Here is a 72,089-nt window from a genome sequence, read left to right as displayed (position 1 = left end):
AATTGAGTGTGACTACGCCCGGTCCTTGTTGAAGGTTAAAACAGCTCACTTGACGAAAAATTATTGTGGTTTTGATGCGTATGTTGAGGATATAGACCTTAGAGTCACCCGCCAGGAGGGGCCGGGTTACTCATATGGTCATTGCCAGAAGCCCGGCACCAAGCTTGAAGACGGTGGGCCAAAGATGGGCTTAAGACCCGGATATGGCTTAAGGCCCGTAGTTGCAATCATTATCACGCTAGAACTTGTAGTGTAAGGCAAGGACAGTTGAGAGTCCGAGCCAGACACTCTTATGAGCCGGCCGGGACTCTGAGAGCTGCTGGGCGTCGGCCTCCCTATATAAAGGGACGACCCGGCAGCGGTTTAGGGACAAGAACAATCTCATCGAGAGCCGGGCATAGCAGATTAGCTCCCTGGTTATCGAAACCCTAATCAATACCACCTCAAACTGGATGTAGGCTTTTACCTTCACCGTGAGGGGCCGAACCAGTATAAACCCTCGTATTCCTTGTCCCGCTTAACCCCTTTAAGCTTCCTAGTTGCGATGGCTCCACGACTAAGTCCTAGCTCGAGGACATCTGCCGTGACAATTCCACGACAGTTGGCGCCCACCGTGGGGCCAGCGCACGGTGGATTTGAGTTCTTGAAGGGCAGCTTCGAAGGGCTCAAGGGATACGCTATGGGCCGGATGACCAAGAGCCGTCGCGGCAAGCTCTACATCGACGATGCAAACTGGGGCCCCGACGCCGGCTCAATTGAGTACGGGTACCGGGTCCCCTTCGGCGGAATTCATGTTTTCATTGGCAAGATTGGTGAGCCGGGCCCTGAGCCGGGTCTCTGCGCCGATCTCGTCGAGACGGCTCAGCGTGCGCGACCCGCCCGGGCCCGGCCTGCCTTGAGGCATGCTTTTGTGGGGTGTATCCATGGAGGACTCTCTGATCGATCTGGATCTGGTGATGAGACGGCCGCCGGCTCTGACGGCGAGTCGGCCACCGATGAGTCAAACTCGTTGTATCAACTTCAAGATGGCAGGCTCATGGGTTGTTCCGATGGTGACAGTATTCCGGACCTATTTGAGCCGCCAAGCCGGGTTGGAATCTTTATGGCCGGTGCGCAGCCTGTTCAGAACCCTGCTGCTGGAGCGGGAAACCCGGTGCCTTCTCCGGCTCAGGTGCTGATGGATCTCACGGACAAGATGACGGCCCTGTTAACCGCCACGGTTGACCCGACAGATCAAGCTCAGCACGATGCGGAGGTGGCACAGTTAAAATTGGATCTAGTGAAAGCTAAGGAGGATCTTGCGGCGGAAGGGATCAGGATGGCTGCGGAAAGGGCGGCTCTCGATGCCCAAACTCAGCTGATCCAGGCGCAGTCCTTCCAACTCACGATGGATCAGAACGCGTCCAACGAGGTCATGAGAAGGAGGCATCAAAAGACCCAATCTCGACTCCCTCCGGTTTACGATCCACGCAACCTCTTCAACACGCCAGGTGCAGGGTCTAGTAACCCGCCAGGGGTCATAGTGCCCGGGTCTGGAACCCCTATTCAGCCACAAGTGATGGGGCCTCCCCAGGTGCCCCCTGCCCCGCTTCAGTACATGCCAATACCCCCGGGTCATTATAATAACCCGCTGGAGAACATGGTCGCTGCGGCAGCACGGCTGGCGGCTCTCCCAGTTGACGGCGACTCTCCGACGGCTATTGAAACCCGCCGGGTCAGGGAACTCCTTCAGACAGCACTGGCACAGCAAGAGGCGTACTCCTACGGCCGGGACAGGATCCACTCGACCCCTCGCCCAGGCCGGAGCCCGAGTTACAGCAGGCACATGGTCTCAGCGACCGGCTCAAGTAACGTCCGACGCCATGACCCGCCCCCTGGCCATGGACCGGTTCATAACGGAGCCTTCCACGCAGCAGACCAGGACAGAGCGCAGCAAGAGGCGGAGCAGGTGCCTCAATTGACGGCTTACCTGACCCCCCGGCTTATCCGACGACTTCCGTCGACGTGGGTATCCCTACCAGGACAGGGGGTGTCCCTTGTTTAGTGCCAGCTATCCGCAATGAGCATCTACCCAAGGACTTCAAAGGCCCTAGGAAGGTGCCCAACTACACGGCTGACTTACAACCCGCAGCCTGGATCGAGAGTTACGAGATGGCCATGGAACTACTGGAGGTCAGTGAGGCGGCAATGGCCAAGTACTTCACCATGATGTTGGATGGGACTGCCCGCACTTGGTTGAAAGGGCTACCACCGAATTCCATCAGGTCTTGGGCTGAGCTGAAAGCCCGGTTCATCCAAAACTTCAAAGATACCTGTAGGCAGTCTATGTCAATTGTGGATCTGACTAACTGTAAGCAGCAGGAGGGTGAATCCACGACTCATTGGGTTCGCCAGGTCAAGGAGATCATACATTCATCGGATAAGATGGATGCCGTCTCAGCAGTCTTAATGTTGGAGCAGAATTGTCGTTTTGTGCCCCTGAAGATGAAACTCGGGCGGCTTAAGCGCGACTGCAATGACATGGGTACACTAATGGCGGCTCTTGTCAAGTACGCCGATTCTGATGGTACCAAGGATCCCCCTTCAGATGATGAAAGGACAGGGAAGGGAAAGAAGAACGGCAATGGCAAGGGTCCTCAGCATAACCCGGGGAACCAAGGAGGAGGCAAGCGCAATGCCGACGGCAGCCTAGAGTTTGTGGCCAACGCCAGCTCACAAGGGAATAACCAGCGACGTAAGGGGAGGCCCCTCCCCAAGGCGGCGGGTCAGGTCCGACGCTGGAGCAGCTGTTGAATGAGCCTTGTCCAAGGCATGGCTCTAGAGAGAAGCCAGCAACTCATCTGTGGAAGGATTGTGCAATCATGAAGGCCTTTAAGAATTACAATGGCCCGGGCGGCGGCTCAGGCGCCGGCGGCTTTCATGGCCCAGGCAGCGGCTCAAATTCTAATCCTCAGAACGGTCAAGGGGGCTTTAATCAGCAGTCTGGCCAGGGTCATCAACAATAGCAGGGGGGTTATCAGACCAATCCAAAGCAGCTTAGCGGTGGACAGTATCATGTGTTTACCACCAGTCTGTGTAAGCGAGATCAGAAGCTTCATAAGAGGGTTGTGAATGCTGTTGAGCCGGCGGTTCCACGCTACTTGCGGTGGTCTGAGCAGCCTATAGTGTGGAGTAGGGAGGATCACCCTCCCCGGGTGGATAACCCGGGCCACTTGGCCTTAGTGGTGGCTCCTCAAGTGGGAGGATATAAATTCACAAAGGTGCTCATGGACGGAGGCAGCAGCATCAACATCCTCTATTATGAGACTTTTCGCCGTATGGGGTTGGTTGATAAGAACCTCAGCCAGTCAAACACTATCTTCCATGGTGTGGTACCTGGTAAGTCGGCTTATCCAGTCGGCAAGATCGAATTGGAAGTGGCCTTTGGAGATGAGAACAACTACAGGGTGGAAAAATTGACCTTTGAGGTGGTTAAGATAAGAAGCCCGTACCATGCTATATTTGGGAGGCCGGCTTACGCCAAGTTCATGGCTCGGCCGTGTTATGTGTACTTACAGCTCAAGATGCCGGGTCACTGGGACCATTACGGTTCACGGCAGCCGGAAAGTGGCTCTGGAGTGTGAGGAAGGCGATGCGGCTTATGCAGAATCTGTTTGTGCGACAGAGGAGTTGAAGTTTTACAAAGACAATGTTGACCCAACAGATATGACCTCTCTGAAAAAGCCAACTACACAGCAAGAGCCGGCAATGAAATTTAAGTCGGCTGATGAGACTAAACTTGTTGATTTTGTTCCAGGTGACTCATCTCAGCAGTTTAGCATCAGTGCCAATCTGGATCCAAAATAGGAAAGCGTGCTCATCGAGTTCATCCGTGAGAATAGGGACATCTTCGCATGGAAACCTTCTGACATGCCAGGTGTACCTAGAGAACTCGCTGAGCACACTCTCAATATTGATCCGAAATTTAAGCCGGTCAGGCAGTTCCTTCGGCGGTTTAATGAAGAGAGGCGGAAAGCTATTGGTGAAGAGGTGGCCCGGCTCTTGGCGGCTGGGTTTATTGTTGAAGTCTTCCACCCAGAGTGGTTGGCTAACCCCGTGCTCGTACTCAAGAAGAACGGCACCTGGCGGATGTGTGTGGACTACACGGACTTAAATAAGGCGTGTCCGGCTGATCCTTTTGCCCTTCCCCGTATTGATCAAATTATTGATGCTACGGCTGGTTGTGCGCGCTTAAGTTTCCTGGATGCTTATTCCGGATATCATCAGATTAAAATGGCAGTTAAGGACCAGGAGAAGACGGCGTTCATCACTCCCTTTGGAGCCTTCTGCTATGTATCCATGCCCTTTGGACTCAAGTGTGCACAGGCGACTTATCAGCATTGCATGCAGAACTGTCTTCATAAACAGGTTGGGCGTAATGTTCATGCTTATGTGGACGACATTGTGGTTAAATCCATAAAGGAGGAAACCCTGATAGATGATTTGAGAGAAACCTTTGATAATCTCCGGGTCTACAAGATGATGCTTAACCCAGCCAAGTGCGTCTTTGGTGTTCCTGCAGGCAAACTCTTGGGTTTTTTGGTTTCTGACAGAGGCATTGAAGCTAACCCGGAGAAGATCAAGGCCATCACCTCCCTGGCTAAGCCGGCGTGTTTAAATGACGTTCAGCGCTTGGCGGGTCGCATCGCTGCTTTAAGCCGGTTTATAAGCCGTTTGGGTGAGAAAGCCATGCCATTATATCAGTTGATGAAGAAAACTGATATCTTTGTCTGGAATGATGCAGCTAATACTGCCTTTGAGGATTTGAAGAAGCAGCTGGCAGAGCCTCCAGTCCTTGCTGCTCCGGTTGATAAGGAGCCCTTATTATTATATGTGGCGGCGAACACACGAGCCGTCAGTGTGGCTATGGTGGTGGAGCGCAAGGAGGAGGGTAAGGAGCATCCGGTTCAGCGGCCGGTTTATTATGTCAGCGAAGTGCTCATTGAGTCCAAGCAGCGATATCCGCATTGGCAGAAGCTTGTTTATGGTGTGTTCATGGCGAGCCGGAAACTTAAGCATTATTTTCAGGGTCATCCCATCACTGTGGTCAGTTCTGCCCCTCTTGGTGATATCATTCAAAACAGAGAGGCCACAGGGAGAGTAGCTAAGTGGGCTATAGAGCTTGGACCTCATGGTCTCAAGTACGTGCCACGCACTGCTGTTAAATCTCAGGCCTTGGTGGATTTCATCAATGACTGGACAGAGTCACAAGTGCCCGAGCAGAAGCCGGATAACACATATTGGACTATCCACTTTGATGGGTCCAGGCAGTTGGAGGGCTCGGGGGCTGGAGTCGTGTTGGCTTCCCCTAAAGGTGACAAGTTCCATTATGTGCTACAGTTGCTGTTTCCTTGCACTAACAACGCAGCTGAGTATGAGGCCTTGCTCCATGGTCTTCGGATGGCTAAGGAGATGAGCTTAAGCCGGGTAAGGTGCTTCGGCGACTCAGACTTGGTGACTCAACAAGTCTCAGGAAGGTGGGATTCCAAGGATCCTCTCATGGCGGCTTATCGCCACGAGGTTGATGCCATTGCTGGGCACTTTCAGGGTTACCAAGTGGAACACATTGATTGCAGGAAGAACGAGGCGGCTGATGCTCTAAGCCGGCTAGGCTCTCAGCGAAAGCCGGTGCCGCCTAATACTTTCCTGGACGTCCTGTATAATCCTTCTGTCAAGCTGCCTACAGAGGAAGACTTGGCTGTCCCTGACCCGGAGGCGCGACTGGTGGCGGCTCTCCACATCATACCGGACTGGACAATGCCCTATTTGGCTTACATGACCCGGGGGGAGTTGCCTGAGGATGAAACTTTGGCCAGACAAATAACCCGGCGGGCTAAGTCAATGATTGTTATCAATGGCGAGTTGCATCATCGCAGTGTTACAGGAGCATTTCAGCGTTGTGTCTCCCCTGAGGAAGGTCAAGAGATCTTGCGTGAGATTCACGAAGGGGATTGTGGCCATCATGCCGGCTCAAAGTCTCTTGTGGCCAAGGCTTTTCTCCATGGTTTTTATTGGCTGACGGCTCATGCTGATGCAGAGGACTTGGTCAGTAAATGTGATGGTTGCCAGAGGTTCTCACGACGGGCTCATGTGCCGGCTCAGGAGCTGAGGATGATCCCAATTACTTGGCCCTTTGCGGTCTGGGGACTTGATATGGTTGGGCCTTTCAAACGATCCAAAGACAAGAAGACTCACCTATTGGTGGCGGTTGACAAATTTACCAAGTGGGTGGAAGCTGAGCCAGTTAGCAAGTGCGATGCGGCCACGGTGGTTCAATTTATGAAAAAGGTGATTTTCCGCTTTGGCTTTCCGCACAGCATTATAACTGACAATGGCACCAATCTATCCAAAGGCGCCATGGAAGAGTTTTGTCAACGAGAGCATATCCGACTTGATGTCTCCTCAGTTGCTCATCCTCAATCCAATGGTCAAGTTGAGAGAGCTAATCAGGAGATTCTGAAGGGTATCAAGCCCCGGCTTTTGGTCCCTTTGCAACGGACGCCGGGTTGTTGGGTGGAGGAGTTGCCCTCCGTGTTATGGAGCATCAACACTACTCCTAACAGATCTACAGGCTTCACGCCTTTATTCATGGTTTATGGGGCAGAGGCCGTCCTCCCCAGTGACATCCGTCATGACTCACCTCGAGTGGCGGCTTATGTTGAGGCAGACAATGAACAGGTGCGCCAAGAGGCTCTTGACTTGTTGGACGAACAGTGTGATGTGGCCGCAGCTCGCTCCGCGATTTACCAACAAGACCTGCGCCGTTATCATAGTCGCTGGGTTAAAACCCGGGTCTTCCAGGAAGGCGATCTCGTGCTCCGGCTCATCCAGGATCAAACAGATGCGCACAAGCTCTCCCCGCCTTGGGAAGGACCCTTTGTGGTCAGCAAGAACTTGCACAACGGGTCATATTACCTCATTGACATTCGGGAGCATAAAGATTCACGTAAGTCGGAGGAAGAGACCCGTCGGCCATGGAACATAGCTCAGCTTCGGCCTTACTACACTTGAGTCACCAGCTCTCGTGATGTACATATTTCTCTCAGCCATGTATATATTATGATAAGCAATAAAGCAGGACCTCTATCCTTTTTTCTCCTCCAAATATGCACATGTTGTTTTCATTGCAAGATTACATGATGACTTGAAGGAGGATCCGGCTTATGATCGTATTCGAATCTAGCCATAAGCAACAAGGTCACTTGGGGGCTTCCTGTTCAAACATGGGTCGTATTCGAACCAAAGAGAACATAGCTGTCGATACCCATTTGATTGGCAAAGTGCCGAGCTCATTGGGGAGTTTTCCTTGATCATATTTGAATCATGGTTTCACCCCTTTGGGAACCGACGTGGATCGTATTCGAATCAGCGTCGTTAAACAATTCTTAAAATCACTTGGGGGCTTCCTGTTCAAACATGGGTCGTATTCGAACCAAAGAGAACATAGCTGTCGATACCCATTTGATTGGCAAAGTGCCGAGCTCATTGGGGAGTTTTCCTTGATCATATTTGAATCATGGTTTCACCCCTTTGGGAACCGACGTGGATCGTATTCGAATCAGCGTCGTTAAACAATTCTTAAAATCACTTGGGGGCTTCCTGTTCAAACATGGGTCGTATTCGAACCAAAGAGAACATAGCTGTCGATACCCTCTTGATTGGCATCGCCACACCCACTGGGGGCTATATGATCGTATTCAAATCTTAGCATAACCCCTTTGGGCCGGGTCTCTGGTCGTATTCGAACCGGAAGCCCCTAAGTTCTTCCAGTTTATAGTCGGTTTTGTCTGATTATTCCAAGTGTGTACGGCCGGGTCTCACTTTGCCGGCTTAACTTGGGTTTACAGTATTGCTGAACGCAATGGGTGTTATAAGACAGGTAAACCGGAGTTGCGGTACCAACCTTCTTATCCGGGTTATCTAAACCGGAAGTATGCTTGCAGGCCGTTAAGTATGTTCTCATGGCTGTATTCAGGATACCATTGAAGACAAGTCCTTTTTGATTCATATTCCGGGTTATCTAAAACTTATGATTCTCAGGGCGGTAAGCCGCCTCGAGACTTGTGATTTTCCCTTCTATGCATGATAATTAAAGGCACCTCTTTTGAGGTTAAGAAAAACAAAGGATTGATTATGACCCGGAGAAACATCAAAGAGACAACTTCAAAAGACTTCAGCATTCAATACGTGCACGATGGCACGGCAGAGATAAACTGTTGCACCTACTCTATTACAAAACTCATCAAGTCTAAAAGGGTGGAGCATTGTTTGGTAAACCGGCTGCGGAAGTTAAGACGCTTGCTGGGTGGAAGTCTCCGGCTCATCTCTTCCTTCTCCTCCGGTTGATCCCAAGACTCGGAAGGTTGATGACTTCCAGTCGATGCCGCTGAGAGCTTCGAACTGGGCTTCCTCGTCAATTAACCCGGAAGGGTCAATCTCCGGGGCGAAAGTGTGCTGACGAGCCGGCGGGATCAAGTTGAGGGCTTCATAGCGCGGAGTAGGAATCCTCTGATTTTCTGCGTCGTAGCCCGGCTGGTATTTGGTCAGATCGGTATCGTTGCCAATAAGAGTGGCCACCGGGCGTACGGCCTTCACGCAAGCTGCAAAGTCCTTCTGATCAAAGGCGGTGCCGTCTTCCTTCAGGCTTGGATAGCCAAGGGCGATGTCCGCCGGGTCTAACTCCGGCAGGAACGCCTTGGCCCGGCTCAGCGCGGCGATTGCTCTGGCTCTTGCAGAGGCTCGTCGCAGTTCTTGGATCCGTTGAGGAAGAACGGCGAGCCGGCGAAGGACTTCCGCCAGGTGAGTCGGCACCTCGTTGGAGAGGGCCACCACAGCCAAGGCACGTTGTGACCCGGTGTAGAGTTGCTCCACCAGGGTGTATACGGCCTTCAGCTTGGTCACCACACTCTGATTCAGTTTGGCACTTCTGGGACCTGTTTAACAAAGACAGATAAGCCGCCGACAAGGATGAAATTATGAGATATACACATTCTAAACTTGATGAAAGCCGGCGAGACGACTTACCGAAGACTGTGGCCACCATCTGGGACACTTGGCGCTTTAGGCCAGAGAGCTCGGCGGTCTTCTCGGAGAGAGCCTTCTCCGCCTGTTCAGCCCGGTTCACCAGTGCGACCTTTTCTTCGGCCCACGCCTTCCGCTCAGTGTCGAACTCTGTCTTCAGCTTCTCTTGCGCGGCGATGCTGGACACGAACTTGGCGTTTGCCTTCCAGGTCTCCATCTCTTGCATCTTCAGCCGGTTCTTGAGATCAGCAAGGTCAGCCTCAAGCTTCTTGCCAACAGCCTGTATAAACTTCCGGGTTATGGCATGAACAATTACTCTACAAATTTAAAGTCCCAAGTGTTTTCCAAGCAAAGACACTTGGCACTTGGGGGCTAATGCATATCGAACGTTTCTATCTACACATTGCCGGTTCAAATGGAGTAAGCCGGAACCTAAGTCTACAACATATTCAATCATAAGTCGTCGACTTGGGGGCTAGCATGGTAAAGGTAACTATGCAGTAAGTAAGAGGACAGCAGAATGTTACCTCAGACTTCTGCTGGATCTGGTTCACCATGGCAACCTCTGCGTCCCGGCTCTTGTGCATTTGGCTGATGTAGCCAGAGACGAGCTCTCCGATGCTCAGGTTGGCGTAGTCGGAGAGGTACAGGTTCACCCGGTGGGGCTGCAGCAACTCCCCCTTAGCGGAGCACTTGGCCAGCACGGTAGGTCTCCCCGGCTCAACGAACTCCGTCTGGGTGATTACCACGTCTGGGTCATTTGTTGGTTGAGCCGAGCCGGAGGCCTCCGGGTCAGCAGAAGCTTCTACAGGTGTCGTGTCCATTGGAGTGGTGGCTTCGGGGGCGGACGCAGCTGGCGGTTCTTGGACCGTCACCTCCGGCTCAGGCAAATCCGGCTCTCCGGCCGACTTGGTTTTCTTCGCCCTCTTGGTGAGCTTTGCCTGGGCACTGAAAGAACAACAAAGGTTAGTATAAAAAGTATGGGCAAAAACCAGAACAAATATAAGAGGGTTATCATTACCCGGGCATGGTTTTGAAAGCCGGCAGACTGGACTGCATAGAGTCGCCGGAAGAGGGGGAGGTCTCCTGATAATTTGAGTCAGAAGAATTGAGTGGCTGACGTATAACACCCGCCAACGGATGAAAAGGGTACAAGTGGGAAATAACCTCAGTTCGGCGCTTCCTTGATGCGTCAGGTAACCCGGAGGAGAGGTCGGTGTCCTTGTTGGTCCGGGTGTGACGCCGGCTCTCATGAACCTGTCGCTTCAAAATAAATTGAGGATCTTGATAAGCTAAAGGATGTGAAAAGCTTACTTTCCGGGTTACCCTTCGGACTTTCAGCCTTGGCAAGGGCTCCGAGTCGGAGGAAAGTGACATTACCTCTTCAACCACCGGGTTACTTGCGCCGGTGTCATCCTGTCAATGAACAAGTATTGATAAGGCGGATAGCAGCAAACAACAAATATAGCAAGGACTTAAAAGCTCAGGGGTTACCTCTGACTCGGAGCTGTCGCTTAATTGCATCAGCTCTGAAGTAGTAGGCATGCTTCCTTTCTTGCGAGGGGCGGCTTTCTTCGCCTTTCTGGCCTTCTTGGCCGCCTCATGGTCATATTTGACCCGCCAGAACTTATCATCAGCCTGAAAAATGCAATAAGGTTCTCTTAAAATGATTCAGATGAAAGTTATGTACAAATAAGATGTTCGGATCAGCGGCTTACCGCTGGGGCTGGGTTGGTCTTGCGGAAGGGGGATAGCCCGGTCCTTCCGCAGTCTGCCAGGCTCTCGTTTAAAAGAGCCTTGGTCATCTCCTCTGCAACATCTTCAGGAAGATCATTGCGGCTGTGTCTCTGAGGGTCGTCCTTTCGGCCCGTATACTCACACATTAAGCCGGGGCGGCGGCTCAATGGGATCACCCGCCACGAGATCCAGACCCGGACCAGATCAATTCCATTCAGACCATTGCCCAGGAGAGCCTTGATCTTGTTGATGGTGGGGAGCAGAGGTTGGCGCTCCGCTTGAGTCAGCTTGTCGGACAGTGGGTGAGTCGGCTCCAGACGCGAGGGGCGAAAGCCGGGCAATGGACTCTCGTCAGCCGGCGACGTGTCTTGGCAGTAAAACCACGTCAGATTCCAGTCCTTGGGGTGGCTGGGCGGCTCTGCGTAAGGGAAAAGGCAGGTCCTATGCCGCTGGATGGAGATGCCACCTAACTCCAGACTTGGCCCATTGGCGCACTCATTCTGACGGTTCAAGTAAAAAAGCTCTCTGAAGAGCAGCAGACTAGGTTCTTCTCCAAGGTAAACCTCGCAGAAGACTTGGAAGTTGCAGATGTTGGACACTGAGTTGGGTCCTATGTCTTGAGGCCGCAAGTCGAAGAAGTTTAGAATGTCCCTAAAAAACTTTGAGCCGGGCGGTGCGAAGCCCCGGCTCATGTGATCCGCAAAAATCACTACCTCCCCGTCCTTTGGCTGTGGTCTCTCTTCTGACGGGTCAGGGGCACGGTAGGACATGACATCCTTCTTGGGCAGATATCCAGACTTGACAAAATCTGCTAGGGTCTCATTGGTGACAATGGACCTCATCCAGTTGCAAGTAATGGAGGCTTTGGGAGCTTTGGGAGGCATGGTGAAAGTCGACAGTCTATGAGGAAAGGAAAAACGTCCGGGTTAATTATGAGCCGGAAGAAATCTACAGTTCAATGTCAAGGTGGCGGCTTATGAAGGGGACTAATGGTATACATTTAAGTACATCGGGCTATTTAAGCCGCCGGGATTGAGAGTAATTTGATTGTCTACAGACCTTATCACAGCTAAGCCGGAAATTTTATGGCGCATGGTTTTCTTTAAGCCGGAAGGTTCTACGGCGCGTGGTTTCTTTAAACCGGAACTGTAAACCGCCGAGATTCAATGATTGCAGTTTTTTACTAAGTGTGGTAAACAGGTTTCATACATCGCAGTAAAATTTTTGGATCAAAATGGTCGGTCCAAAGGAAATTTTCTAGACCTAAAATACAGACGCAGGGGAGTTCTTGAGCTCGAATGAGGTCTTTATGCAGTGAAAAGAAGTCTACTTGTGTTTGAAACGGGTGCTAAAACATCTACCGCAGTGGTTCCATACGGGCTAAGATCAAAAAGGAGCAGTAAAAAAGAAGACTACCGGAGCTTGTGGGCGACGGCGACGAACACGAAGAACGCAGACGAACCCTATGGCAGATCTATTCTACAGGACAAGCAGGACTTACAAGAGCTGGAGAGTCGCGGAGGTCGTCGCGTTTCTCTGGTCAGATCAGGGTGATGCAGCGGCCTGAGCTGGTGACGACGAGAAGACCCGCGGCGGCGACAGTGGCGGAGCTCGAGCAGCACGGGACAGTGAGAGGAAGGAGACGACAGAGGAAGGAGAGTGAGAAAGGCCCGTCGGGCCGGCCTATTTATAAGGGCAAGCTCATAAGTGGGCGCGAGAATCAAGGAGACCATGGCATGGTTATCTCCCCACGAAACGCCTCGATTTTCGGGATGACAGTAAAGATAAGATCCGTTGCGGATCTGGCGGAGTAAAAAGCGGACTTAATGGAAGATGACGTCACGGCGGATTACCCGGAATCCAGAGAATGACGTCACGCCGGGTTATGGCCTTCACACAAATGGTAAGCCGGAGATTTTTTCTGTCGAAAGAATTGAAGATTGACATGAGCCGGCTCAAATCAATCCGGGGCCTAATGTTGAGGATATAGACCTTAGAGTCACCCGCCAGGAGGGGCCGGGTTACTCATATGGTCATTGCCAGAAGCCCGGCGCCAAGCTTGAAGACGGTGGGCCAAAGATGGGCTTAAGACCCGGATATGGCTTAAGGCCCGTAGTTGCAATCATTATTACGCTAGAACTTGTAGTGTAAGGCAAGGACAGTTGAGAGTCCGAGCCGGACACTCTTATGAGCCGGCGGGGACTCTGAGAGCTGCTGGGCGTCGGCCTCCCTATATAAAGGGACGACCCGGCAGCGGTTTAGGGACAAGAACAATCTCATCGAGAGCCGGGCATAGCAGATTAGCTCCCTGGTTATCGAAACCCTAATCAATACCACCTCAAACTGGACGTAGGCTTTTACCTTCACCGTAAGGGGCCGAACCAGTATAAACCCTCGTATTCCTTGTCCCGCTTAACCCCTTTAAGCTTCCTAGTTGCGATGGCTCCACGACTAAGTCCTAGCTCGAGGACATCTGCCGTGACAATTCCACGACAGCGTAGGTAAGAACGGTTCTTGCTACGCCCGTAGCACCGACATAAAACTTGCAACAACAAAGTAGAGGACGTCTAACTTGTTTTTGCAGGGCTTGCTGTGATGTGATATGGTCAAGACGTGATGATATATAAATTGTTGTATGAGATGATCATGTTTTGTAACAGCTATCGGCAACTGGCAGGAGCCTTATGGTTGTCGCTTTATTGTATGAAATGCAATCGCCATGTAATTGCTTTACTTTATCACTAAGAGGTAGCGATAGTCGTAGAAGCAATAGTTGGCGAGACGACAACGATGCTTCAATGGAGATCAAGGTGTCAAGCCGGTATTGATGGTGATCATGACAGTGCTTTGGAGATGGAGATCAAAAGCACAAGACGATGATGGCCATATCATGTCACATATTTGGTTTGCATGTGATGTTTATCTTTTATGCATCTTATTTTGCTTAGTACGACGGTAGCTTTATAAGATGATCCCTTACGAAAATTTCAAGGTATAAATGTTCTCCCTGAGTATGCACCGTTGCGACAGTTTGTCGTGCCAAGAGACCACGTGATGATCGGGTGTGATAAGCTCCACCTTCACATACAACGGGTGCAAGCCAGTTTTGCACACGCAGAATACTCGGATTAAACTTGGCGAGCCTAGCATATGCAGATATGGCCTCGGAACACTGAGACCGAAAGGTCGAACGTGAATCATATAGTAGATATGATCAACATAGTGATGTTCACCATTGAAAACTACTCCATCTCACGTGATGATCGGACATGGTTTAGTTGATATGGATCACGTGATCATTTAGATGACTAGAGGGATGTCTATCTAAGTGGGAGTTCTTAAGTAATATGATTAATTGAACTTTAATTTATCATGAACTTAGTCCTGATAGTATTTGCATAACTATGTTGTAGATCAATAGCTCGCGATGTAGCTCCCCGTTTATTTTTGATATGTTCCTAGAGAAAAATAAGTTGGAACATGATAGTAGCAATGATGCGGACTTGGCCCATGATCTGAGGATTATCCTCATTGCTGCACAGAAGAATTATGTTCTTGATGCACCGCTAGGTGACAGACCTATTGCAGGAGCAGATGCAGACGTTATGAACGTTTGACAAGCTCGATATGATGACTACTTGATAGTTTAGTGCACCATGATTTACGGCTTAGAACCGGGACTTCAAAAATGTTTTGAATGACATGGAGCATATGAGATGTTCCAAGAGATGAAATTGGTATTTCAGACTCATGCCCGTGTTAATAGGTATGAGACCTCTGACAAAGTACTTTGCCTACAAGATGGAGGAGAATAGCTCAGCTAGTGAGCATGTGCTCAGAATGTCTGAGTACTATAATCACTTGAATCAAGTGGGTGTTAATCTTCCAGATAAGACAGTGATTGACAGAATTCTCTAGTCACTATCACGAAGCTACTAGAACTTTGTGATGAACTTTAATTTGCAAAGGATGACGAAAATGATTCCCGAGCTCTTCGCGATACTGAAATCAGCGAAGGTAGAAATCAACAAAGAGCATCAAGTGTTGATGATTAGCAAAGACCACTAGTTTCAATAAAAAAGGGCAAGGGAAAGAAAGGGAACTTCAAGAAGAATGGCAAGCAAGTTGCCACTCCCATGAAGAAGCCCAAAGCTAGACCAAAGCCTGAAACTGAGTGCTCCTACTACAAAGGGAATGGTCACTGGAAGCGGAACTACCCCAAATACTTGGCGGTTAAGAAGGATGGCAAAATGAACAAAGGTATATTTGATATACATGTTATTGATGTGTACTTTACTAGTGTTTATAGCAACCCCTCGGTATTTGATACTGGTTCAGTTGCTAAGGGTAGTAACTCGAAGAGGGAGTTGCAAAATAAACAGAGACTAGTTAAGGGCGAGGTGATGATGTGTGTTGGAAGTGATTCCAAGGTTGATAAGATCACCATCGCATACTCCCTTTACCTTCGGGATTAGTGTTGAACCTAAAATAAATGTTATTTGGTGTTTGCGTTGAGCATGAATATGATCGGATCATGTTTATGGCAATACGGTTATTCATTTAAGTCAAAGAATAATTGTTGTTCTATTTACATGAATAAAACCTTCTATGGTCATACACTGAATATAAATGGTTTGTTGAATCTCGATCGTAGTGATACACATATTCATAATATTGAAGCCAAAAGATGCAAAGTTAATAATGATAGTGCAACTTATTTGTGGCACTTCCGTTCAGGTCATATTGGTGTAAAGCGCATGAAGAAACTCCATGTTGATGGACGTTTGGAATCACTTGATGCTTGCGAACCATGCCTTATGGGCAAGATGACTAAAACTCCGTTGTCCGGAACAATGGAGCGAGCAACTGACTTATTGGAAATAATACATACTAATGTATGCGGTCCGATGAATGTTGAGGCTCGCAGCGGGTATCATTATTTTCTGACCTTCACAGATGATTTGAGAAGATATGGGTATATCTACTTGATGAAACATAAGTCTGAAACTTTTGAAAAGTTCAAAGAATTTCAGAGTGAAGTGGAAAATCATCGTAACAAGAAAATAAAGTTTCTACGATCTGATCGCAGAGATGAATATTTGAGTTACGAGTTTGGTCTTCATTTGAAACAATGTGGAATAGTTTCGCAAATCACGCCACCTGGAACACCACAGCGTAATGGTGTGTCCGAATGTCATAACCGTACTTTGTTAGATATGGTGCGATCTATGATGTCTCTTACCGATTTATCACTATCGTTTTGGGGTTATGCATTAGAGAAAACTGCATTCACGTTAAATAGGGCACCAACTAAATCCGTTGAGACGACACCATATGAACTGTGGTTTGGCAACAAACCTAATCTGTCGTTTCATAAAATTTGGGGCTACGATGCTTATGTGAACAAGCTTCAACCTAATAAGCTCGAACCCAAATCGGAGAAATGTGTCTTCATAGGATTCCCGAAAGAGACTGTTGGGTACACCTTCTATCACAGATCCGAAGGCAAGATATTCATTGCTAAGAATGGATCCTTTCTAGAGAAGGAGTTTTTCTCGAAAGAAGTGAGTGGGAGGAAAGTAGAACTTGATGAGGTAATTGTACCTGCTCCCTTATTGGAAAGTAGTTCATCACAGAAATCAGTTGCGGTGATGCCTACACCAATTAGTGAGGAAGCTAATGATGATAATCGTGAAACTTCAGATCAAGTTACTACCGAACCTCGTAGGTCAACCAGAGTAAGGTCCGCACCAGAGTGGTAGGGCAATCCTGTTCTGGAGGTCATGTTACTTGACCATGATGAACCTACGAACTATGAGGAAGGGATGATGAGCCCAGATTCCGCAAAATGGCCCGAGGCCATGAAATCTGAGATAGGATCCATTCATGAGAACAAAGTATGGACTTTGGTTGACTTGCCCGATGATCGGCAAGCCATAGAGAATAAAATGGATCTTCAAGAGGAAGACGGACGCTGATAGTAGTGTTACTATCTACAAAGCTCAACTTATCGAAAAGGGTTTTTGACAAGTTCAAGATGTTGACTACGATGAGATTTAGTTACTCATATTGATGCTTAGAGTCTGTCCGAATCATGTTAGCAATTGCCACATTTCATGAAATCTGGCAAATGGACGTCAAAAACTACATTCCTTAATAAAAATTTGTATATGATGCAACAAGAAGGTTTTGTCAATCCTAACAAAGTGTGCAAGCTCCAGCGATCCATCTATGGACTGGTGCAAGCATCTCGGAGTTGGAATATACACTTTGATAAGGTGATCAAAGCATATGGTTTTATACAGACTTGCGGTGAAGCCTGTGTTTACAAGAAAGTGAGTGGGAGCACTACAACATTTCTGATAAGTATATGTGAATGACATATTGTTGATCAGAAATAATGTAGAATTTTTTCTCGAAAGCATAAAGGAGTGTTTGAAAGGAGTTTTTGAAAGAAAGACCTCGGTGAAGCTGCTTACATATTGAGCATCAAGATCTATAGAGATAGAACAAGACGCTTGATAAGTTTTTTCAGTGAGTACATACCCTGACAAGATTTTGAAGTAGTTCAAAATGGAACAGTCAAAGAAGGAGTTCTTGCCTGTGTTGCAAGGTGTGAAGTTGAGTAAAGAATCAAAACCCGACCACAACAGAAAATAGAAAGAGAATGAAAATTCATTCCCTATGCCTCAGTCATAGGTTCTATGAAGTATGCTATGCTATGTACCAGACCTATTGTGACCCTCACCATGAGTTTGGCAAGAGGGTAAAATAGTGATCCAAGAGTGGATCACAGGACAGAGGTCACAATTATCCTTAGTGGTATAAGGATATGTTTCTCGGTTATGGAGGTGACAAAGAGTTCGTCATAAAGGATTACGTCGATGCAAGCTTTGACACTGATCCAGATGACTCTGAGTCTCAATCTGGATACATATTGAAAGTGGGAGCAATTAGCTAGAGTAGCTCCGTGCAGAGCATTGTAGACATAGAAACTTGCAAAATACATACGGCTCTGAATGTGGCAGATCCGTTGACTAAATTTATCTCACAAGCAAAACATGACCACACCTTAGTGCTCTTGGGTGTTAATCACATAGCGATGTGAACTAGATTGTAGCGACCCGACCCGAATGGATCAAGTCTCTGTGCTTAAGTGTCATCCCTGGATCGGTATGCTGACACACACAGTACTCGAGGATTTATAACAGAGGTAAATCACATGTATAAAGTAACGTAAATACTATTACCTCAATCCAAATAGCGGAAGTAACAAGGTTGTGGATTCCCATCAACACCAACGGCAAAGTTGAATGTAGAAATCGTAACCCTAACGTATCACTTACTCGTCGTAAGAATCCTGCAACATGAAACGTTGCAGCCCGAAAACGGGTCAGCACATGGAATATGCTGGCAAATTAACACCATAGAGAAATGATGAACAAGGGCTATCACTACATGCATATATGGCTGGTGGAAAAGCTCTATGGTTATAATGTTTTTGCGAAAAGCCAATTTTTCCCTACTGCAAAGGAATAAATTTTATTTAACTATCATGGTGGTTGTGAAACATTGAGATGGTTGACAGCATCTCAATCCCAATTAAGTATCATCATTAACCCAACAATATTAATTAAAGTAACATGATGATGAGATTCACATGATAATCCAAGAACTAGATACTCAAGATGTCCATAACCGGGGACACGGCTAACCATGATTAGTTTGTACACTCTGTAGAGGTTTGTGCACTTTTCCCCACAAGACTCAATCTCCTCCGTTGGGATTCTCGCACTTCATGGTGTTTGAGAAACGGATGACCGAGACATAGTCTTTCAGAAGCGTTAACTCTCTACTCCGGGTAGACAATACCACCTACATCCCCTACATCTGCTAGTCTACCTCTTCAAGAGCTCACACAACCTACTCAACTATGCTAGAGCCCATAATAGCTTGCGGCTGCACACGGAAGTTTCTAGCATGAATAATCTCATGATCCCTTTGTACCTGGGTGGCGGTCCAAAAGAAAACAGGCAATCCTGGAATACCCAGGTACCTCAATCCACCCAGATGTGAGTTTTAGTTGTCACCTTAAGGTTAACCATTAATTAACAATCTCACATCTGTCATGGTAACACTCAAACCCAATCCACGTCTACTAGCATAGCATAGCAATATGAGCAAACGTAGAAGTAACTCCCAAAGTCTGATAATAAACAGGGCAATAGGTACTACCTCATCTACTTCCCAGAACCCACAATTTAATTAGTTCCTAATCATGCAATGTTTGAGGGTTGATCTAATGCAATAAAACTGGGTAGTCAAAGAGGTATGATCAAAGTGTGAACTTGCCAGCAATGCTGATGAAGATGATTCGCACTCATAACTCTTGATAGTTCTACTCGTCACACTCCGTTCAATCTATCGTGAGCAAGCAATAGTAACCATACATAAGCAATCACTCAAAAGATCAGAAAGATCGAAGAAGACTCTTCGGAAAACATCAAAACCAAGTAAATAACTCTTGCAACATAAAACAATTTCTAACAGTACCAAAATTATGTGAATTTGGCCTTATCAAAAAGTTTAGGTCAAGAGTTTCGGTTTGCAAAAAGAATCAACCCAAACGGAGCTACGAAACTCAAGTTATGATCAGACGAAGTTTGAATATAAATTTGAACAAATTTCAAAATTTCAAAATTTCAAAAAGTTGGTGTGACAGGTTCACTAGATAGGTGAAAACAAAACAAAACTATAGGCGCTGGTTTCATCTAATTTGAATGAACGAGTAAAAAGTTATGGTTATTTGAAAAATCAGGGCCAAGCTGTTTTGCAGAAGAAAAATAGCTACGACTAAATTTTTTTTAGGTCTAACGCATAAATACAGAGAACGAATAAATATACCTAAAAGACGACTTCGAAGTGAGGAGACAACTTCCAAAGTCCCGTCGAAGAGGAGAAATATATTTTTCTTTAAGGAATCTAGTCAAACCAAAATTTTGTTTTAACCCGAATCGGATGATTTTTGGAGGCTCTATGGGTCTATATTTATTGGTGGAAAAAAGGTTTAAAGGTCAAAGGCTAGGCAATGTGGGACTAAACGTAGACGAAAAACAAAAAAGAGAGAAGAGAAAAGCGCATGGGCCTAAAGCTTCGGCCGGCCGCGCGCGTGCGTGCGGCAGTTTTTTTTTTCAAACACTAAAAGAAGGAAAAACAATTTAAGAAAAAGAAAAAATATTTTTTTTCTGCAAACGTAACCAAAAAAACAACATGGGCCGGCATGGGTGCACTGTGCACGTAGGCGGCGGATAAAATTTGGGCGGCACGTACAGTTTTTTTTCAGAAACAGAAAGGAAAACTGTATAACGAAAACAAAAATAAAATTGTACATAGGCATATTATATATCAAAATTTTCAGAAACATATTTCCTACAGCATGCGCATTTTTCTAGCATCAAATAAAATCCACAAAAATTCAAATAAATCAAAGAGTGCTACCGCTCTACTAAATCCAATAAAAATCATTTTCAAAATACCAAAATTAATTCAAATTTATTTCTCTCCAATTTTCTGTTGTAGGGAATCATGTTACCCTATTTTCCATATATTTTTATTTTGGAGAAAATAATTTGAATAAAACCCAAATACTCCAAATTGAAAATAATTTCCAAAAGGACTTTAAATTAGATCCTTTTAAACTTCCAACTCATATTTCATATGTTTTGAAGAAGTCATTTTATCTTCTCTCATGAAAATCATTGAGTTGCTTGAAGTTTCTGAATTGGAAATATTTTCAAATGATATTCAAATATTTTCAACACCCCTTTTCATTTAAATAAATGGAAGAAGTCATGTCATCTTCTCTCGAGGGTTTTGTGATGAAAAGAATTTTAATTCATGGGGATCATAAAAGCAAAATGAAAGTTTGGGAAAGTCCTTTTATTCCCTCTCATTTAACTTTCAAAAGATTTCGAATTCACTCACTTTCAGTCAATCAATCACACAACAATCCAACAAACAATCAAATCTACCTATTTATTATAACATTCCAAAATTTAGAATTTTGGGATGTTACAAACCTACCACCCTTAAAATGAATCTCGTCCTCGAGATTCGGAGAGGCTAGAAAGAAATAAGTTAGGTTTGGGGTCTTCTCAAAATCCATCGATCATCTCAGGGGTCTGGGTGCTACCACCCTTAGAAACATTGTTACGGTTCCACCAAAACTCGTATACTCCATCCTTATTGTTGACAGTGCCGGTCTTCTCAGATCGTAAGGATAATGGGCTCTTCCGGTAGTGGCATAACCTTTTTCCTCAATTCTTCTGTATCCTTTCATCTTGGTATGGTTCTTCCATGACTGGGTCTTCTTAGCTGACGGGTCTGGCGCCAAAACTAAACAACTATCGATATCTCATGGTGGTCAACGATTTATGGTTTCTCCTGCAGGAAGTGGGTATGGTTGATCCTCACCGTATAACCTACGATTGGCATCAACTGCCGTGTACAAGGGAAACATTCTTATACCATTCTCTCAAGCAAGGTTTAATACCGTCGTCTCTCTACTATAGGTAGGTCACTCAGATTTACCATCCCATATAGCAAAGCGAACAATAAGAGTAAGTCAGTATGGTGATCAATCCATCCCGCACCCAAATCATTACCTTGTATATGGTTTAGCGAATCTCGCATTCTAACACTCGGCCATCCTCGCAAGCATTGCAGAATTTCTCTTGTCGACGAACCAAGTTCGGATAAATCCATGGATTCTGCAAGCCAAACAAACATCTATCGTTCCTTCCCAACCCTCAGGTTTTGCGTAACTCCTATAAGATCGTTTGTCGATAAAATCGTAACTTCTTCCAGGGGTTTTCCTTCAGCAAGAATGTGCTTGCTTCTTGGCAGGTCCTGGGGCCTGTGGGTTATGGCCCACCTCATCACTTGTAAACCTTGAACTCATCATCGGGCAACTGATCCTTAATCCAACATCCAACTTCCTGGTATTCTTAAATCCATCCAATTGTACTGTCTTCCTTCTTTCTATTGGCACCAAACTAGGACATGATTACTCAGACTCATCATGGAATTCCATTGATCCATATTTCCAACATCATACCTCCTTTATATCCAATAGTAATTCATCTCTTCATCCTCGGGGGATATCCCACATACCGAGATAAAAAAACTTATACTTATGAAGTCCATACTCCACTTCGTGGAACATCATTATCCTTTCCAGGGTCAAGCGTCCTTACAGGGGAATATTGGCCATCTCTGCATGGCACTTCTTCAACTGGGAAACGTGAAACACATCATGAACTCCTGACAGTCCTTCGGGTGACTCCAGCTTGTTGGACACTTCTCCCATATGTTCCAAAACTCGGTATGGTCCTACAAATCTCGGGGCTAACTTTCCCTTAACTCCAAATAGTTTAACTCCTCGCAGAGGGGACACATGAAGACATGCTCTGTCTCCAATTTCATACACTACCTCCTTTACATCCAATAATACTCCATACCCTCATATTCTTGGGGTATCCAACATATCGAGATAAAACTCATACTTATTTTGTTCGAAATCCACTTCGTGGAATATCATTACCTTTTTCCAAGGGTCAAGTTTCCTCACAGGGTACTACCACCTTTAAAATGCACAATCTTCCATAGACCATATTTCTCATATCCTCGAAAATGGTCAAAATCTTTCTTCATAGAGTAACAACTCATAAAATCCAAATCAATACCAATGATGCTAACTTTATTGATTCTCAAATTATTACAATCTCCTGCATTCCATTACATGCCTCAACCCGACACCTCACTAATAAAAGAAATGTCCACACTACTACTACTATTTTTTCTCGTTGCACTCAACTATTTATCACAAGTCTCCGTCTCCTTGGGGCATTCTCTGGCAAAGTGCCCTGCTTCATCACAACGGAAACATATTACTTCTGACATATCTTGAGGTTTCCTTGTGATTATATAGCCTCCTAGGGTCCTCATCTTCCCTTTTGGGCAATCATTGAAGTAGTGTCCTGAATTTTTGCACCTGAAACATGTGATATGACTCAGGTCTTTTTTTGTAGAAATTGGGTTGTTCCTGGGATCCAATATACTTCTCTTCCTGGACTTTTCCGTTCCAATCAGGGCTTCTATTTCCTGTGGGTCATACTCTACTTCCTCTGTCGGGAATTCTACTAAATCCCCATTCAAACAATTTTGGGAGATGTGTCCTTCTTCTCCACATGAATAGCATGACTTGGTGCAGGGTTTAATTGGTTCTTCTTTGGGTGTGTCCTCCACCTCTTCCTTCATCACAGATTCCTCTAAAATTTCCATGAGGGCTCTTTTCATTGCTTCTTTCTTCTACTGGATGGTCCTTTGTACCATGGGGTAGATCGGACACTGAGCAGGGTAGTGGGTAGTCCCTTCACACAAGAAACAAGTGATCTGCCTAGTTGGGCATTCTTCAACTGGGTGACTTCCTTCACAATTTGGGCATTCATCCTTGTGTTCCTTATGGTTGTGTCCTATTTCTCCACAAGGCTTGTATGCACAAGGTTTCTTCATATCCTTTCCATAAGGCTTCAATTTCTGGGACACAAGACGAGATCTTTGTAGAGTCCACTTAAATTCTTTCCAAGTGGTTACTCCTTGCCATCCATTGATGGTTTGGTACATCCTTCACCAAGTAGCAGCACCTCTTTGAAAACCTTGAAGAGCATGTCGGGTCATATCCTTTCCGACTATAGGGTTATTCTTCATGTGATCCTCCATGTTCTGAATCCATCGGTCCGTCTCCAATTGACTCATCGGTCCAGAAAATACAAGCTCATCTCCATTCATCCTCTATTGGGTCCATGGGTTTGGGGTGAGATAAGAGAGGTCGAGAGGGATGCACACAATACAAACAATAGTTTTGAAGAGACAGGTTTTTATTGTGGCTGTCGGAAAAACAACAAACAAATGACAGCTCACAAACGTCGCATCTAACGTAGGTATAACAGGGGTTTGGTCTTCTAAAGGTCAATAAGTCTTCAACGTCGCCAAACTCTTCAAGTCTTGTTAATGTCTCCGATGGCTTCTTCCAATCATGCTTGTCCTTCTCAAGTTCTTTTGCCAAATCATCTTTGTTGACGCGAAGTCTCTCGTGACGTCCTTTAATATTTCTAGAGTTGCGCTCCAACTTCTGGGTCTCTACATCCTTGACATGAACCATGATCCTACTATCCTTCAGTTCCTGACGAGTCTCCGTTATCTCGAGGTTTTTCTTTCCCAGCTTGGCTACTTTCAGTTTCTGGGTTCTGAGTTCTTCACGAAACACTTCTTTGTCAAAAACTTCTTGATGTAATACTCCATATCCTGGTGATACACCGGTCTAAAGTTAAAGCTTCATCTTGCTGATAGGTGCTCCATCAGCCTTCTACCATCCAATCCTTCCATGCATATGCATGCTTAACTCGGCACGGTGACAATAGCATAAGCGGACGATAACATCATGGATAGCCGTGTTTATGCCCATGTTACTGCCATGAGCTTTCATTCCATAACTAATATCTCCTGTCTTTGGGTTTTCTTAACAAAAACTTTGAGTTTCTAACTCTCCATGTTCCGGTCTTTCTCCGATACACCTTGGTCTCGGGTATTGACGGCTTCCATAGTCTGCCAAGTTCCATAAGGGTAGCCTTCCTATACCAATCTGGAAATTCTTCAGAGCCTTCAAATTCTCCTAGTCTTCAGAGTCCTTAACCATTGTAGTTCCAATTATAACAATGCTCGATAAAATACTCTTCATTCTGAAGTTGTCTTGGTTGTCCGATATCTTGTCCTTCTTGGAGTGGTCTCATCAGTCGAATCTTCGTGTGGTCAAAAGAGGAAAGGGGTATGGCCTCACTAAAAGGGAATATTTGAATAAGACTCAGAAAAGGAGAGAGGTAAAAGATCTTTTTGAAAAGGAAAGTTTTAGGGAAAATCCTTCCTATGGGCTTGCCAGTTTCTAGGGTCACGTCCTACAGTCAACATGTGCTCTGATACCATCTTGTAGCGACCCGACCCGAATGGATCAAGTCTCTGTGCTTAAGTGTCATCCCTGGATCGGTATGCTGACACACACAGTACTCGAGGATTTATAACAGAGGTAAATCACATGTATGAAGTAACGTAAATACTATTACCTCAATCCAAATAGCGGAAGTAACAAGGTTGTGGATTCCCATCAACACCAACGGCAAAGTTGAGTGTAGAAATCGTAACCCTAACGTATCACTTACTCGTCGTAAGAATCCTGCAACATGAAACGTTGCAGCCCGAAAACGGGTCAGCACATGGAATATGCTGGCAAATTAACACCATAGAGAAATGATGAACAAGGGCTATCACTACATGCATATATGGCTGGTGGAAAAGCTCTATGGTTATAATGTTTTTGCGAAAAGCCAATTTTTCCCTACTGCAAAGGAATAAATTTTATTTAACTATCATGGTGGTTGTGAAACATTGAGCTGGTTGACAGCATCTCAATCCAATTAAGTATCATCATTAACCCAATAATATTAATTAAAGTAACATGATGATGAGATTCACATGATAATCCAAGAACTAGATACTCAAGATGTCCATAACCGGGGACACGACTAACCATGATTAGTTTGTACACTCTGCAGAGGTTTGTGCACTTTTCCCCACAAGACTCGATCTCCTCCGTTGGGATTCTCGCACTTCATTGTGTTTGAGAAACGGATGACCGAGACATAGTCTTTCAGAAGCGTTAACTCTCTACTCCGGGTAGACAATACCACCTACATCCCCTACATCTGCTAGTCTACCTCTTCAAGAGCTCACACAACCTACTCAACTATGCTAGAGCCCATAATAGCTTGCGGCTGCACACAGAAGTTTCTAACATGAATAATCTCATGATCCCTTTGAACCTGGGTGGCGGTCCAAAAGAAAACAGGCAATCCTGGAATACCCAGGTACCTCAATCCACCCAGATGTGAGTTTTAGTTGCCACCTTAAGGTTAACCATTAATTAACAATCTCACATCTGTCATGGTAACACTCAAACCCAATCCACGTCTACTAGCATAGCATAGCAATATGAGCAAACGTAGAAGTAACTCCCAAAGTCTGATAATAAACAGGGCAATAGGTACTACCTCATCTACTTCCCAGAACCCACAATTTAATTAGATCCTAATCATGCAATGTTTGAGGGTTGATCTAATGCAATAAAACTGGGTAGTCAAAGAGGTATGATCAAAGTGTGAACTTGCCTGCAATGTTGATGAAGATGATTCACACTCATAACTCTTGATAGTTCTCGTCACACTCCGTTCAATCTATCGTGAGCAAGCAATAGTAACCATACATAAGCAATCACTCAAAAGATCAGAAAGATCGAAGAAGACTCTTCGGAAAACATCAAAACCAAGTAAATAACTCTTGCAACATAAAACAATTTCTAACAGTACCAAAATTATGTGAATTTGGCCTTATCAGAAAGTTTAGGTCAAGAGTTTCGGTTTGCAAAAAGAATCAACCCAAACGGAGCTACGAAACTCAAGTTATGATCAGACGAAGTTTGAATATAAATTTGAACAAATTTCGAAATTTGAAAATTTCAAAAAATTTGATGTGACAGGTTCACTAGATAGGTGAAAACAAAACAAAACTATAGGCGCTGGTTTCATCTAATTTGAATGAACGAGTAAAAAGTTATGGCTATTTGAAAAATCAGGGCCAAGCTGTTTTGCAGAAGAAAAATAGTTACGGCTAAAAAAAATTAGGTCTAACGCATAAATACAGAGAACGAATAAATATACCTAAAAAACGACTTCGGAGTGAGGAGACAACTTCCAAAGTCCCGCCGGAGAGGAGAAATATATTTTTATTTAGGGAATCTAGTCAAACCAAAATTTTGATTTAACCCGAATCGGTTGATTTTTGGAGGCTCTATGGGTCTATATTTATTGGTGGAAAAAAGGCTTAAAGGTCAAAGGCTAGGCAATGTGGGACTAAACGTAGACGAAAAACAAAAAAGAGAGAAGAGAAAAGCGCATGGGCCTAAAGCTTGGGCCGGCCGCGCGCGTGCGTGCGGCAGTTTTTTTTCAAACACTAAAAGAAGGAAAAAATATTTTTTTTCTGCAAACATAACCAAAAAACAACATGGGCCGGCATGGGTGCACTGTGCACGTAGGCGACGGATAAAATTTGGGCGGCACGTACAGTTTTTTTTAGAAACAGAAAGGAAAACTGTATGACGAAAACAAAAATAAAATTGTACATAGGCATATTATATATCAAAATTTTCAGAAAAAGATTTCCTACAGCATGCGCATTTTTCTAGCATTAAATAAAATCCACAAAAATTCAAATAAATCAAAGATTGCTACTGCTCTACTAAAATCCAATAAAAATCATTTTCAAAATACCAAAATTAATTCAAATTTATTTCTCTCTAATTTTCTGTTGTAGGGAATCATGTTACCCTATTTTCCATATATTTTTATTTTGGAGAAAATAATTTGAATAAAACCCAAATACTCCAAATTGAAAATAATTTCCAAAAGGACTTTAAATTAGATCCTTTTAAACTTCCAACTCATATTTCATATGTTTTGAAGAAGTCATTTTATCTTCTCTCATGAAAATCATTGAGTTGCTTGAAGTTTCTGAATTGGAAATATTTTCAAATGATATTCAAATATTTTCAACACCCCTTTTTATTTAAATAAATGGAAGAAGTCATGTCATCTTCTCTCGAGGGTTTTGTGATGAAAAGAATTTGAATTCATGGAGATCATAAAAGCAAAATGAAAGTTTGGGAAAGTCCTTTTATTCCCTCTCATTTAACTTTCAAAAGATTTCGAATTCACTCACTTTCAGTCAATCAATCACACAACAATCCAACAAACAATCAAATCTATCTATTTATTATAACATTCCAAAATTTAGAATTTTGGGATGTTACATAGATTATTGACTCTAGTAAACCCTTTGAGTGTTGGTCACATGGCGATGTAAACTATGGGTGTTAATCACATGGTGATGTGAACTATTGGTGTTAAATCACATGGCGATGTGAACTAGATTATTGACTCTAGTGCAAGTGGGAGACTGAAGGAAATATGCCCTAGAGGCAATAATAAAGTTATTATTTTTTTCCTTATATCATGATAAATGTTTATTATTCATGCTAGAATTGTATTAACCGGAAACTTAGTACATGTGTGAATACATAGACAAACAGAGTATCCCTAGTATACCTCTACTTGACTAGCTCGTTAATCAAAGATGGTTAAGTTTCCTAACCATAGACATCATTAGAGAATGAAGTGATTGACAAGACGCATCCGTTAGCTTAGCACTATGATCGTTTAGTTTATTGCTATTTCTTTTTTCATGACTTATACATGTTCCTATGACTATGAGATTATGCAACTCCCGAATACCGGAAGAACACTTAGTGTGCTATCAAACGTCACAACGTAACTGGGTGATTATAAAGATGCTCTACAGGTCTCTCCGATGGTGTTTGTTGAGTTGGCATAGATCGAGATTAGGATTTGTCAGTCCGATTGTCGGAGAGGTATCTCTGGGCCCTCTCGGTAATGCACATCACTATAAGCCTTGCGAGAAATGTGGCTAATGAGTTAGTTGCGGGATGATGCATTACGAAGCGAGTAAAGAGACTTGTTGGTAATGAGATTGAACTAGGTACGATGATACCGACGATCGAATCTCGGGCAAGTAACATGCCGACGACAAAGGGAACAACGTATGTTGTTGTGCGGTTTGACCGATAAAGATCTTCGTAGAATATGTAGGAGCCAATATGAGCATCCAGGTTCCGCTATTGGTTATTGACCGGATATGTGTCTCGGTAATGTCTACATAGTTCTCGAACCCGTAGGGTCCGCACGCTTAACGTTCGATGACGATTGGTATTATGAGTTTATGTGATTTGATGTACCGAAGGTTGTTCGGAGTCCCGGATGTGATCACGGACATGACGAGGAGTCTCGAAATGGTCGAGACATAAAGATTGATATATTGGACCATGTTGTTCGGACACCAGAAGTGTTCCGGATAGTTTCGGATAAAACCGGAGTGCCGGAGGGTTACCGGAACCCCCCGGAAAGTTATGGGCCTTAGGGGAGAAAGGGCCGCAGCCAAGAGGTGGCGCCCCCCAAGGGGAGTCCGAATAGGACAAGGGGAAGGGGCGCGGCCCCTCTTTCCCTCTCCCTCTCCCTCTCCTTCCTTCTTCTCCTACTTGGAGTAGGATTCCCGCCCTTGGGTGTGCCCCTTGTGGCCAGCCGGCCTCCTCCTCCCCTCCTTTATATACGGGGGAGGGGGGCACCCCATAGACACACAAGTTGATCTTTAGCCGTGTGCGGTGCCCCCCTCCACAGTTTTACACCTTGATCATATCGTCGTAGTGCTTAGGCGAAGCCCTGCGCCGGTAACTTCATCATCACCGTCACCACGCCGTCGTGCTAATGGAACTCTCCCTCGGCCTCAGCTGGATCAAGAGTTCGAGGGACGTCACCGAGCTGAATGTGTGCAGATCACGGAGGTGCCATGCGTTCGGTACTTGATCAGTTGGATCACGAAGACGTTCGACTACATCAACCACGTTACTAAACACTTCCGCTTTCGGTCTACGAGGGTACGTGGACACACTCTCCCCGCTCGTTGCTATGCTTCTCCTAGATAGATCTTGCGTGATCATAGGTAAATTTTTTGAAATACTACGTTCCCCAACATGGTTTCCCTGCAAAACATTTGCGTTAGGGTGACCCTGAGGGGTCCTCTGTCTATATGAAGCCTTTGGACCATATGAAGCCTTTGGTCTGGGGTTTTTCTTCTTCCCAGGTGGTGTCATGATGACATTCACAGGAAGCTTCTCAAGACAAATTTTGGGCACCCAGATCTTCTTCAAGGGTGGTCCATTCCTGCAGTTAGTACCAATATACCTGGCAAACACTTCACCATTCTGATTCTTAAATAGCTTATAATTGGCATCAAAGGATTCATCAATAATAATGGGGTTAGCACAAGTGAAGCCAGATAAGGTAGATGGGTCCACTGAAGGGCCCTTTGTAGCAACCCATTTGGTTTTGGGGTACTGCTCAGGCTTCCAGTAAGAACCATCTACATTCATTTTCCTCTCGAACCCAACACCCTCTTCCCTAGGGTTTCGGTTCGGAATTTGTTTCTTGAGGACATCACATAGTGTCTGATGCCCTTTGAGGCTTTTGTACATGCTTGTTTCAAGCAACGTCTTTAACTTCGCATTCTCATCAGCAATAGTAGTGGTATCCTCAGAAGAGGGGCTAGTCACCACATCAGCAGTTGAAGATATTGCAATATTAGTAGCAGTAGAACATTCAGCAACATACACAGCATTATCACGCTCAAGGCATTTTAAACATGGTGGCACAAAATCTTCCTGAGCGGAACTGATCTGTTGAGCGCGAAGTGAATTGTTCTCCTTTTGAAGATCTTCATGAGACACTCTCAGATTCTCAACATCTTGCTTCCTTTGAAGATAATCATAGGAAAGCTTCTCATGAGTAGCTGAGAGTGTTTCATGACGAATTTCAAGTTCCTCGTACTTAACGTGAAGATTTTTAATGTCTTCAATTAAGGACTGTGTCGGCATCCTGGGAACGGGGATCCCTAGACTTGCCTGCCTGCAGCCCACGGCGTGGCTCCACCAGCGGCCCTGTACGACCCATCTTCACCAGCAAACACTCAAGACCCTCGCGAGGCGGACGACACAAGACCTCCTCGGGACAGCCTCACCGGGCTGGCTCGCGAGGGGCGGAGAGATCAAGGCAAGGGACACCTTGCGAGGTTTCTGTGACACAAGCCATGACGACTGGAGCCAGGCGGGTGCCAGCGCACAGTGTCCTCGTTTCCTCTTTGGTGCTAAAGAGGCAAGCGCATGCGAGGAGTCCCGAGGCATCAGGCAAAGGTTTCCATATCGATGCAACAAGACCAAGACCAGCAGGATGGCAGGATGGAGGTCACCGTGGAGCCCAAGACGGCATCACCACCAGAGCCTTTGGCAGGCAAAGACCACCTTTAGTTAGGATAACTTGTACTAGTTGTCTCCCTTCAAATTTGGCAGTTGTTGGATCCCTTCTCGCTCAATATTTGGGGAGAGGACCAGGGCCTCTATAAATAGGGCTAGCCACCACCATAGGAGGCATCTGGAGCTCATCTTGGACGGGGGATCATTCATATCATCCTCTACCACACAAGTTCACCAAGCACAAGAACACCTCTCCTCAGGAGGCTGTTCTTCCCTTGTAACTGTTCATCCTCAGCCCAAGAGGTAATCCACCACACCACACTGGAGTAGGGTATTACACCAAATCGGTGGCCCGAACCAGTACAAACTCTTGTGTCTCTTGTTCTTTGGGTTCGTCGAGCTAGGTCTTGCGATTGTAGCGAGAGCGATCTAGGGAGAGAGAGATCTTCGTGCGCACCCCAGTGTTCGAACCTCAAGGGTTTTGCCGGAACCCGAAATCCGACATTTGGCGCGCCAGGTAGGGGTGCGCCGAAGCTTTCCTTCCGCCGATCCGCGTCCCGTCGCGTCCATGGCATACGCTCGTCGAGCCCGTGCTGAGCGTCGGGCCGCCCTCGCTGCCCACGTCAATCAGACGGCTCCTGTCGGTGGGCCTCCCCGTCGTTCTCCGTCGCCCACCGCCAACACCGCCACCGGCCCGGCGGGGAACGAGCAGCAAGCGTCCTCGCTGCACCCCTCGGTGCGGCGGGACGGCCGCACCGCCACTCCGTCGCTAACCCCAGCCGGCTCGTTGTCTCGCGCTCGTCGCAATCCCACGGACGCGCAAGCCGCGCTGCTCATGGCATGCGAGCTCCTGCGCTACCGCCCAGACGATGACCTCTACGAGGACTGGCTCAACCGCATCGCCGAGCTCGTCAGCGCCGCAGGGGGCTCCCCCGCGCCGTCCCTCTTGCTGCCTCGCCCTCCACCAGCTGCGGGTGATGTCGCTCACGAAGCGCCTCCACCGCCTCTGCACCAAGACGGCGCTCTGGTGCCAAGGTGCGTGGCCCCCCGGCGCGACCCACCGTGTCGAGCGCCCGCGCGAGAAGAAGGAAGCTGCCAAGAAGTTCCCCGGCCGCAAGAGAATGTGCCCGCGCTCCCAGCGCCACTGCGACAAGACCGTGTGCCACCTGCAGTGGCGGTGCACGAGCATCAAGGGCAGGCTCCGCATCAGCAAAGGGCCCCGGTGGCCACCGCAGGCTGCCGCGCCTTCACTCCTGAGTTGCGTAGCGTCGCCTGCCCAGGCAAGTTCAAGCCAGACCTGCCTCCTCGCTACGACGGCACCCCCGACCCCACGGAGTTCTTGCAGCTCCATGAGCTGAGCATCGAGGCGGCCAACGGCGATGAAAAAGTCATGGCGAACTGGTTCCCCATGGTTCTCAAGGATGGCGCTCGCTCGTGGCTCCTGAACCTGCCACCAGGCTCGGGATCTCCTCCTGGGATTAGATGCGTGACCGCTTCGTCGCCAACTTCCAGGGCACTCGCGACCGCCCCCCGGCCGCAGGTGACCTGCGCCGCATCAAGCAACAGCCAGGAGAGACCCTGCAGAAGTACATCCAGCGCTTCAACAGCGTTCGCCTCAAGATCCCCAAGGTGACGGACGAGGCCATCATCTCGGCGTTTTCTGATGGCGTCCGCGACGTCAAGATGAAGGAGGAGCTCGCCATCCACGAGGAGCTATGCACGGCTTTGGAGCTGTTCAACCTGGCGACCAAGTGCGCAAGAGCTGAGGAGGGGCGCCTTTCCCTCCTCGAGCTCCCGGCTACCGACCTGGAAGAGAAGAAAGCCAAGGCCAAGGATGTGAAGCGCAAGGGAGTGGCCATGCTCGCGGTGGATCCGGATACGAAGCGCGGCCGGGACCATCCCGAGTCATCCAAGAGCAGCCGACTGTTCTGCGCCTTCCACAACGTACAAAGCCACAACACTGACTGTCAAGAGCTCAGGGCCATTCGAGAACGACGCTTCGGTCAGCGCCCCGAGCGCAACGACCGGGGCTACGGCCGAGGAGGAGGGCGAGGCGGTGGACGTTGGGATGATCGCGGCCCCCGCCAGGAGTGGCGCGACCAGCCTCGTGAGGGCGCATGGAGGGACTAGCCTCGCGAGGACCGCCCTCAGGGCAATGCTGGACTTCCTCCGCTGCCGCCACCGCCAAGAAGGAACGACGACCACCATCAAGACGAGGGGGCTGGGGGCTTCCAGGAACCGCGTGCTATCACCTGCATCTTGGGCGGATCTTAGGCCCCAGCCTCTCAGTGTATCTTCAAGCAGTTTGCTCGTGAGGTGAACGCAGCCCTTCCCAGGCTTGAGGCCACGCGCCCACTCAGGTGGTCCAAGTGCGCCATCACTTTCAGCTCGGCGGACCAACTCAAGTGCGCAGCCACCGCTGGCGCCCTCCCGATGCTCTGCTCACCCGTCATCAGCAACGTGCAAGTCACCAAGACCCTCATCGACGGCGGCGCAGGGCTTAACGTCCTGTCCGCCGAGACGTTCGACAACCTCCAAGTGCCATACGATCAGCTTCAGCCTACCAAGCCCTTCTCAGGAGTGACCCACGGCTCCACCACCCTGATAGGGCAGGTCCGCCTCCCTGTCACCTTCGGACAGCACGACAACTACCGCACCATGCTCGTCAACTTTGACGTTGCCCACATCCGTCTGTCGTACAATGCCATCCTCGGGTATCCGGCCCTAGCCAAGTTCATGGCGGTGACCCACCACGGCTACAACGTCCTCAAGATGCTAGGAAGCGGCGGGATCATCACCGTCCCCTGCGAAGAAAGAGATGCAGTGTGCTCCCTCGAGCGCGCCTTCCAAGCCACAGCGATCGAAGACCCCGACAACAATGGAGCCCCGTACCCTCCTAAGGTCATCCCCAAGAAGAAGAATTAGCTACTCCGCATAGGGCCTCAGGGGAGCGGCACCCCTGGCGGTGCAACATCAGGATCGGCGCCCGCGCCTGGGGCGCCTCCCTCCCTCGCATAGGAAGGCTCGCCTGGCGCCCTCCTCGGGCAGGGCCCGGGGGCTCCCTTCTGGAGGGCCTTAGACCTAGCCAACATCACGAGGGAGGCGCTCGGGCACCGCATGGAGGCGTGCTTTGCGGCACGTTTCCCTCAGGAGGACACCGGGCGAGGAGTGCCCGGCGCTCAGGAGTCCATCACCAAGGCCACTCAGGAGCTGCAGGATGCGAGAGCCATGCGCGGCGACCGGCGCCCACCTGGCGTAGCTCCCCATCCAGGGGAGGATGGCGGGCTGCGCATCTGCGGCGACATCCCAGGGCTCAACAGGGCCGTATCTCAGGAGCTCTTCTGGCCTTCGCGCGTGGGACGCTGCGAGGGCCCACCTCACAGCTATGCTCGCATGCCATTTGGCCTGCCGAGCGTGGCAGCCGCCTTCCAGCGCAACCTGCAGAGCATCCTGGCGGCTCAGGAGGCCTGGCATCATGTAGTCCTGGCGGAGATGGAGACGGTCCTCGAGGAACCGCCTGGACCCTCAGGGCCTCCCGAGGCTTAGGGTCCCGGTGGCTCGTGAGGAGCAACCCCTTCGCCATGCATCTTCAGCTACCCCAACACCCCTTCGACAACGTAACCAGGTGACATTTTCCAAGTTTATTTAGCTGGGAGCGCCCCCTTGGTTGCATCATTCCCAGGCCGCGTGGGCCTGTCCCTGCGGCATGTATCCTTTTACGTCTTTAGCTTACTCTGCTGGGGGCGCCCCTCGGGCCGCATCATCCCCAAGCCACTCGGGTCCGGCCCAGTGGCGTGTATCGTTCTCGCATTTACCTAAGGTAGTTTGCTTTTTATGCATAATCTATCTATGGTTATCACCTGCTTGATTGTCACCCACCATGGGAGCTACGCACGCTCGCACGACGCTTGTGCTCGGGTCTGTCCCTGCAACGTCGACAAATCTGAGCGGTCGAGCTCTGGCTCGCGGCACGCCCCGCGCACGCCACCTCACCAGGCCCTCAGTGCCTTCATCTTCTTAGCGACCTGCGGCAGGCCGGCAATCATCGTGGCAATCTGTGTCCCTCCTCGCGCTAACTTGCAGGAACCTCCTGAGGACGACAGCAGGCGGTACCCATGGGCTCCTTCTTCTCCCATGTGATTCGCTTGCGCGTTAAAAGGGGGGCTCTTGAGCATCGCGACTCAGGAGCTCTTACTGGCTCTCCAGCCCTCACCCCCTGGCCTTGACCACGGCATCATGACCTGGCATACCAGCGGCGGCTGAGCTCGCTCGAGGGCCGGGACCTAAGGATGCAGAGCACACAGAAGAGCGTGGAGAAGAGGGGGAGGCTCGCACGGGCCTAACCTAGCTACCCAACAGTGGTCGGCGCACAAGCCCGGCGCAACGCAGGGAACCAGCTCTAGACTGCCAAGATAAGTCTCGCGCCCGGGTTGACCCAACACTACATCATATGATCCTCACCTGTGGCCGCCTTGTTACGACAACGTCGCCACCCTTTCCTACCTCTCGGTGGTTGCTTGAGCGCTAAAGGGGACCTCTTGAGCATCGCGCCTCAGGAGCTCTTACTGGACCTCGGGCCGCTCACCTCCTGGCCTTGACCACGGCATCGCGACCTGGCATACCAGCGACGGCTGCAGCGTGCCTGGGGACCGGGACCTGTTGGTGTAGAGCACCAAGCTGCCGCGGGGTTGGAAAGGGGAGTCCGAGCCGAAACAAGACATGCGCTCGTAAATTTTCATAATAAAGATAATGTGAATAGAAGACATTACTAACCCTTTACACGCCCCCACGGGGTCCATTTTGATTCCTCGCAGGGAACAAAAGAAGGGAGTTCCTAGGAGCCCTATCTACACGCGCCACCGCCGCCGACGCCATCATCAACAGTGGGCCACGGGAGGCCGGCACCAACCCCATCCAGATCAGTGACGGCGGCGACCGGACGCTGCGGCCTTGCTCCGAGCCCGGCGAGAGCTCAGGGCATGTAGCTGTCGTCGCTCATCTCCGGGGTCTCATAGGGCTCGGGAGAGTCGCTGGACTCCCAAGCGCCACCGCTGCTGCTGGAAGAGCCGCTGGCGAAGCCAGCGGCAAGCTCAGCACTGGCCGCTGCACCGTCCCGACAACCCTCTCCAGGGCAGCACTCCAAGCGGCGGCCTTCCGTGTCGAAGACCTTGAAGAACATCGTGGATGCGCCGTCGTACTTGAGGTGGATGGCGAGGGCGCCTTCCGCGCGGCAAACCCGGGCAACCTCGCCCCAGCCGCGGGTCATGAAGATCTTGCCCGGGGAAACGGCTTCCACCTCCGCCCCAGTCGTCGGGGCGTCACAGTCGGCGTGCTGCAGCCAAAGCTCCAGGGGACCCCTCGGCGGCATCTCGGCGGAGAAGAACTGCGGGAAGTAGATCCAAGTGCGTGGAGGGATCGCCGCCCTCATCATGAGTTCACGCGAGGAGTCCGCGGCGTGGACTCCTGGGGCGACGGCGTGCGTCACCGCGGCGCAGCGACCACGGCCCCGGCGCGAGCGGCGGTGCTCGTCGTCTCTTCCTCCGGAGCCCTCAGCTTGGGCGTACAAGGGCAGCGGGTACCCGGTGTTGGGGAACGTAGTAATTTCAAAAAAATTCCTATGCACACGCAAGATCATGGTGATGCATAGCAACGAGAGGGGAGAGTGTTGTCCACGTACCCTCGTAGACCGAAAGCGGAAGCGTTATGACAACGCGGTTGATGTAGTCGTACGTCTTCACGATCGACCGGTCCTAGTACCGAGCGTACGACACCTCCGTGATCTGCACACGTTCAACTCGGTGATGTCCCACGAACTCACGATCCAGTAGAGCTTCGAGGGAGAGTTCCGTCAGCACGACGGTGTGATCACGGTGATGATGAAGCTACCGACGCAGGGCTTCGCCTAAGCACCGCTATGATATGACCGAGGTGGATTATGGTGGAGGGGGGCACCGCACACAGCTAAAAGATCAATGATCAACGTGTGTGTCTATGGGGTGCCCCCTCCCCCGTATATAAAGGAGTGGAGGAGAGGAGGGGAGGGGACGACCCTCTCTATGGCGCGCCCTAGGGGAGTCCTACTCCTACCGGGAGTAGGATTCCCCCCTTCCCTAGTTGGAGTAGGAGAGGAAGGGAAGGAGGAGTAGGAGAGAAGGAAAGGGGGGCCGCCCCCCTCCCAACCTATTCCAATTCGACCTCCTGCCCAAGGGGAGTGCACCAGCCCCTTGTGGGCTGCTGTGCTTCCTTCTTATGGCCCATAAGGCCCATAACTTCTCTCGGGGGGGGGGGGGGGGGGTGTTCCGGTAACCTCCCGGTACTCCGGAAAAATGCCCGAACCACTCGGAACCTTTCCGATGTCCGAATATAGCCTTCCAATATATCAATCTTTACGTATCGACCATTTCGAGACTCCTCGTCATGTCCGTGATCTCATCCGGGACTCCGAACAACCTTCGGTACATCAAATCACATAAACTCATAATACCGATCGTCACCGAACGTTAAGCGTGCGGACCCTACGGGTTCGAGAACTATGTAGACATGACCGAGACGTGTCTCTGGTCAATAACCAATAGTGGAACCTGGATGCTCATATTGGCTCCTACATATTCTACGCGAAGATCTTTATCGGTCAAACCGCATAACAACATACGTTGTTCCCTTTGTCATCGGTATGTTACTTGCCCGAGATTCGATCATCGGTATCTCAATACCTAGTTCAATCTCGTTACCAGCAAGTCTCTTTACTCGTTCCGTAATGCATCATTCCGCAACTAACTCATTAATAAACAGAGTGTCACTAGTATGCCTCTACTTGACTAGCTCATTGAATCAAAGATGGTTAAGTTTCCTAGCCATAGACATGAGTTGTCATTTGATTAACAGGATCACATCATTTGAGAATGATGTGATTGACTTGATCCATTCCGTTAGCTTAGCATTTGATCGTTTAGTATATTGCTATTGCTTTCTTCATGACTTATACATGTTCCTATGACTATGAGATTATGCAACTCCTGAATACCGGAGGAACACTTTGTGTGCTACCAAACGTCACAACGTAACTGGGTGATTATAAAGGTGCTCTACAGGTGTCTCCGATGGTACTTGTTGAGTTGGCATAGATCGAGATTAGGATTTGTCACTCCGATTGTCGGAGAGGTATCTCTGGGCCCTCTCGGCAATGCACATCACTATAAGCCTTGCAAGCATTGTAACTAATGAGTTAGTTGCGGGATGATGTATTACGGAATGAGTAAAGAGACTTGCCAGTAACGAGATTGAACTAGGTATTGAGATACCGACGTTCGAATCTTGAGCAAGTAACATACCGATGACAAAGGGAACAACGTATGTTGTTATGCGGTTTGACCGATAAAGATCTTCGTAGAATATGTAGGAGCCAATATGAGCATCCAGGTTCCACTATTGGTTATTGACTGGAGACATGTCTCGGTCATGTCTACATAGTTCTCGAACCCGTAGGGTCCGCACGCTTAACGTTCGGTGATGATTTGTATTGTGAGTTTATGTGTTTTGATGTACCGAAGGTAGTTCGGAGTCCCGGATGAGATCGGGGACATGATGAGGAGTCTCGAAATGATCAAGACGTAAAGATCGATATATTGGACGACTATATTCAGACATCGGAAAGGTTCCGAGTGATTCGGGTATTTTTCGGAGTACCGGAGAGTTACGGGAATTCGTATTGGGCCTTAATGGGCCATACGGGAAAGGAGAGAAAGGCCCCAAAGGGTGGCCGCACCCCTCCCCATGGACTGGTCTGAATTGGACTAGGGAGGGGGTGGCACCCCCTTCCTTCCTTCTCCTTCTTCCTTCCCTTTTTCCTATTCCATGTGGGAGGTGGAATCCTACTAGGACTAGGGAGTCTTAGTAGGACTCCACACTTGGGTGCGCCCTATGAGGGTCGGCCTCCTCCTCCCTCCATCCTTTATATACGTGGCCAGGGGACACCCGATAGACACAACAATTGATCATTGATCTTTTAGCCGTGTGCGGTGACCCCCTCCACCATAATCCACCTCGGTCATATCGTAGCGGTGCTTAGGCAAAGCCCTACGTCGGTAGCATCATCATCACCATCATCACGCCATCGTGCTGACGGAACTCTCCCTCGAAGCTCTACTGGATCGGAGTTCGTGGGACGTCATCGAGCTGAACGTGTGCTGAACTCGGAGGTGCCGTGCGTTCGGTACTTGGATCGGTCGGATCATGAAGACGTACGACTACATCAACCGCGTTGTTCTAACACTTCCGCTTTCGGTCTACGAGGGTACGTGGACACACTCTCCCCTCTCGCTGCTATGCATCACCATGATCTTGCGTGTTCGTAGGAAATTTTTTGAAATTACTATGTTCCCTAACAGTGGCATCCGAGCCAGGTTTATGCGTAGATGTTATATGCACGAGTAGAACACAAGTGAGTTGTGGGCGATACAAGTCATACTGCTTACCAGCATGCCATACTTTGGTTCTGCGGTATTGTTGGATGAAGCAGCCCGAACCGACATTACACGTACGCTTACGCGAGACTGGTTGTACCGACGTGCTTTACACACTCGTGGCTGGCGGGTGTCAGTTTCTCCAACTTTAGTTGAACCGAGTGTGACTACGCCTGGTCCTTGTTGAAGGTTAAAATAGCACTAACTTGACGAAATATCATTGTGGTTTTGATGCGTAGGTAAGAACGGTTCTTGCTCAGCCCGTAGCAGCCACGTAAAACTCGCAACAACAAAGTAGAGGACATCTAACTTGTTTTTGCAGGGCATGTTGTGATGTGATATGGTCAAAGCATGATGCTATATTTATTGTATGAGATGATCATGTTTTGTTGAAGTTATCGGTAACTGGCAGAAGCCTTATGGTTGTCTCTTTATTGCATAAGATGCAAGCGCCAAATAATTGCTTTACTTTATCGCTATGCGATAGCAATAGTTGGCGAGACGACCATGTGACGACATATTGATATAGATCAGGATGATGAAGATCATGGTGTCATGCCGGTGATGATGGAGATCATGACGATGCTTTGGAGATGGAGATCAAAGGCACAAGATGATGATGGCCATATCATGTCACATATATTGATTGCATGTGATGTTTATCCTTTATGCATCTTATTCTGCTTTGATTGACGGTAGCATTATAAGATGATCTCTCACTAAATTTAAAGGTAAAAGTGTTCTCCCTGAGTATGCATCGTTGCCAAGTTTGTCGTGCCGAGACACCACGTGATGATCGGGTGTGATAAGCTCAACGTTCATCTACAACGGGTGCAAGCTAGTTTTGCACACGCAGGAATACTCGGGTTAAACTTGACGAGCCTAGCATATGCAGATATGGCCTCGGAACACTGGAGACCAAAAGGTCGAGCGTGAATCATATAGTAGATATGATCAACATAGTGATGTTCACCATTGGAAACTACTCCATCTCACGTGATGATCGGACATGGTTTAGTTGATTTGGATCACGTGATCACTTAGATGATTAGAGGGATGGCTATCTAAGTGGGAGTTCTTAAGTAATATGATTAATTGAACTTTAATTTATCATGAACTTAGTCCTGATAGTATTTTGCAAATAATGTTATAGATCAATAGCTTACGTTGTTGCTTCCCTATGTTTTATATATGTTCCTAGAGAAAACTAAGTTGAAAGATGATAGTAGCAATGATGCGGACTGGGTCCGCGATCTGAGGTTTATCCTCATTGCTGCACAGAAGAATTATGCCCTTGATGCACCGCTAGGTGACAGACCTATTGCAGGAGCAGATGCAGACGTTATGAACGTTTGGCTAGCTCAATATGATGACTACTTGATAGTTTAGTGCACCATGGTTAACAGCTTAGAATCGGGACTTCAAAGATGTTTTGAACGTCATGGACCATATGAGATGTTCCAGGAGTTGAAGTTAATATTTCAAGCAAGTACCCGAGTTGAGAGATATGAAGTCTCCAACAAGTTCTATAGCTAAAAGATGGAGGAGAATAGCTCAACCAGTGAGCATGTGCTCAGATTGTCTGGGTACTACAATTGCTTGAATCAAGTGGGAGTTAATCTTCCAGATAAGATAGTAATTGACAAAGTTCTCTAGTCACTATCACCAAGTTAATAGAACTTCGTGATGAACTATAATATGCAAGGGATGACTAAAATAATTCCCAAGCTCTTCGCGGTGCTAAAATTGGCGAAGGTAGAAATCAAGAAAAACATCAACTGTTGATGGTTGACAAGACCAGTAGTTTCAAGAAAAGGGGCAAAGGGAAGAAGGGGAACTTCAAGAAGAACGGCAAGCAAGTTGCTGCTCAAGTGAAGAAGTCCAAGTCTGGACCTAAGCCTGAGACTAAGTGCTTCTACTGCAAAGGAACTGGTCACTGGAAGCGGAACTACCCCAAGTAATTGGCGGATAAGAAGGATGGCAAAGTGAACAAAGGTATATTTGATATACATGTTATTGATGTATACTTTACTAGTGTTTATAGCAACCCCTTGGTATTTGATACTGGTTCAGTTGCTAAAAGTAGTAACTCGAAACGGGAGTTGCAGAATGAACAGAAACTAGTTAAGGGTGAAGTGACGATGTGTGTTGGAAGTAGTTCCAAGATTGATATGATCATCATCACACACTCCCTATACTTTCCGGATTAGTGTTGAACCTAAATAAATGTTATTTGGTGTTTGCCTTGAGCATGAATATGATTTGATCATGTTTATTGCAATACGGTTATTCATTTAAGTTAGAGAATAATTGTTGTTCTATTTACATGAATAAAACCTTCTATGGTCATACACCCAATGAAAATGGTTTGTTGGATCCCGATTGCAGTGATACACATATTCATAATATTGAAGCCAAAAGATGCAAACTTAATAATGATAGTGCAATTTATTTGTGGCACTACCGTTTAGGTCATATTGGTGTAAAGCGCATGAAGAAAATCCATGCTGATGGGCTTTTGGAATCACTTGATTATGAATCAGTTGATGCTTGCGAACCATGCCTCATGGGCAAGATGACTAAGACTCCGTTCTCCGGAACAATAGAGCGAGCAACAAACTTGTTGGAAATAATACATACTTATGTATGCAGTGCGATGAGTGTTGAGGCCCGCGGCAGGTATCGTTATTTTCTGACCTTCACACATGATTTGAGCAGATATGGGTATATCTACTTGATGAAACATAAATCTGAAACATTTGAAAAGTTCAAATAATTTCAGAGTGAAGTGGAAAATCATCGTAACAAGAAAATAAAGTTTCTACGATCTGATCGTGGAGGAGAATATTTGAGTTACAAGTTTGGTCTTCATTTGAAACAATGCGGAATAGTTTCGCAACTCACGCCACGTGGAACACCACAGCATAATGGTGTGTCCGAACATCGTAACCGTACTTTATTAGATATGGTGCAATCTATGAGCTTACCGATTTACCACTATCGTTTTGGGGTTATGCATTAGAGACAGATGCATTCACGTTAAATAGGGCACCATCTAAATCCGTTGAGACGACACTATATGAACTGTGGTTTGGCAAGAAACCAAAGTTGTCGTTTCTTAAAGTTTGGAGGTGCAATGCTTATGTGAAAAGGTTTCAACCTGATAAGCTCGAACCCAAATCGGAGAAATGCATCTTCATAGGATACCCAAATGGTACTGTTGGGTACACCTTCTAATCACAGATCCAAAGGCAAAATATTCGTTGCTAAGAATGGATCCTTTCTAGAGAAGGAGTTTCTCTCGAAAGAAGTGAGTGGGAGGAAAGTAGAACTTGATGAGGTAATTGTACCTTCTCCCGAATTGGCAAATAGTTCATCACAGAAATCAGTCCCAGTGATGCCTACACCAATTAGTGAGGAAGATTAATGATGATGATCATGAAACTTCAGATCAAGTTACTACCGAACCTCATAGGTCAACCAGAGTACGGTCCGCACCAGAGTGGTACGGTAATCCTGTTCCGGAGGTCATGTTACTTGACCATGACGAACCTACGAACTATGAGGAAGCGATGATGAGCCCAGATTCCGCAAAATGGTTTAAGGCCATGAAATCTGAGATGGGATCCATGTATGAGAACAAAGTATGGACTTTGGTTGACTTGACTGATGATCGGCAAGCCATTGAGAATAAATGGATCTACAAGAGGAAGACGGACGCTGATAGTAGTGTTACTATCTACAAAGCTCGAATTGTCGCAAAATGTTTTTGACAATTTCAAGGTGTTGACTACGATGAGATTTTCTCACTCGTATCGATGCTTAAAAGTCTATCCGAATCATGTTAGCAGTTGCCGCATTTTATGAAATCTGGCAAATGGATGTCAAAACTGCATTCCTTAATGGATTTCTTAAAGAAGAGTTGTATATGATACAACCAGAAGGTTTTGTCGATCCTAAAGGTGCTAACAAAATGTGCAACCTCCAGCGATCCATCTATGGACTGGTGCAAGCATCTCAGAGTTGGAATATACGCTTTGATAAGTTGATCCAAGCATATAGTTTTATACAGACTTGCGGTGAAACCTGTATTTACAAGAAAGTGAGTGGGACCACTACAACATTTCTGATAAGTATATGTGAATGACATATTGTTGATCGGAAATAATGTAGAATTTTCTGGAAAGCATAAAGGAGTATTTGAAAGGAGTTTTTCAAAGAAAGACCTCGGTGAAGCTGCTTACATATTGAGCATCCAGATCTATAGAGATAGATCAAGACGCTTGATAAGTTTTTTCAATGAGTACATACCTTGACAAGATTTTGAAGTAGTTCAAAATGGAACAGTCAAAGAAAGTGTTCTTGCCTGTGTTACAAGGTGTGAAATTGAGTAAGACTCAAAACCCGACCACGGCAGAAGATAGAAAGAGAATGAAAGTCATTCCCTATGCCTTACCCATAGGTTCTATAAAGTATGCCATGCTGTGTACCAGATCTATTGTATACCCTACACTGAGTTTAGCAAGGAATTACAATAGTGATCTAGGAGTAGATCACTGGACAACGGTCAAAATTTATCCTTCGTGGAATAAGGATATGTTTTTCGATTATGGAGGTGACAAAAGGTTCGTCGTAAAGGGTTACGTTGATGCAAGTTTTGACACTGATCCAGATGACTCTAAGTCTCAATCTGGATACATATTGAAAGTGGGAGCAATTAGCTAGAGTAGCTCCGTGCAGAGCATTGTTGACATAGAAATTTGCAAAATACACATGGATCTGAATGTGGTAGACCCGTTGACTAAACTTCTCTCACAAGCAAAACATGATCACACCTTAGTACTCTTTGGGTGTTAATTACATAGCGATGTGAACTAGATTATTGACTCTAGTAAACCCTTTCGGTGTTGGTCACATGACGATGTGAACTATGGGTGTTAATCACATGGTGATGTGAACTATTGGTGTTAAATCACATGGCGATGTGAACTAGATTATTGACTCTAGTGCAAGTGGGAGACTGAAGGAAATATGCCCTAGAGGAAATAATAAAGTTATTATTTATTTCCTTATTTCATGATAAATGTTTATTATTCATTCTAGAATTGTATTAACCAGAAACTTAGTACATGTGTGAATACATAGAGAAACAGAGTGTCACTAGTATGCCTCTACTTGACTAGCTCGTTGAATCAAAGATGGTTAAGTTTCCTAGCCATAGACATGAGTTGTCATTTTATTAACAGGATCACATCATTAGAGAATGATGTGATTGAGTTGACCCATTCCGTTAGCTTAGCATTTGATCGTTTAGTATATTTCTATTGCTTTCTTCATGACTTATACATGTTCCTATGGCTATGAGATTATGCAACTCCTGAATACCGGAGTAAGACTTTGTGTGCTACCAAATGTCACAACGTAACTGGGTGATTATAAAGGTGCTCTACAGGTGTCTCCGATGGTACTTGTTGAGTTGGCATAGATCGAGATTAGGATTTGTCACTCCGATTGTCGGAGAGGTATCTCTAGGCCCTCTCGGTAATGCACATCACTATAAGCCTTGCAAGCATTGTAACTAATGAGTTAGTTGCGGGATGATGTATTACGGAACGATTAAAGAGACTTGCCCGTAACAAGATTGAACTAGGTATTGAGATACGGACGATCGAATCTCGAGCAAGTAACATACCGATGACAAAGGGAACAACATATGTTCTTATGCTGTTTTACCGATAAAGATCTTCGTAGAATATGTAGGATCCAATATGAGCATCCAGGTTCCGCTATTGGTTATTGACTGGAGACGTGTCTCGGTCATGTCTACATAGTTCTCGAACCCGTAGGGTCCGCACGCTTAACGTTCGGTGACGATTTGTATTATGAGTTTATGTGTTTTGATGTACCGAAGGTAGTTCGGAGTCCCGGATGAGATCGGGGACATGACGAGGAGTCTCGAAATGGTCGAGACGTAAAGATCGATATATTGGAAGACTATATTCGGACATCGGAAAGGTTCCGAGTGATTCGGGTATTTTTGGAGTACCGGAGAGTTACTGGAATTCGTATTGGGCCTTAATGGGCCATACGGGAAAGGAGAGAAAGGCCCCAAAGGGTGGCCGCACCCCTCCCCATGGACTGGTCCGAATTGGACTAGGGAGGGGGGGTGCCCCCTTCCTTCCTTCTCCTTCTCCCTTACCTTTTTTCTATTCCATGTGGGAGGCGGAATCCAACTAGGACTAGGGAGTCCTAGTAGGACTCCACACTTGGGCGCGCCCTATGAGGGCAGGCCTCCTCCTCCCTCCATCCTTTATATACGTGGCCAAGGGGCACCCCATAGACACAACAATTGATCATTAATCTTTTAGCCATGTGCGGTTCCCCCCTCCACCATAATCCACCTCAGTCATATCGTAGCGGTGCTTAGGCGAGGCCCTGCGTCGGTAGCATCATCATCACCGTCATCACGCCGTCGTGCTGACGGAACTCTCCCTCGAAGCTCTGCTGGATCGGAGTTCATGGGACGTCATCAAGCTGAACGTGTGCTGAACTTGGAGGTGCCGTGCGTTCGGTACTTGGATCGGTCGAATCGTGAAGACATACGACTACATCAACCGTGTTGTCCTAACGCTTCTGCTTTCGATCTACGAGGGTACGTGGACACACTCTCCCCTCTCGTTGGTATGCATCACCATGATCTTGCGTGTTCGTAGGAATTTTATTGAAATTACTACGTTCCCTAAAAAACCAAAGTCCACACTTTGTTCTCATACATGGATCCCATCTCAGATTTCATGGCCTCAAGCCATTTCACGGAATCTGGGCTCATCATCGCTTCCTCATAGTTCGTAGGTTCGTCATGGTCAAGTGACACGACCTCCAGAACAGTATTACCGTACCACTCTGGTGCGGATCTCACTCTGGTTGACCTACGAGGTTCGGTAGTAACTTGATCTGAAGTTACATGATCAGCATCATTAGCTTCCTCACTAATTGGTGTAGGAGATACAGGAACGGATTTCTGTGATGAACTACTTTCCAATAAGGGAGTAGGTACAGTTACCTCATCAAGTTCTACTTTCCTCCCACTCACTTCTTTCGAGAGAAACTCCTTCTCTAGAAAGGATCCATTCTTAGCAACGCATGTCTTGCCTTCGGATCAGTGATAGAAGGTGTACCCAACTGTCTCCTTTGGGTATCCTATGAAGACACATTTCTCCGATTTGGGTTTGAGCTTATCAGGATGAAACTTTTTCACATAAGCATCGCAACCCCAAACTTTAAGAAACGACAACTTTGGTTTCTTGCCAAACCACAGTTCATATGGTGTCGTCTCAACGGATTTAGATGGTGCCCTATTTAACGTGAATGCAGCTGTCTCTAATGCATAACCCCAAAACGATAGTGGTAAATCGGTAAGAGACATCATAGATTGCACCATATCTAATAAAGTATGGTTACGATGTTCGGACACACCATTACGCTGTGGTGTTCCAGGTGGCGTGAGTTGTGAAACTATTCCGCATTGTTTCAAATGAAGACCAAACTCGTAACTCAAATATTCTCCTCCACGATCAGATCGTAGAAACTTTATCTTCTTGTTACGATGATTTTCCACTTCACTCTGAAATGTTATGAACTTTTCAAATGTTTCTTACTTATGTTTCATCAAGTAGATATACCCATATCTGCTCAAATCATCTGTGAAGGTCAGAAAATAATGATACACGCCGCGAGCCTCAACCACTACAAAAAAAAGACACATCCGTGACAGTTTGGGCCAAACAAATTTTTTTCTGTCATACATATGACACTTCTATGACGATAATTGTGACAAAACCCGGTATCATCATAGATGTGGTGGGCTCCTACTTCTATGACAAAAAAATCATGACAGAAAATGGGCTTTTCGTCCAGGGCGGGCCGGAGACGCAGCTGCATGACATTCTTTGGGCCGTCCATGACGAAAAAAACCCGTGGTAGAAGCGAGGGCGAGGAAAATTTCGGGGAGTTCCCGGTTACGGTGGGAGGTCGGGGGCCGAGCGATGCGCGTTTCTCTCGTACACGTACGCGCGTGTGTGCGAGGCGTTGGCTCTAACTGAACCCGAGCGAGGCGTTGGGCTCTAACTGAACCCGAGCGATTGCATTGCAGGCTACGCGTTACTGAACCCGAGCGATCGATCGATGGCTGTTAACTGAACCCGATCAAGCGATTCCTTCGCTACTGCTGCTAACTGAAGCCGATCGATGCTGCCTCTGGGATGAACAGTGAGCGTTGCGGGGGGGGGGGGGGGGCTTTGGATGAACAGTGAGCGGTGGTGTTGCCTCTGGATGAACAGGACCCCGTGGTGTGGTGGAGGGCTGGATGAATAGTAGACGGTGGAGGGGTGCCCGTGGAGGGGTGGTTGAACAGGACCCCGTGGTGTGGAGGGCTGGATGAACAGTAGACGGTGGAGGGGTGCCCGTGGAGGGGTGGTTGAACAGGACCCCGTGGTGTGGAGGGCTGGATGAACAGTAGACGGTGGAGGGGTGCCCGTGGAGGGGTGGTTGAACAGTAGCCGGTGGAGTAGCGCGCGGTCGAGGCTGGATGAATAGGAGCCCGTGGAGGCTGGAGGAGGTCGACGGTAGCCCGTGGAGGCTGGAGGACGTCGACGGTGGAGATGAACAGTATCCCGTGGAGTCCCGTTTTGCGGTACGCCACACCCCTCCCGATGAACAGGACCCCTGTTTCGACCGTAGGAGGTCCATTTCGTCCGTTTTGCGGTACACCACACCCCTCCCGATCAACAGGATCCCCGTTTCGACCATAGGAGGTCCGTTTCGTCCGTTTTGCAGTACGCCACACCCCTCCCGATCAACAGGACCCCCGTTTCGACCGTAGGAGGTCCGTTTCCTCCGTTTTGCGGTACGCCACACCCCTCCCGATCAACAGGACCCCGTTCCAAATGTAGGAGGTCCGTTTCCTCCGTTGTGCAGTATGCCAGGCCTCGTTTCAATCGTCTATTCCGTCCAAGCCCTCCCGATGAACACGACCACGCATTCCGTTCCGACCCAGCCGGTTGGCTCTCACGCGTTCCGTTGCCACCCCATGAACACGACGCATTCCGTTGCCTCCCCATGAACACGACGCATTCCGTTGCCTCCCCATGAACACGACGACGATGCTGTTTCTCTGTTCTGACCCAGCCATGTACACGATCCCTGGCCGTATGTATGCGCGAGTAGGCATTCGAGACCCCGCCCGTATGTACACATACGTGGCCGTATTTTCTTTCTTGCACCCTGGCCGCTGTACGTACGTGTACATGCTATGTGCGCGCCTCTACTACGACACGTACGCGTCTCTACTACGACACGTGTGCGCCTCTACATCCACTAGTATATATGTACGTACACGTTCGCGACCAGAATGACAATGCTACGTACGCTTCGACCAGGTGGGTCCCGACTGTCAGGCACTTCCTTGCCTGCGAAGATGTAGCTGGTGGGTCCAAGCAGTCAGGGGGGCGAATCATTTTTTTTTGCCCGGACGCACTTCCTTGCGTGCGAAGATGTTGCTGGTGGGTCCCAGCAGTCAGGGGGAAATGTTTTTTCGCGAAATACAGTGGCCCGTCCGGTGGGTCCCAGCTGTCAGGTGGAGGAATCATTATTTTCCGTGTAATAAGGAGGCACTTCCTTGCTGCGGCCGTGGACCCAGCTGTCAGCCTCTCCACATACAGTCCATGTCCGATGGAAGTCATTCCTTGACCATGTTGACCACGCCGCGCCGAGAGCACCAGGGCGGTGGACGACGGCGAGGCCTAGGAAGGGGATGACGGGGAGCCGGGGAAGACGCGGCAGTGGAAGCCCGCGCGGAGAGGAGTACGAGGGTTCACTGGTTCGGCTGCGGTGTGAGGCTGCCGTCGCCGCAGGGCCTGGCCAGCGGTGGGAATAGTAGGGGCGGTGAGGCCTCCGTGGCAGCACAGCCGGCCACGGGAGGCAGGAGCATGCGGCACGACCGGCGCTGCTTTGGGCGGTTGGAGCAAGAAGACCAGAGGTTGAAGAAGCACTACGGCCGTTGGATGGACATCGTATGGTCACTGGAGCTAGAATCGTTCATATTGACTAAAGTTGACAAAGGCCCCCGTCCCAGTCAACTTAGTAGGCCCACAAGTCAGCCTCCCACCATGGTGGGGCCCAACTAGCAGGGGGAGTATTCTTTTTTTGTGCGTAATAAGGAGGCACTTCCTTGCGTGCGAAGATATAGCTGGTGGGTCCGAGCTGTCAGCGGCGGTAACGTTTTTTTCGCGAAATACAGAGGCCCTTTCGGTGGGTCCCTGATGTCAGGTGGAGGAATCATTATTTTGCGCGTAATAAGGAGGCATTTCCTTGCGTGCGGCCATGGACCCAGCTGTCGGTCTCTCCACGTACAGTCCACTTCAGATGCATGTCGGTCGTTGACCACGTTGACTAGGCTGCGCCGAGAGCACCAGGGCAGTGGACGACGGTGAGGCCTAGGAAGGGAACGACACGGAGGCAGGGAAGACTCGGCAGTTGTTTTCCACGCGGAGGGGAGTATGACTGTACGAGGGTTTACTGGTTCGTCTGCCGTCGCCGGAGAATAACAGCAGGTGTGGGTGAGTAGAGGGATGGCTAGGCCAGCGATGGGAGTACGGTGGGGCGGTGAGGCCTGCGCGGCAGCAGAGCCGGCCGCGGGGAGGAGGGAGCAGGCAGTCCCGCCCGCGCTTGTTTGAGCGGCTAGAGCAGGAAGAGCAGAGATTGAAGAAGCACGACGGCCGTTGGATGGCCATCCAACAGTCACTGCTTGTGCGTCAACCTTTTTTTAGGAAAGCCTCAAATCTGTGGAAAACAGCATACCGCCCATCTGCCATTATTTCTAATAATTTACAGCCCATTTGCTAATTATTAAGGTTTTTTTGGAGCCCATATTCTTTTTGTTAGCATTACAGCCCATATTGTGGCCACGGTTAAAAAATTATTAGAAATTTTTCATATTTCGGTGCGGTCCGAACTATTTTTAATCCCGAAATTTCGACTCACATTCAAACTAATTTTAAAAATAAATGTATATCAATATAAAATCCAATAAATTCTCCACGCATAAAAATTAATGTAATTTAAAATCTCGAAATGAAAAAAAAGATATTTGAAACTAATTGCCGGTTTGATGTGTTTTAGAAATGTACATCCCATTTCTCATTACTGATGGGCCATTTTCTCGGCCAGCCGAATGAAAGCTCTCCTCGTCTTGAAAGATTTGCAGCCCAATAGGCCTGACAAAGTGACTTACTTGGCAAATCACAAAAAACTGGGCTGTGGCCGTGGACCCAGCTGTCAGCCTCTCCACGTACAGTACTCTTCCGATGGAAGTCGTTCCTTGACCACGTTGACCACGCCGCGCGGAGAGCACCACGGCGGTGGACGACGGCGAGGCCTAGGAAGGGGACGACGCGGAGCCGGGGAAGACGCGACAGTGGAAGCCCGCGCGGAGAGGAGTACGAGGGTTCACTGGTTCGGCTGCGGTGTGAGGCTGCCGTCGCCGCAGGGCCTGGCCAGCGGTGGGAATAGTAGGGGGCGGTGAGGCCTCCGTGGCAGCACAGCCGGCCACGGGAGGCAGGAGCATGCGGCACGACCGGCGCTGCTTTGGGCGGTTGGAGCAAGAAGACCAGAGGTTGAAGAAGCACTACGGCCGTTGGATGGACATCGTATGGTCACTGGAGCTAGAATCGTTCATATTGACTAAAGTTGACAAAGGCCCCCGTCCCAGTCAACTTAGTAGGCCCACAAGTCAGCCTCCCACCATGGTGGGTCCCAGCTAGCAGGGGGAGTATTCATTTTTTTGTGCGTAATAAGGAGGCACTTCCTTCCGTGCGAAGATATAGCTGGTGGGTCCGAGCTATCAGCGGCGGTAACGTTTTTTTCGCGAAATACAGAGGCCCTTTCGGTGGGTCCCTGATGTCAGGTGGAGGAATCATTATTTTGCGCGTAATAAGGAGGCATTTCCTTGCGTGCGGCCGTGGACCCAGCTGTCGGCCTCTCCACGTACAGTCCACTTCAGATGCATGTCGGTCGTTGACCATGTTGACTAGGTCGCGCCGAGAGCACCAGGGCGGTGGACGACGGTGAGGCCTAGGAAGGGAACGACACGGAGGCAGGGAAGACTCGGCAGTTGTTTCCCATGCGGAGGGGAGTACGACTGTACGAGGGTTTACTGGTTCGTCTGCCGTCGCCGGAGAATAACAGCAGGTGTGGGTGAGTAGAGGGATGGCTAGGCCAGCGATGGGAGTACGGTGGGGCGGTGAGGCCTGCGCGGCAGTAGAGCCGGCCGCGGGGAGGAGGGAGCAGGCCTAGACGGGGCAGCCCAAAACCACGTCCAACACTTGCCAAAACTTCGTCCCTCGTTTTCTCTGTGTTTCGCACACTCGACATTGTGTGGGCATTTTGACTGTGCATCATATGAAGATGTGCTATGCATGAATGTTGATCAGCATGATGTTAACTGGCTGGTAGTTCCATTTTCGACCATGAATAAAACTTCCAACATGATGTTAACCCTGTTTGAAAAGGCCGTGTTAATATAAATGCTCTGCCTCTGAAAGTTGCAGTTTCTTATCTGAAACTGAACTTGCAGTTTCTTATCTGAAACTGAAACTTGCAGTTTCTTCTCTGAGAATCACATTGTCTGCACTTTTATACTCCTATGAAACTACATTTTTTGAAGTGCTAAAAATAGATCTCTAGAATTCATAAAATACTTCATATGCTCAATACTGCAAATCTGAAATTCAAAAGACATTCATATCTGAAAGTACTCTCAAAATACACAACGCAAAACACAATTCACAACCTGCAAATACTGACAACCCTAAGCTCCTCCTGACAATTCACAACCTGCCTGACTATTGGGCTGGGGGGGGGGGCAGCCCCCTCCTATTCCTCAGCGGCAGACAGCCGCCCCGTGAGACGATGTGAACGGCGAGGGAGACGATGGCGGGGAAGCATCGCCGGGCCAACTGCTTTTCTCCTCTTGCAGTTGGGTTCGGTCGACGAAGACTCCACCGGCTCGCTCTGGCAGGACACCCTCACAAACGGCACCCTGTAGATGCTCGATCCTTCAATCTCTGGTGGATGCTCCATCTGGGATTGATACTCCCACCACTGCTCCCTCATGATCGGATTCGGTGAATCTGTTTGCTCCATGGCCCAGAGGAGCAGCTCTATGTACTCCGGCGCGACTCCCTCCCGGAGTATCGCCGCCTTTTCGCTCTGTTGCAGATATTTGGCCATGGATGTCGCCGTCGCCGCTAGTTGGTCCTTGTTGTCAAACCAAGACTGTATCTCCAACATCCTAGCTAGCTTCACAGGGTTGCCGTCTGCGATCCTCACGTATCGGTTGTACTCCTCCATCGATCTACTTCTCCGCAACACCTTCACTCGCCGGCGGTGGTTTTTGAATGGAAGAGGAGAGGAGCAGCGCTGGTTTTGGATTAGAACGGGAGAGGAGCGACGCTGGTTTTGGACTGGAAGAGGAGAGGAGGGGTGGTAGTTTTGAAATGGAAGAGGAGAGGAGCGGCGCTGCATTTAGATTGGAACAGGAGAGGAGCGGCGGCAGTTTAAGAGGAGAAGAGCGGAGAGCGACGCTGGTCTTGGAAGTACTTTTTTGTTGTTTTGCGTATTTTGGGTCAAAGTTTGACCACGTACTGTATTTGACAAGCAAAATGTGAATGCATGTCACCAAAAATTGTATCGTTTGGTTCGTATCTGAATGTACTTTCAAATTATATTATTTTGGCAACGTATAACATATATTTATGTGCGAAAATCATGGTAAATTTTGACCCAGAATAAAAGGGAGACTCGTTAATGTGAGGTCGCTTTCTTAATTGAAGGGTAAATTGATTTTGATTTTGATCCAGTCACAGCACGCCGGCCCTCTCGTCCAATCCTAAATCGCTGTCGCACGCTCCTCTCCCTCTTCTCCATTGCAAAACCACCTCCTCTCCTCTCCATCATCTCCATTCCAAAACCACCGTCTCGCCTCTCCCTCTTCTGATCTTCTCCATTGCAAAACCACCTCCTCTCCTCTCCATCATCTCCATTCCAAAACCACCGCCTCGCCTCTCCCTCTTCTGATCTTCTCCATTGCAAAACCACCTCCTCTCCTCTCCATCATCTCCATTCCAAAACCACTGTCTCGCCTCTCCCTCTTCTCTATTGCAAGACCACTGTCTCTCCTCCCATCTTCCAAAGCTAGCACCGGACCACTCAGAAGGACATCTATGGAGAGGATGCAGCAGCGAATCAGGCAGATCGCCGGCAGCGACCAGGCAAAGTTAGCCAGGTTGAAGGAGATCCTTAGTTGGTTTGACAATGAGTGGGAGATTTCAAGGACGGTGCGGGCCATGTGGCAATGTATGCGAAAGAGCGAGACGGCGGCGATGAGGGCGGCGATGTACATGTACTCCTCGGCGGCAGTCACGCCGCAGTCCTCCGAGTTCATCGAGTATCTCCTCTGGGCGATGGAGCAGACAGATTCGCCCGAGGCGACAGTCAGGCGGAGGTGGTGGGCGTACAGGTCGAAGGTCGAGCACCCAGAGGATAACGAATCGATTGAGTATGGTGTGCCGTTCGTGAGGGTGCAGAGCCAGCCGGAGCCACGGGAGTATTTGTTCTCCCACCGCAAGAGGAGGCCGGATGGCGCGACGTCGCTTCCCCGCCGTTCTCCATGGTTCCCTTGACGCTCGCCTCGTTTCAACGGCGGCGGTAGGGTTTAAGGTAAGCTTCGCACTAACCTAATCTTCCACCTGCTCATGCTTACAATCAGTGTGACAGCTAATGAAAATCATGCTTACAATCAGTCTCCGAGTACTATGCCAATCACCCTAAAATAGCTCTGGACCTTTGGGTCAAAGTTGTGACATAGTGTACAAATAAAGAAAAATAGATTGGTGCTTCTTTCAGAAAAGAGTACTCCCTAGAAAACTGCCAATATAAGATACTAGAATTTGGTTAGATGATATGCTGCCGAGAAAGATCCGTCCACAGAGAGCGCCACACATCCCACTGGTGGTGGTGGATGCCAATGCGTGCATGCAGCATGGTTGGTGTCGGTAATTTTTACTTGGCACACCTCGCACTCTGCATATATGCCGGTTCCATACGTACATTTGTGCAGTTCCACCAAAATGCAGTTGAATAACCCTGTTTGCACAGATAATGAAAAAGCATGATTACATTATAGTGGCACTAGTTGATGAAACACACAAAATAAATAGAAGAAAATATTGCGATAGTATCATAGTATGCCATGTTGCAAAGGCGAGATGGGCCCTGCGACACCTCATACGGTACGCCTCATACTGGACATCGTCCCAAGTCTCCCAGATACACCTTCTTCTAGTGATGAACATCAGTGTACAGCGGTAGTACAAGGAGGCGCCTTGAGACATTCAAATCTCTATTTTGTACATATCAACTAAAATTAAGCACCCCAGTTTGCAGAAACGCTTAAACATTAACAATGGGACTAGTTGATGAAACATACATTAACAAAGAGAAGCACTTTCTTTATCTACATTGGAAATGAAATGATAGAGATGACACTCGATCTATTTTAACGGTATTATTACTTCATTTTATCAGTGACACTAGGGTCGAGCAGGTGGCAAACGATGTGTACCGTGCGTCGCAAGGATGGAGGCCGGGGGTGCTTAGACTGGGATGCCGAAACTGGCTCTTTCAGTCACCAACATGGATGATTCAATTCATGGGACCTTTTGGTGAAGTTCACCTAAAATGAAGCAATGTCCCGTGAGCTAGCAGCTTCTTCTTCAATTTTTTTTAAGAAAAGGGCTCCAGCCCCGGTTCCATTTCCATCAGAAAACGAAACCCACAGAGCTTCTTCTTCATTAGTTGCAATAAAATTGAGCAACATCAAGGTTGGTTGTGAAGCTCCTGGAATGCTTAACTATAATTTGGATATCATTTGTGCAGTTCAACTAAGATCGAGCGTGAAATGTATATCTCTGTTTGCACAAAAAAGGTGGAAAGGAGGGTGACTAACAAGTGATGAAACATGCATCAAATGAAAAGAAGCATGTTCCTTATCTGAATGGCAATCCTACAAGGACAGTAGCAATTTCTAAAGCACTGGCATTGCTAGATATTAGTGTAGGCATTAGGATTAACTATGACAACCGTTAAATAAGACAATACTTTGGGCACGGGAGAGTAGGCGGACTAGGACAGTTGCATTTCTAACGAAAAGAACCAACTTATCTTAATGGGAAAGTTTAGTAGGACATGTAAAGAAGTGCCATTGATTCATATTACTGGAGGCATTACATTGAAAACAACATTGGTTTAACGTGTCCTTACTTTTAACAGTGCGACTGCTACATTTTACCAGTGGCATTACATAAGAGTGGCTCGGGGCAACAAACATCAGAACAGGATATCTGGGTTGGTCCCATTTTTGTTCGGTATAGCCACCTTATACTGTGTGAGGCTAGCAAATCTAGTGCTGGACTTACTCTGTTGACTTGTCCCCCAGTCCCCACTTTCTTTCCTTTTTCAACCAATAGATCGGGTTTATATTGAGTTTGTACTGCGTTTCCCTTTATTTCCCTATTAGACCTAGAGACCAGTTGGATAGCCAGTCTCTGCTACTTTTCGCCCCCATTATTTCCTCTTTCAACCAAGTCCTAGATTCAGGTAACAAATCCTCCCCCACCCTCACCCTCTTTCTTCCTTGTTTGAACCAAGTAGTACTAGATTCGAGTGCATGAACTAGTTTTACCTCTTAAACGTAAAAAAAATTAGGTGGTTTTCGAACAGCCGATCGATCCTATCTACGAGGGGGCCTGAGAAATAGTAAAAGATACAAATGCAGCGACGTCAGGAGCACGGGAAGTAGAGCAAGGCCGGTTTCGAAGGAAGTTATACCTGATGGTCGCCGGGATGTTGCTAGGTGGGTGGCGGGAGGCCGGATCTGCCCACACTACGGCAGCAAGGAAGAAGGGGTCGGAGGCCCTCCCTCGCCAGCGGTGCTTGGGAGAGAACGGCAAGGCAGGCTGATCGGGACGCGCCCAGCAGTGGGTAAGAGCCGTCGCCGAGGACGACCGCGTGAACATTGCACCTTCTCACCTTCCCCGGCGGAGAGGATCCGGCTGGATCTGTGACCAGCGGTGAGTAGAGAGAGAGAGAGTGTGTGGCCACCGCTGTCGTGTTTAGATCTGGAGAGGCCGAGACAGTGTGAAGAGAGAAACACTAGAAAGCAAGCGCGGAGGCTCCTGCCTATATAGTGGAGTAGTACTAGTTTTCTTTTGTCTACCGGAGCCGGCTTGACCTCGTCAATGACTCTCGAGAAGTCTTCATGCACGTGGCCCAGAGGCGCAGTTGTCGTCATTTTGATCTGAAGCGCCGGATTATAACATATAACATGAAAAAATGCCACATGACAAGAAATTATAACCTCACTGCCCAAAGGAGACAACATGAATCCCGACAGACAAACTAGACGAGGAACAAAGCTCAAATTAAAGATAAACTCGTAGAAAAGGGGTCCGTCGATAGATGTCCTAATTAACATAGCCGGCTTGACCTAGATGGCAGCCGAGTAGTCACTGTTCATGCATGTGCCCCCAATGACTAGCCCAACTCAGTTGTCGCTGTTTAACCCTCGCAGTGATCCGAAGCACATGACACCTAATTTTGCGAGATGACAAGAAACCTTTTTTTTGATTTCTCGCCACAACTACAGCCATGTACAACACAGCCTGCACGATATGTAGACGATAGCCAATCCAGGCGTGTCTGCTGGAGTCTGGTCACATGCATGGACGAACTGATCTTCCGTGTCTTGCAGGGATCGTCCAGGCACCAACGTAGTACAACACTTCTCTAGTACTATCGTTCGTCTCCCTCTTCTATTAAGTCACCCGACTTGCGGGGCCGGGGAGTGTGCCTATGGTCGGTTCTCAATTGTCGTCCCACATGTGTGTGCAAACGCAATATGACGCGCGTTCCATTCGGAGAGCAGCGTGCCAGACCGACCAACCGTCTGGGGTGCGACGCGAACGCGACGGGCGTGCTGTATACTCCATACATGTGTACCACCGTTTTCTAGAGGCTTTGCTCCATGGCGCGGGCGCAATCCATGGATACAAAATTAGTATACTATATACTATTTAAAAGTCGAGGGCGGGGCTTTTCCTGCGCGGTAGGCGGGGCAGTTCCGCCTAGTCGGTTCGACAGAGACGCGAGAAGACGAGGGAGTAGGCTGCTGCAAACGTAGGGTTGTGTGATTTGACAGCGAGTTACTGCTGGACAGGTGGGGCCCCGTGATTTGACTTGCCATTATCATTTTAACTGCGGCGCTACGACCGGCGTGAGTCTCCTGATTCCTGACCACCTCCATACAGGTGCCTCTCCCAATGCTCCACCATGTAGTAGAGGCTGGCTCTTGCATGAGAGCCCACTTCTCCACTTTTTCCTTGCCTCTCTTTCCTCCACATATGCAAAAATGCCATGTAAAGCGCACTATTGTACTTACTTTTACTTGCTCCTACAGGTGCTTAAGTTTGCCACATAGGCATAAAGTCTGATGTGGCAAGTTAATCAAGAAGAGAGAGACTAGTTTGGTGACCCAAGGAAGAAACGGTGCTAAGCGTGTGTACCTAGGTGAAAAGACAATTTTGAGTCTATAGCTAATTAAATGAAGCAAACTTAGCAACACCATTTCATTGGAAGAGGTCACTCCTTGGCAAATGCAATAAATACTAGTACTCCCTGTGTCCCATAATATAAGAACATTTTTGGCACTACACTAGTGTCAAAAACGTTCTTATATTATGGGACGGAGGGAGTACGAAGAAAGAGATAGAGAGGAGTAAAAAAATTACACTTATAGCCAACCTTATAGCCAACCTTGTTGTAGTATGAGTGACTAAGTGATGACTATGTATGACATGCCAACATCAGATAGCCTAACGCACCGTGTTAAATCTCCAAGGGCGCGACCGCGCGAGCGACGCGATGGTCGTGGTAGGCGCGACCATGATACGGGCTGTTGGCAGCCCTTGGATCTGAGATCAAATGGTCGCATGCTAAGTTGCTGAAAATTTGCAGAATAACCCTCCAGGATAGGATATTCACCCATAGGTCTAGAATCACGCCATGCAACCGTTCGATCTCAGATCCAAGGGCTCTCGGAAGCCCGTATCATGGGAGAATGGAAAGCCACTACCCTGCCGTTCGCACGCTGGCAGTTCGCTCCTACTCGTCCTCGCACGTCCTTCAATACTACGGCGGTTCGCTCCTAGTCGTCCTATCCATTCACATTATGGCAGTTCCACTAATCCTAACCCTCCTCCCAAATCCATGGCGTCCCAAATCTCCACTATCGGCGGTGAGTACAAGGTTAGAACCATCACCGGCGATGAGTTCGACGTCATCTACACCCGTTCTTCCACGACGGTGAAAGGATGCCTTTCTCGCTTCAGACGCATGTTCGAAGACTCAGATGATGAGTGGGTCGTTGGGCTAGATGTTGAGTACACCACAGTCCTGGGGCGAGAGAAGGATCTAAAGGACGAAGAGAGGAAGAAGCCCGCCGTGATCCAGGTTTGCGTGCATGACTTATGCTTGGTCTACCACATATGCCATGCCGACGTTGAGTGCAAGGATTTTAAGGACTTCCTCGAGAGAAACCTAGTCAAATTCGTTACTGTAGACAAAGAAGTCCTGCGTCGGATAGGCCTCGTTGTAGGCAACACCTTCGACCTCCAGAAGAATCGGCTGGTGTCCTCTCGTCAACCTTCAATGCTGACCCTGGCAGGAGCCATGGTTCATCCTTCGTACGGTAAACTGAAGAAACCTCCATACACGTTTCATCGTCATGCATGGCAGCGGAATGTACTAGATATAGACCATATCCACTACGCTGCAATGGATGGCTACCTTTGCTTCAATATCTACAAGGGTTGGATGAAGAGCCACAACCAAGTGTGCGGTTCAAGCAAAGAAGTATCGGCCAAGAGGAAGAGGGATAAGGATGAAGTCAAGGACGTGGACGAGGACTCCGAGTAAGGTGGCAGTGTCGTTGCTCATGGTGGTTCTAATGCAGTGTCTACCGGAATAGTTGCAAAGTTTAATTTCAGGTGTGCTTAATTTAATTTGAGGGGTGTGTTGTGCTGAGCCCCCAGCAGAACTATGTTATGTTTCTTCTCGTTACTTTAACTCTTCAGTATGTACATACTAGTATTTCTTACATTTCATCTTTTAGTTGGTATAGTACTACCACTCGTTTCTTCACATTATATACGTACAATATATATGGCCAACATCATATAGCCAGCAGTTTAGTTGTCAAAGAATTTCAGGGTGCTTAGTTTTGTCAAAGAATTCCAGGATGCTTAGAGGGTGCTTGGATCCAAGGGACTTATTTTAGTCTGACTAAAAATAGTCTCTTTAAGAGGCTAAAGTTCCAAGCACCCCTGACTAAAGAGGGGCTAAAACTAGTCTTGAGACTAAATTTTTTTAGTCAGGGGTACCCCTACTAAAATGTGGATTAGTCCTCTCTCTACTCATTTAACTCCTCTCCTTTAACACAGGCGAGTTCTGGATTGGAGGGTTTGGACGATAATAAATGTTCATTAACTTGATTTTAGCCTTTTTAGTATTTGGATCCAAGCATGGGTGAGGCTAGCATGTTTTAGTCCCACTACTTTTAGTCATGGGACCAAAACGTATCCAAGCACCCTCTTAGTTTTATTTGAGGGGTGGGTTGTGCTGGACACCATTATTGTGACTAGCCTTTTTAATAGTACTATATGCATAATTTGGTGACGAGCGCTCTCTATATGTACCACCTTTTTTAATTTCAAGTTTTGCTCCATGGCGCAATCCATCGATACTACTGCTTTACAAAAGTATACATTTTTAAAAGGCTAGAGGGCGGGGCAGTCTAGCTTGGTCGGTTTCACGAGAGGCGAGGGCCTTTGTGATTTGATGGCTCATTACTGCTGGAAGGCGGGGCCTTGTGATTTGACTGCTCGTATAAATGTGCCGACGACCTGATCGAGGAGGAGCAAAGAACCGTGCGGTATACTCAAGTTTTCCACTGGAGTAGTACTGCGACAGAGGAGCACGAAACACGGCAGCCCAGTGCCATATGGCGATAAAAAAGATCTAATTTGCTAGTCATCTCATTGTTAGCATTGTTCTATTCATTCCCTCAAAAAAACATTGTTCTATTCAGGCCTCGCAGAGAACGTGACACGTGCGGCGAAACACCTAAAGCAAAAGATGAAACACAAGAGCAAAAGAAGAAGGAAGATTATCACCCCAAATGATCTAATTCGCCGCGGAGTCGTAACTGCTTCTTCATCGCCTCCATGACCTCCATCTCCTTGCGCGTCTCCTCCGCCATCTTCTTCATTCTGTCCATGACGCGGGATTTTTCGACGCGAGCCTTCATCATCTGTTCCACGGCCGCATTACGTACCTTGACAGCAGCCGGGTGCTCGATGCAGAGCTTCGCCAACTCCTCCTTCTGTTCCATGACGAGGGCCTGCAGCATCTTCATCGAGGAACTACTATTCTCATGCAGCTTCTTCCAGCCGGCGTTCTTCTCCTTCAACAGGTCGATCTCGTGGTAGAGCTTCGCCTTGTCCTCCTGAAGTCGCAGGATTTCGCCGGTCGCATTCTTCTCCAAGGCAATGCTCTTCTTCAGCAGCATCACCAAGCCGGCGGTCAACTCCCCCTGCTGATTGAGCTCAGCGGGCATGTCGTCGAGGCTCTCCTTCAGCAACTCCATCAAGCCTTGGATGAACTCCTTCTGCTTATTGAGCTGATCGGGCATGCCGTCGAGGGATAACGACTCCAGCTCTGCCGGCTCGGCATGTTCGCCTCCGCGGCTAGGGCACTCCTGGGAGCGATCGCCTGCCCGTGAGAGATCTTTCGAGGTCTCTGCGTGGCGGTGAGCCCTCTCTTTTTTTCCGCAGCCTTGGTTGCCGCTCCCTTGTTACGAGTAGTTCTCGACCTAGAGCTCTGCTCACCGGCCATGGCAATGACGGACGAAGAAGAAGCACTTATGAGGAGGAAAGGTAGAGTAATTTTCGGTTAGGTAGTTCCCCTTTTTATAACCTAAGTACTAGCACTAGTACTAATACCTGCATAGTGGGAACACGTTCAGGTTTGGTACGTACTAGTAGGTGTGAGCAGGCTTTCGAATGTGATGGGAACAAGGTAAAGATTAATTGATGGTTTTGGTTTCGAGGCCCGAAACGGCTCCCGATGAGTTTAGCGAAACATAAATTTCAAGTACTACACTGCTCAAATGCGTAAATATTATGTTACTGTCAAAAATTGGCACAAAATACGAAGGAGACCAATGGAAGTACTACTAGCAACCCACGATTTAACTACTCGCATGCGCGCAGTGGAGTAATAATGTCTTTCTTCCGCCCTCACGTCCACTCAATTTGCATGCGCTGTATTAATTGACCATCAATGAAGTGAACGACTTTACACGGGTCAAATTATCACATGGGGTGGATCTTGGTACAAAATTGCGTCCGCCCGTGTACCCGCGTGTGCGTGCGAGGGAATGAGTGCGTGCGTGGCGTGCGTGCACATCTTCGCTTTGTGCATGTACCGCCAGTATGGCTCAGGGAGGGCGAGTACATTCTTCTGGAACCAGCAGCACGTCACTATGATCAATCCACGCAAGGAGGTCGCGACAACGCCTCCACATGTGCCACGTGGCTTCATGAACTGTAAGAGAGACACTGTGTAGCGTGCCATTGGTATTCTAATTTACGTGTTTTGCACATAGTCGAAGTACTAGTAAGGTACACGTGCATTGCACGCATCAGATTTTGCAACCAAATTATGAATAAATACCACACTATAGCATGTAAGCTCTGAGCCATATATGCCTGATGTAGCCCTTTGTTTAATCCTTATAGTTCATCTCATTCAAAATCAATTAGTTTTTATAAAAAAAGCTAAGAACGCGGGAATAGGAAAAACATGGGATTATAGTGGAATGTCGTCTTGAATCCTACAGGATTGTACGAGTGTTTGATTGTGCATAGAAAAAATGCAGAATTATTTCAAAGAGGTTTGAGTGGATGGGATGTTTCCTGTGAAATCTAGTGCAAATGAATCATATGGAAAAATTCCTATGGTTTACAATCCTACGAATCAAACAACCAAGATAGGAAAAATTCCTAATGATTAGAATCCTCCAAAATTCCTTTGAGAATCCTTTGAATCAAAGAAGCCCTTAATCTATTTTATGATTCATGGAATTGTGCGTTGTAAAGCATAAAGTAAAAACAAATAATGGCAATTCAACTAGAAAAAAAGTTTGGGCAGTTATGATACGGAAGATCTAGAACAAAAGAGAACCACTGTTGTTTTGAGGTTTGTGCATTATGCTTAAGTTCAACCATGGAGTCTGCTAGATTGTACATGTGGCAAAATCTGGTGGGGGGCTAGAAGATGGTGCGAGGGGCCGAGTGGAGGGAGACTATGAAGGAATGCACAAGTGCGAGATCGATATTTAGAGAGAGGGGGCGAACACGTGCGCTGTTGCACGCAGTGGCGGAGCCATGAAAAATAAATGAGCTAGGGGGACAGGCATTACTAATCCTTTATGAGGAGGGTCAATTCATGAACTTAAACCATTTTTAGCAGCAATTGTCTAATGATCACATTCATATTAGCCTCGATATATAGTGATGTTAGGGGGGAGGGGGGCAGGGCCCTTACTGCCCCTGTCTTCGCCATTGTGCATACGTCTGAGAGATGAAGCGGAAGGCATGGATGATGAGGGGGGATGTTGGATATATAATTAATGTGGGTGTATTAGCTATATATGTTAATCCTATATAGAGAGGTATAGATTGATCGATGTGGATGTGGGAAAGAGGGTGAGACCTCACTGGATATATCGATTGATCGGTTTGTGTGGAAAACAATGAAAGACCTAGCTATATACACACATACATAGAGGAACATCGATCGTTGCGCATGCACGCATGAGAGATAAAGAATGCCCGATATGATGGAGAGGGGGATGTGTGTGGGTGTGTGCCTTCATGGGAGACCGACCTGAAGAAAAAGATTGTATGCGTGCGATGGATAATGCCGACTGGTAGTGTGTGTGCATGCATGCACGAGAGAAAGTTAGTGGTACAATTATAAAGAGAAGACTACTGTGTGGGTGTAAAAGAATAGGTGAGGTCATAATCAATGTAAAGTTGAATTCAAATATTTGAATAAGAGATCATGATGTTTGAAACCCATGCATGCATGAATATAACGGAGATCTGTGCGGTGTGGTTTGGAAATGAGCATGTTGTAATGTATACACATTGAACAAGGTCAGACTGATTTGAATTTGAGATACCGATGGCAGACATCATTTGGCCACGTCGCATCCGTGCATGGACACACTATTCTAATTGGAGATGACGGGCGGCTTTCGCATCACATATCTATATCTATACCCCTATATATATTATATTTTTTATATTATGTGCGGGTAACTTTAGCTTTGAAAGATGGTCGTTGGATGAGGCGAATCCGATGGTCCAAAGATGGCAAATTTCAGCACTACTGGCCGTTGGATATCATCTAGATTCCACCAGATTTCGCCACATGTATAATCTAGAAGACTCAATGGTTGAACTTAAGCATAATGCACAAACATCAAAACACAAGCACTTCTTATTTGTTCTAGAATCTTCCATATCAGAATTGCCCAAATATTTTTCTACATGATTTGCCATTATTTGTTTTTACTTTATGTCTTACGACGCACAATTCCATGAATCTTAAAATAGATTAGCTTTCTTATAAAAACTAGATGATTTTGAATGAAATGAACTATAAGAATTAAACGAACATCTACATCATGCATATATGACTCAAAGCTTGCATGCTATAATGTGGTATTTATTCATAATTTGGTTTCCAAATCTCATGCGTGCAATGCACGTGTACCTTACTCTAGTCTAAATGGTGTTTGTGTGTGTGTTGTGCGTGTTGAGGTGCAAATTGTCTTTTTTTGGTACACGTTAAGCTTGTTCTTCCGAAATTTCAAGCCGCGCCTTGTTATGCCGAAAATTCAAGCTAGCGTCTCTATCTATCATGATGCGAAACTCTCGCCTCTTCAACCCGTGCCTTGTTAGCCCGAAATATTTAAGATATATCTTTGTCTCGTTGTGCTCCGACAACTCCCTCCATCTCAACCCGTGCCTTGCTATTCCGAAATTACAACACGCGCGAAAACTCCCACCTCCTGTGAAATCTCGACACGCGAAATGCCCGTGGTACCCATGAACCGAAAGAACCGCCTCAAATCGGTGGGGGTACTTTCGTAACTTACCCCACATTTCGGACAAGCGCGTCTCTAAGCCATGGTTCCCCACTGCCATCCCATCCGCCCACCCATTCGTACACCGCGGCCGCGAAAACCCGCGATGAAACCCCACACCCTGCTCCGTCCGCCACCCAGCCGGAGCCTCTTCCCCGACGACGTCGTCCACAGCAACACCTCGACGTCCCTCATCCACCATACCGGATGAGGATCCGTCATCGATCTCATCGTCCCGCCGGTTCAGCCACCCCGTCCTCCACCTCCAAGGAGCTGCCCCGACGTTCCCCTCGTCTTTCACGCCACCTCCATTCCCACACCGCCGTCTTCACCTGCACCACCGGAAGAGCATCATCATCACCGTTTCCTCGGATGAAGCTGCGGCCTAATCGGCGCCACCAAAGAGGTTGTACACTAATCGCTGCATTTTCTTCTTGATTCGATCTCACGGTGCTGCCGGCGCTCGGTCCCGAGCCGACACGGCGCGGCTCCATCCATGGCGGCATCGCCGGCCACTTCCTCCACGGCGTCGCTCCCTCGGTGGCGACGTCCACATCAGTAGGAGCTGCTGCTACTCTGCTCTTGCTCTCGGTCCCCTGCCTGGTCTGCTCTTGCTATTGCTCTTGCTCGCGCTGCTGCTCTCGCTCTTGCTCTTGCTTGCGATGCTGCTCCGATTTAGCTACACTTCAGTCGACTGAATCAACTTTTGGGTCAATCGATTTTCAAGGGGGGGGGGGCTCGCCGGGGTGAAGGAAGAACCAGCCGCAGCGAGGAGGGGGGCTCGCCGGAGAGGTACCCCACTATCTATCTTATGGTTCAGGATGGGGGCGGTGGTCGCCGGCGGTGGCGGGGCGTTGGCGGGGCGGTGGCGTGGGGATCGCCGGAAAAAAGCTCGGCACGTGGGGCCTAGAGGGATGGCCGGGGCGGCGGCGGATCGGCGGTGGGGAGTGCTTTCGGGGCGGGTGGGGCGGCGCACCGCCGGCCGCGGGCGGCGGGGGCCTGCTGTTTGGTCGGTGGTGGCTGGCGGCTCAGGGGGGTGGAGGTTGAAGATGAACCGCAGGCCCTTGATTTCGTATCCAACGGCTGCAAAATCGACTGACCAGAGATGAAAAAGTCAGTTGACCGACGTGTAGCCTCGCCTTGCTAGTGCGTTCAGTTTCGACAGCAAAATTCAGTTTCGACAGCAAAATTCAGTTTCGAGGTTAAGTTCAGTTTCGACAGTTAAGTTCAGTTTCGACAGTTAAATCCAGTTTCGACAATTAAGTTCAAAGATGAGCGGCTGATGTATTTTACATCTAGCACTTTGTGGTTATGTATTTTACGTCATGTATTGGAGATGCTATTAGAATTCCACTCAGGTTAACGTTGTTCGTTGTCTCTCTTGTCCTGCTTCAGCCTCGGCGTCGTACAACTCACCGGAGCTGCTCCAACAACGAAACCCTCCATCACAGCGGAGCAGTACCTCGGGCTCCATCTCCGGACGCCTAAGATCTTCTTCCCCTCCTCCGACAGCCAAGTCGGCCGGAGCATCCTCACCGGCCAACCCAATCACGCTGAGATTGACATGGCTTCGCCAAAGAGGTTGTACACTTGTTGCATCTCTTTTTTACTCTACATGTTATATATATATTGTCCACTGAGCACTCGTAGTAACGGGAAATACGATTATTTTATCCTACTATATGACAAGCAGTGAGGTACCAGGCAACTTATCTATCCGTGATGGACTCTCTTGAATGCCATCATTATTTATCTCTGCGCGTTTGAGCTGTGCATTTGTCAATGGGCCTGGGAGTTGAGCTAGTATGGCAGTGGCCTGGGTCCAAAGTAATAGAAGTAGCACAAAAACATTTTTTTAGTGTAGGATTTTCCTTGCTCAAGCCTGCCTACTAGAATCGCCAGTGCTTGAAAGGAAAAGTGAATGAAAAACATCGGAATGGAAAGTTTCCTATGGTACTACTTTTCATGAATTTGGTGCAAAGGAATGGAGCAAAGGAAAACTGTAGGATTTGTTCCTTTAATGTCTCCTTGAAGGAAAAACCGTAGGAATTCTAATTTCCACTTCTCCTCCTTTTCATATTCCTATTCATCAAGCACAAGACTAAGAGATAGTAGCATAATAGCATTATAACCGTACATTTTCTTGTGGTTTGACTTAATCTCACCATGCTTTTTTGCATCATGTGATCTTCCAATTGTTGTGAATCAAACACCCAGATTGGCAGAAATCCTGTGTTTTTAAATTCTCTGTTTTGCACGTGCATTCCTATCCTATTCCTGTCTATTTCCTATCTCTGCATTGTTAGAATCCTCAAATTCAAACAAGCCCTTACTCAATTACTTCTGTTACAGATATGTGTCAAAGAAAACCTTGTGTGGTTTGTCCTGCTCCTGCGGCGCTATGTTCCACCCCAGCTCAGCTGCTCTAATGACGGAAGGGTTCACCACAGCAGGGATCCTCTCTCCAGACTGTCTTTCACTGCCTCAGATCTTCTTCCCCGCCGCCGGCAGCCACGGCAACTGCATTACCATCATCAACTGAGCAGATGACCTTGAGGACTACACGGGTCCGCAAGAGAGGTCGCACTCTTCCGTGACTGCTTACGTTATGCGTCGCTTAATATGATGACATGCTACATTATCGTCGTGTTCACCTATTAGACTCCGAGTCAGGTCCAAACTAATGCTGAAACTTGAGTTTTTAAATGGTTGTGGGATACATATTGGGGCAGCAATCAGTACTATATGTCTACTATCTGGTTAATCTCCGGTGTCTACTATGAGTTTCATGTTGGGTGCAAACAAACATTAAAGGAGCCATTATCTGTATTTTTTAACTAAAGCTATTATCTGCCTGCTATCATTGGTTTTGGGTCTATCCATAGTTTGCTACCATCACTCTGGATTTGTGCATGCACTCCTTACATAATCTCACTATGTTTTATTCCTATGCATGCCAGTTATTCTACATAATGGAACTGATTATGTAGAGCAAAATAGACGAGCCTTGCGTGGCAATAAAATTTCATGCAGACGTCATTCCATGGTGGACGCAAAGGCAGCCCCCCCTCCACCCATTTCGGATCGTAATCAAGAAGAAGATAACTGTTCTGAGGGGGATTCAGAAGGAGAAGACCACTCCTATTTACCCCATGAGGTCTTCGCTCTAACTTGGCATGCTGATGTTGGTAATATCATGCATATGGTGCCTTGCATTGCTTACTGTATACATTAAAGATGTCATCTGCTTAGTTTAGACATGCTTTGTGTCAATGCCATCTGTTTAGTTTCTTTATCGTATATGTGAATCATGCAATGCCATCTTGTCTAGCCAGGCATCATATATGTGAATTTTGCAATGCCACCCTAGTTGGCCAGTCATCTTATATGTGAATTATATCATGCCATCATTTTTTTATTACGTGTTAAATTTGTCAACAATTTTAGTACATTCAATTAATCTTCTTGTGCATCAGCCATTCGGCACGGTCATGGAAAAATCTGGAGTGGAAACAAGGTCTTCATAGCAGACAATGCTATCTGACGAAGCGCATGTCTTGCTGGTTACCGATAGCTCCTCAAAGGAGGATTCAGAGACAGATGACCAGTCATATCCCCCCCCCCCCGAGGTGCATGCCCTAACTTGGCAGGGTTATGTTGCTCATATCGTGCGTATGGTATCTTGCATTGCTATGTCATTTGCTTAGTTTAGACATGCTTTGTGTGAATGCCACCTGTTTAGTGTCTAATTACCATATATGTGAATTATGCAATGCCATCTTGTTGCAAGACATTATATATGTGAATTATGCAATGTTATCTTGTTGCAAGGCATTATGTAGGTGAATTATGCAATGCCATGTTGTTTAGGCAAGCGTCATATATGTGAATTATATCATGCCGTCCTTTTTTTGTATTTCTCATTGCTTTTGTCGACAATGTTTGTATATTCAACTGCTCTTCCTGTGCATCAGCCATTTGAATTGGTGATGGAGAAATCTGGAGTGAAAAACAAGGTCTTCAGAGTAGACAATGCTACCTGCTGAAGCAGATATCTTGCTGGTTACAGATAGCTCTTCAGAGGAGGATTCAGAGGCAGATGACCAGTCCTATTATCCCCCTGAGGTGTATGCTCAAACTTGGCAGGGTTATATTACTCATATAATGCATATGTTGTATTGCAATGCTTAGTTTTTACATCATATACACAATATTGAATGCCATCTCCTTAGTTGACACATCATATATGCGATTGTCCTCTGCTCACTTCCTTAGTATATAAATCATATATTTGAATTATGTCATGCCATGATGTTTACATAGACAACATGTATCTGAATTATGGCATGCCAACCCATTTTCTAAAGACATAATATAGTTATATCATCTCATCCTGTTTACACAGTCATCATATTTTAAATTATATCATTCTATCCGTGAATTATATCATGCCATCATGTTTCCATCGACGGCATGTTTGTGATTTATGGCATGCCAACCACTTTAATAGACACATCGTATAGTTATATCATGTCATCCTGTTTACATAGTCATCATATTTTGAAGTATGTCATTCTATCCTGTTTAGTTAGCCATCATACATGTGAAATTGTGTCATGCTATCCTGTTTAATTAGCCATCATATATGTGAAATTATGTCCTGCTATTCTGTTTGCTTAGACAACATAAATGCGAATTATTTCATGCCATGTTTTCTTCCCTACTATCCATTGCACCTGTCTATCTTACAATGTCTGTACATTCAATTACTTTTCTTGTTTATCAGCCATTTCAATTGGAGGGAGTGATGGAAGTATCTGTGGGAAAACACGGTCTTCAGAAAACATCGTGCTACCTGTCGATGCAGATAGAACCACGGTTGTACTTGCCCAAGAACCAGCCCCACCACACATAACCCACACTCATGCAGATTGTACCCCTACCCAGTTGGACAGAGAACCAGCTACACCCCTTCTAACCCCAACCCCAGCAGATAGACACCCAGTTCCCGTTGACACAGCACCGTCTCCACCACAGAGCACCCAAACACGAGCAGTTAGTAAGGCAACTGCAGTGCCCAAATCACGAGGACCACCACTCCGAACCCGAAGTTAACGCTTAAAACAGAAGAAGAATTGTTCTCAGGTCAGGTTCCGTAGCTATGGTTCATACTACTTTGCTCTTGCATCACTGTATTTACTGATACCAACTAATTTCAAATTTGAAGGATGCAATTGAAACTCCAATGGCGCAACAGGTATGTTTTAAACCTATTTCTTCAACGTGTTTGGCTGTTTGCTGTTGTAACTTGCTCTATGTTGATTTCAGTTTCAATTGAATAAACAGTTATGTTCTCATGCCATGCACATTACAAGTGTTGTTATTGATGTGTAGTTTCCCACACTTATATTCTGTCTATGCTGCTTTGTCTTAAATAGATATGATTCGAACTGTATCTATCTTGATTTGGCAACATAAACTAGAATGATATAGACCATACAGTGACCATACTACATAGATATATGTTTGTTTTATGCTGTTATCCTGTCCACCTTACTACTGAACTGGTTTACCAAAATGAGTTTCATATACTACATTGTAAACCTGAGATGTGTTTGTTTGTTTCTCTTTTAGAACGCGGATAAAATATTGGAGAAGAGTACCCTGTTATGCAATGGTGAAGGAAGTAATGCAGATAAGGTTCAAGATACTGAGACATCCCTGTTGGTCTCCAAGAAAGCTGATAAAAACTATATTGAAGACACTGAGACAACCCCAAAGTCCTGTCTTGATATAGTGTTCGAGTTACTGGCTACCACTGCTGGCACCAGCTCTTCGAACTCGTTGCCTGAATCAGTTCGGCTTCTTGAGTCTCAACTTCAAGTTGAAAGACATCGATCAGATGTTATGCGACAGGAAGCCAAAGGACTGAGGAAGTCCCTGCAGAATTCAGATGCATACTTTCTGGTGCAACAGCAAGCGCTGGAGGACTTAAGCGCCAAACAAGAGAAAGTTAATAAGCCTTCTAAGCATCTTGCCAGCATTATGGGTACCCAGGATATTGTTTCTTGAGCTCTTATGAAGTGGTTTCAGTTCTGGACTTGTTTTGCTGCAGCGTTTATATGCTGTTGTGTTCCCTATATTTGCACTGGTGGCGAACTTTGATGCCCAGTGGATGTAATATGTGTAATAGCCGTGATAGCCTAGTGTAAGTTGCTTGCTTATTTATTTCCTTGTTGTCTTGTTTATTTGTTCGCTTGTAGTCAGTGCAGTTCTTTTTCTGCGGTTTGCTAGTGGCTGCAATAACCTATTTTTAAAACTAGGCCACAATAACCATGGGCTAATATTTACTGTAGTGACACTAGGCCTCCTACGGGCCGTAGAAACAGTGGGCCTTCTACGGGCCATTGAAACAGTGGGCCTTCTACGGGCCGTAGAAACAGTGGGCCTTCTACGGGCCGTAGAAACAGTGGGCCTTCTACGGGCCGTAGAAACAATGGGCCTTCTACGGGCCGTATCATCAATGGGCCTTATACGGGCCGTATGATCGATTGGCCAAACATGGGCCAAACAGACCGCATTCTGGCCATAAACGGGCTAGAGTTGGAATCGTCCGTTCTTGGGCCGACCATAACGGGCCATCGTTAATAGGCCGTATTTGATGATGCTATGAAAACGGCACAACGTATTAACGGACCACAAACGGGCCGACTATAACCACGGGCTGAATTTGGCCCACAAGCAGAAAATGACAGTAACGGGTCGTAAGTAAACGAATGCTGGAAAATAGCCCAAGAATAAATGGGCTCTGAGAAGGCCGAAAGATAACATGGGCTGGAAACGGCCCAACGGAATAACGGGCCGTTAATGGGTATAAAGTAATACACTGTTCTTTACGGGCCAGTTTCACCACGGGCCGTTAATGGGTGTAAAGTGATACACTGTTCATTACGGGCCAGTTTCACCACGGGCCGTTAATAGGCCAAGAGTTACATAGGGCCTCATATGGGCCAAAAGACGTCATGGGCCATACATGGGCCAGAAGTGAAAATGGGATGGAATCATATTGGATGGCCCAGCTGACGCTACTGGGCCTAATTCGAATAGGGCGTAACGGGCCTTGGGTTAGCGGGCTGTAAATGGGCTATATGCGAACAGGCCGTTAACAGGCTTTCCATGGGCCGGCCCGCCACCTTTTGACCAAGTCAAACGGGCCGGCCTTTTCACAGGAATGGGCCTCTGTTGGGCCGTGCCACGTGTCGACGTATCATAGGCGCCTTCTGTCCAATGAGTGGATGACATCTGTCCCAGCGATGAGCCGACACGTGTTTCCTCCAGCCAATGATGATTTTACACGTGGAAAATCCCCATTGGTCGGGGCTGTTAACGGGTTATCGGA

This window comes from Aegilops tauschii, chromosome 2, assembly GCF_002575655.3.
Source record: "Aegilops tauschii subsp. strangulata cultivar AL8/78 chromosome 2, Aet v6.0, whole genome shotgun sequence".
Classification (NCBI taxonomy): Eukaryota; Viridiplantae; Streptophyta; class Magnoliopsida; order Poales; family Poaceae; genus Aegilops; species Aegilops tauschii.
The sequence above is the reverse complement of the archived record's forward strand: the minus strand, read 5'-3'. Positions refer to the sequence as shown.